Source organism: Lolium rigidum, chromosome 5, assembly GCF_022539505.1.
Source record: "Lolium rigidum isolate FL_2022 chromosome 5, APGP_CSIRO_Lrig_0.1, whole genome shotgun sequence".
In the NCBI taxonomy this organism is placed as follows: Eukaryota; Viridiplantae; Streptophyta; class Magnoliopsida; order Poales; family Poaceae; genus Lolium; species Lolium rigidum.
Window position 1 is genome coordinate 128,501,955 of NC_061512.1, and position 72,089 is coordinate 128,574,043.

Sequence of the window (72,089 nt, forward strand, 5' to 3'; positions counted from 1 at the left end):
TAGTCCTATTCTCAGTGAGTAGAGGAATATGTGTATCTTGTGTTCATGCTCAACTAGCAATCGATTAAACACTTGGCGGTAGAGGAGGTAAGATCGTTGGCCATTGGTGTTCATCTAGCGCTGAAGCTGCTCGTCAACTGGCATGGTTGCAAGGCCACCTGCAGGGCTCTGTAGACGAAGATTACACTCCAACCTTGATCGTCAGTCGCTCACGAAGCTCGCCGTGCCCGAAGGTAGTCGGCAAGGATTAGCAAAAATTTCCTCTATCTCCCTTCGATTGCAATGAACCTAGCTCGGTTGCGCCAAACTACGGCATATCCGTCCACCGCCGGCTCCATTTTGGACCAAAACGAGGTCGCCGCGGCTCCAGGTTGCACCAAATTGGAGAAAACGAGGTGGCAGAGCTAGCCGTCGGTTTTGGCGACAAGGCGAGCTTCTTTAAGCGGGGCGGCAGGGAAGAGAAGGGTGCAGTGTGCAGATGGAGGGTTTTAGTGGTCGGTGGAGGCGTTGCCGGCGATGTAGCGGAGTGGAAGGGAAGGGAGGGTGGTGGGTCACTAAACTATAGTCAACCGCCGGTCAGTCGAGTAAATATCGGGGAGCGCTAATACTCCTCTAGCGTTAAAAAGGATCGGTTATATGGCGTAAAACCTTCTTTAGCCCGTTATAATAGATCCGTTAGAGATGATCTAAGCTCTGAAGATGGCAGAAGAAAAAATGGATCAAATTCCGAAAGCAAAAGGAAAACCCATCGTACAGGTTAAGTGTAACTAATGTAGGCATCGATCGGCTTATGTTATGCCAAGCTTAACTAGTAAGTATCTCTAAGAAGAGTTAACTTTATGTGGCGTGTAAACAAGAGAGAGCCGGAGAGCCATGCAAAAGCGCGAGACATTGCTGGCTGGGGAGGCGCGCCTACGTGTGCCTACCTGGTCGACACATTCGTGAAAAATCAGACAAGAGATATCAATCGCCACGGCCACGCGCGCGTACGGCTTGACAGCCCAAGTGACGAGGCGTGGAAAACGGACGCGGGGCGCGGCACACCTGGGCTTTTCTACGACACATCGGATTGGATTAATGGCGGCCGGCTCGATGGAATTGATGATCTCTGCGATGGTCGTAGCTGCTGAGCTTTCCGACGAAAAGCTATTAGCGTGCATGGGCAGGTCACACAGTCCCGTTTCTTCTTCTTCTCCTTTGTTGCTCTACTCGTACACTTACAGGCGCGTGCCACTTGTTAGGACTTGCTGATTTGGCCCCGCGCGGCCGATGGGTGGATGCATCAATTATTTGGCACTATACGGAATTATAGATCGATGGATGGACGGATGCATGCATGGATGGTAACCTTTTGCACGACGTGGACGGATCGAAACCGAATGATCTACATCGATCGGTCCATCAATCATCGGTGCGCGCGCATGCAACCTTCGCACTTGCATCAAGACATGCATGCATACGGAATTACTTCAAAGTTTGCAGTATAACGCGCAAGTAATTAACACCCTATCATTAACGCATATACACTTGCATCAAGACATGCATGCATGCGTATCGGCGAGGATGACGAGCGCTAAATTATCTGAACCTGGTGCATGTACAGTCCACCTGCCCCTGACTCAGGAATCTGCAACTCCGGCCACAGTGCTTATCTCCCACACTATTAGAGCATGTCTAACAGGCCCTGTATTTTTGCACCCCTTAAAACGCGAGTAGAGGGCCCTGTATTCACTTTTCGTCGGCCGAAAACTCGTCCGAGCTAGCAGACCCCGTATTCCTAAACTGTAAAAGAGTATATTCTTAAAATATGCCAAATTAATTTGTTTTCTTTTTTTCCTCATCTTCCTCCTCTCCTTCTTCCTCCTCTGGACACTGCACACCACTTCCCCAATCGCGAACGCCCCCGCGCCCACCCGCCATGGCCTGGCCTCCGGCCGGCCCCGCCTCGCACCGCCCTCCGGCCGCCCCCGCCCGCCAAGCCCCCGCCGCGCGACGCCCGCCCCGCCCGCCACGGCCTGGCCTCCGGCCGCCCTCGCCCCGCCCCGCACCGAACTCCGGCCATCCCCGCCCGCCACGCGCGACCCCTCGCCCCGCCCGCCACGGCCCGGCATCCGGCCACCCCCGCCCCGCCCGCCACGGCCAGGCCTCCGGCCGCCCCCGCCCGCCGCAACCCAGCCTCAGGCCGCCCGCGCCCGCCACGGCATGTTGCTGCTCGTCGCGCCCTCCGGCCTGCTGCTGCTCGTCCCGCCATGCCCTGCACCGGCCTCCGGCCGCCATGGCCCCATCGCGCGACGCCGCCCCGGCCACAACCGACGCGAGGCACGGACGATTTCCTGAAACTTCAGCGCGCCACGAGTGAGGGGTTGGCCCTGTATTGAGTCTCCCGCCCCGCACAAGTAAGGGGCGAAGACCCGCACCGTAACCGAAAACAGCAAAAATCGGAGCGGGGGCCGATTTTACGGGTTCTGCTAGACGGCCGGGTAGAGCTCTACCCCGTATATCGGCGGTTATTATACGGGTTTGCCCCTTTTACGGGGTCTGTTAGACCTGCTCTTACCTCCTCACAAGCCCACAAAAAAATTACGAGTCAAATCGGCACGTGCGGGATTTGCAGCTTGCGTCATGCTAGCTAGAGACCAGGAGGCCCAGGAGTTATCGGCTAATTTCAACAGGACGGCTACCTACGTGCTGCTCCAAAAAAAAAAAAAGTCAGCATGCAGCAGTTCACAAGCTGTAACTTGGAATGAATATTCCTCTGAGCATCTCCAGCCGTGTCCCCCAAAGCGGCTCCAAACGGCACCAGATTTATTGTTTGTGAACGTGTTTCTATCATGTCGCGCTTGGAGAAGTTCGCTCCTCAGCCGCGTCCTCCAAACGCGTCTCAAAACTTTAAAATACTGTATTTTTATTTTAATAGATATAAGAAATTTGTAGGAACGGTGTAGGTAACACTGTATTAGTATTCAAAGTAACATAAACAAATTACATATAAAAACTTCGAAAAAACATAAACAAATTACATATAAAAATTTTGAATTTTTTAAACTGCTTTGATGGCCCCGCCTCGTCGCCCTCACGATGGCGCTTCTGCTCGTCACCTCTTCCGAAGAGCCGGTGTCGTTCAACGCATTGGACGAACTTGTGTCCTCCTCGTCGTCGATGGTGCTCGCCGGCTGCGCCTTCGCCTTCGCTTTCGCCTCCGCCTTCGCCCGGGCCGCCGCCTCCTCAGCCTCTTCTTCCTCCTCCTCCTCCTCCTCCTCAGCCTCCCATTCCTCCTCGCTGTCTAGCGGCGGGGAATCATCGTTGCTAGGCGTCGCAACTATGTCCCACCAATGGCGCTATCCCGTCGGCTTACCCTCGCTGTCGGTGTCTGATGGCAGCCGAGAGAGCTCGCTCATTGTGAGAGAGGAGAGATTTTGATGAATGGTGACGGCCGGTTGTAGATCGGAAAGCGCATGCATAGGGGTTTTATTGAGCGCGGATGAATGGCGCATATATCGAAGAGAGCGGCGATTGCTCTTCCGTGGAGTTCGCGCTCCATTATGGCGCTTCGCGCGTCGATCGACGCGGTTGCCAATGCGACGGTTCCCCTTCCCGACAACTGCACCGTCGCTAGGTAGGCGGCGGTTGAGCGTCCGTTCGCTGACGCGTCGGGCCCGCATCTCCTGGCCTCGCATTTCGTTGTGTCCGGCGTGCCGGAGCATCCCCTTTGTAGCGGGGACGGGCTCGGGGCGCCGGACACCGTATTGGACCGCGTCGGACGGAAAGGGCCTTTGGGGGGCTTGGCTGGGAACGATTTTTTGTCCAGAGCTGGAGATGCTCTCAGGTTGCAAGTTAAGTTGCACGACCTTGGCGATCGCCGTTGCCGCGAGGACGACACTACGCCTGCTTCGAGGGACTCATCGAGGCTTGGTCCCTCATTTTCGTGTGGTGCGGGTGGTGGTAGTGGTATCCGCTGAGAGCTCCGGCATGTTGTTGGGATCCGTTGGGTCGTTTTGCCTAATAAAGGTTTCTTTCCAAGGGTTCCTTTCGTGCCAACACGAAGATCTGTTGGATGCTTGTCCTCCTTGATCTGACTGGACTGTCGAATTTTGGAAGGTTTCGCCGGCAAACACCCTTGGGCATCTCGTGCCTGGAGATTGCTGGATAGGATTAGAATCGGTTGGGCGCATCCATGTTTTTTTTCAACCGTTCGGTTTCAGCATGGAAAAACTAGCGTGCTATTTAAATGTTTTAGCGGTGATATAGCTTATTTAGAAGGTGAATCCTGCGCTATGCATAATTTTCTCGTTATGACGCTAATTTATCTATTAGCGGCGCTAAGATTGCTATTTGTTGTAAGGTTATAGCGCACCAAAAAAAGTTATGGAACTAGCGGCATCCGACCAACCGCCGATTCCAACCTAACTCATCTCAACCCCATGTCGGCAACCAACCAGTCGCAACTTTCGACTCCCCACGTGTCGCAGCGGTGGCGACAACAGCAGCAGCGCCACTCTCCTCCACCCCTGCTCGGCCGCCTCCTCGTGGCATGTCCTGACCAGAATCACTAGGAGGACATGCGTCTCGGCCAGGAGCTCGATCTGATGCCGGTCTTCGCTGCCAGGCCACCATCTCTTGTGCAACACGCGACAATCATATCTAGTTTCATCCTTGCAGGTTCTCTTCCAACTTGGCTAGTACCGGAATGTAGTTCATTAATGGTAGGTGTAGCCCATAGACAACATGGTTTAGCTCTATAGTTATTACTTTAGTTTAGCTCTGTACTTCTTAGTTCAGTTCAGTTACCTAGTTCTTGTCTTTGTCCTTCATATTTTGTCTCTACGAGAGAAAGGGAAAACATGTTGATATAGTCCAGCTAAAACTGGTTAATTAGTTATGTATATAGTACTCTGGACAATTATCTTAGCTGGTGAAATTCTTGATATACATGCTATACCTGTTAATTTTCTATTTTTTGAGAAACGCTATTTTGAAAACTAGCGTGCTATTAGCACATTATAACTTGCATACCATTTAGAGAAAGACCACGCTATTTCATTTAGCGCGCCATTTTTTTTCCTTTCTGTTGCCATCATGTGTCATGTCTTTTCCGTTCCATGGTGAATTCAGAGGAGGAGAATGGCATGAAATCGGATACACGAGGAATAGTAATGGTGATCGAGTCTTTGCAATGATGAGGAATTTGCTTGGTGATCCGAGCTTTGGAGTAACGGCAAGTAACTAGGGATGACAACACATGAGAAGTTGAAACTCTTACCTTTCAAGGTGAAACCGAATGTCTAACCTTAATTGGGTGTACCTGACAATGGTCTTGTTGAGGGATTGTTTTGAGAGCAGAGACTTTCTTCATGGTGAGTACCTAAGATATATGATTCAGGTGGAGACGACGCTTGTGCACTATTTTTGTCGCGGAGACGTTGTTTTTTAAGAACTTCTTTCGATGTTGTCTTTCTGGTGTTTGTGTTGTGGTACAAGGATTGGAACATCACTATGGGATTTTTCTTTTTAGCTTTTCTTTTTGGTTGTTCGCATTTGTACTGTCATTAGTGTATTGCGCTGTGTAAAGATTAAGTGTAATTGATATCTTTGCAATATTAATATATTCTATTTATCGAAAAAAGTTAAGTTGCAGACGAGATTTTACAGTTACAAGTTGGGTTATTTTTATGATTTTTAAGTTCATGGGTAACAAAAATATACTTAAAAGTACTCATACATTACAAAACTATGGTGATGACATTACTTGATGTACATTTGGTGCTAAGTTCACACGTGGTGTCGACTAGATTGCACTATTTTACCGCCCCCCGCCTTAAAGTTATAGTTTGTGTTTAATTGTGTATAGTGACTGATACTCCCTCCGTCCTAGAGTGTAAGTCACATTTCCCGTTTTCAGGTTGTCCGGCATATGAGGCAAATAAGGCACAATTTTGCATTAATTGGAGTTAATTAGCGCATGCATGCAGTCCTCTCCTCCACATGCACTCATGCGGGAGACTCACTCCACCATGCATGCAATAATTATGGGGCTGTTTTTATTGGATGTTGCAGTTACGAAACATCACAGTCCGACCTAATTAGTCACAATTTCTGCCCCAATCACGTTACGCTTTGTGCCAAGATATTAGAGGATTGTGACTTACACTCTAGGACGGAGGGAGTACATGACTTTGATCATTAATATATGAACAAATTATATGGACTAATTATAAAATAGTTTTATTACAAAACCTTATAAAATAAATTAATTTTATTTATCTATATAATTATTTTGTGGATATTGTACATACAAACCATATTTAAAGTTGTAAGTTGTTAACCAACCAAAATAAATACCGCCTTATATTCCGCAGCAGAGAGTGAGTTCTTTTTAGTATTTTTTTCTGGCAGAGATAGCACACCAGTTAACCTACAGAGAAAAAAATTACCAGTTGGAATTAAGTAAATTATAGTTAGAAGTTGTAGCGCAAAGTTCGACCCACGCATGCAGCTTGTTTAATTAGCTTTCTTCTGTTCAGATGGAGTTCACTGTCCCATCGCATCAAATTGATCAAGTCTCGGTTACGATAATTTCGTGGCCGGCTGCCTCGGGCCAACTCCCAATCACTTTGACGAAATGGGGTTCATGAAGTTTCTGTGGTAGTATTATATCTTCAAAGGTGCAACTAGCTTTGACATTTTTTCAGAGCGATATTGATTATTACTCCCAGTGGCAAACAAGTAACTATCTATAAATAGTGTGATGATGTATGCAATCGGCAACCTAGGCAAGACTTGTTGGATCAACTCCTTGGCTGTAATAGGAACGACGAATCTACACGTGTTGCCGGACCTCTTTCTCCTAATAAACCTTCAGCTTAACTATTTATGTTCTCTTTGGTCGTGTCATTTTGGTTGGTTTATCTGAAGTATAGGACAAATCGTTTGATTTAGCCAGTTTTTATCGAATTCAGCCACCTTACATAGCGTGTTCTAGCTGTTTTTGTCCCAGAGAGTTGGACATCCTTGCAAAGTAGCCAATCAAACATCATTGTTTTACCCGATTTGGCTCATCGTAGGTAAAAATAGCAAAGTCTAAGGACCCGAACAAGCCAATCTAAAATAACTTGATCCAAAGTTTACGTAGTTTGTTGAAAATTTTCAGGAGACCAAATCTGGATAAAAGTTTAGCTAAGCACCATTTAAGACAAAGAGGTTCATGTAGCCGCCTGCTTTTTTTTTTTTGACAATCAAATTCTCAATATATTAAGTCAGCAAGCCCGCCTCGTTAAAAACCTTCCAGTCCCCTTAGGTACCCTGGTAAGGAAAAGAGCGCGTCTGAAAACTTGCTGCTTTAGGCGTTAAGCACAGTTACATCATCCCGGAGGGATGTTTACAGGATAATCAGAGTTACAATCAGCTAAAAGGCTATAAGAAAGAAAAGAAGGGCTCTCATCCACCCAATCAGCTGGTACTCCATGAGCGCAAGCAAACCTTGCACACTCGTGGGCGACGCTATTTGCTGTCCTCCTAACTTGAACAAGTTCAAAGGATGTGAAGTTTGCGCATAGCTCCCCAATCTCGCTAATAATCGGACTAATCACAGCACGGCTGTTACTTCTTTCGACCCAGAGCTGGACCAACTCAGAACAATCAGTCTCCGCCACTACTTTGTCAAAGTTCTGTTTTAAAGCCTCCACTAAAGCATCTCTCATTGCCAACGCTTCAATAATCAAAGGGTCCTTGATGCCGTGGTAAACTCGGCACCAAGCGCTCCTAAAACCATCCCTGTCGCGCGCGACACCTCCTGTCGCCGCTATCCCTTCTCCTTGTCGAATCGCCCCATCAGAATTCAGCTTAACGACACCATCAGGCGGGCCGAGCCAGGTGCTCACCTCCCTCCTGCGATTTCCTTTCTTCTTCTTTAGGCCTTGCATTAACGCAAGAGTTTCCGCTACAAAGCCCACTGTAATCTTCGGGTTATACCCTTGATCATCATGACTCCACTTGTTTCTAGAATCCCAGATTTGAGCCATAATCGAGATGGTCATCTCTCTATCCAGATTCTCAAACGAGTCTTCACATAAAATGTCAGCCGCCCACGTTATCGGATGTAACCGTGGTAGCTTGAGGTTGAAAACATCCTTTGCCGCAGACCAGAATTGCTGCGCATGTGAGCACTCCACAAGGGCGTGCAATAGAGTCTCCGAAGTTGAAAGACACACCGGGCAGGTACTTTGCTCTTTGACATGCCGCCTGGCGAGAGTTGCATAATCAGGCAAAATACCTTTGAGAACTCTCCACCAAAATACTCGTACCCTCGGTTGAACATCCAGCTTCCAAAGCTTCTTCCATTTAATCTCGTCACCCACAGCAGAGGTGGTCGCGCCACCTCCCTGTAACTCCTCTCGCTGTTCCTTTTCTGCAACCAGTCCACGGTATGCCGATCTAACTGAGTAGATGCCCTTCGGCTCAAGAGCCCAGGCCACACTATCCTCCCCATTGATATGTCGTAGGGGTATCTGCAGAATACGATCCACATCAGGTTTGAAAAACAATTCTCGGATTAACGGCTCGTTCCAATTGTGGGTTCCTTGATCGATGAGCTCGCTGACCACCTCCTTGTCTGTCGCCATTCTACGACCCATTGGCTTCATGGTTCTCGACCCTGGGATCCAATTATCGTCCCAGATCGACACCGAATCTCCAGCACCAATACGCTTGATCAAGCCAACTGTCAGCGCCTCCCTCCCTGCAACAATGGAGCGCCAAGTTTTAGAGGCCGTACGTGGTATCCCGGCCGTCATGAATTCACCGTTGGGGTAATATCTTCCCCTCAAGACCTGCGCACACAAAGACTGCGGGTTAGTTATCAGCCGCCAGCCTTGTTTGCCAAGTAACGCCAGATTGAACAAATGCATCTCACGGAAGCCCATGCCACCCCAGCCTTTTGGTTTTGCAATTTTATCCCATGCCAGCCAGTGCATGGAGCGCTTGTCCAAAGAACCACTCCACCAAAACTGAGCTATCAACGATGTCAGCTTCTGACAAGTGCCCTTCCCTAGTAGAAAACACGCCATACTATATGTCGGCATGGCCTGAATAATCGCCTTGATCATCACTTCCTTCGCTGCATATGAGAGACTCTTTTCAGATCTTCCATTTAATTTGCTCCGAATTCTCTCCGTGATATAGTCAAAAACATCTCCTGTCATACGCCCCACCGCAGTTGGGAGCCCGAGATACTTTTCGCTGAAAGCCTCCACCTGGATATCAAGCTCCCCTTTAACAGCAGCCCGAACCTCCTCTGAAATACCGGGGCTGAAATAAATCGAACTTTTTTCTCTATTAACCAGCTGCCCCGAAGCCTCATGATACATATTCATAATCACATTGAGTCTTGCGGCTCCTCTCGATGAAGCTTCAATAAAGATTAAACTGTCGTCCGCGAAAAGCAAGTGTGTAATCCACGGTGCTCTATTGCAGACACGAACGCCTCTGTCAACATAACCCATGGTGAAGTTATTCAACATCGCTGACATTCCCTCGCCACACATCAGAAATAAGTATGGGGAAATTGGGTCTCCCTGCCGCAAACCCCGGGATGGGGTGAAACTAGGCAACAAATCACCATTTACCTTAACCGAGAATTTTGGCGAGGTTACACACTTCATAATTAACCCGACCATCGTTGAGGAAAAACCAAGCTTGAGCATAATGGCTTCCAAGAACGGCCACTCGACCCGATCGTACGCCTTCATCATATCGAGCTTAACAGCACACGCTCCTTTCTTGGCTTTCTTCCTTCTTTTCATACTATGAATGCTCTCGAAAGCTACAAGAGCATTGTCCGTGATTAATCTCCCGGGAACAAACGCACTTTGCTCTTGGCTAATTGTTTTCTCCAGCACCGGCCTCAATCTGATGGAAATCATCTTTGTACAAATTTTATATATAACGTTACACAAAGAGATGGGTCGATACTGAGAAATCGACTGTGGGTTCCGTACCTTGGGGATAAGAACAATGGCAGTCTCATTGAGATCCGCTGGAAGTACTCCCCCATTCACAAACTCCAAAACTGCTGGAACAATTGTATCACGCACCAACTCCCAATGACGCTGGAAAAAGCCAGCCGTGTAACCATCCACACCTGGTGCCTTGGACGGATGCATCTGAAATAAGGCAAAACGCACCTCATCCGCAGTGTAAACCTTGTCCATCTCGTTGCGCATAGGCTGTGTGATTTTCTCCTCCACAAAGTGCAGACAAGCCGTCATATTCGGCTCTCCTTGAGACTGATAAAGAGTTTGATAGAAGCTCTGAATTTCAGCTTGAATCTCCTCCATAGTCTCACAGCTCGACCCATCGGCTAACTGTAAACTCGAAATTTTATTTATCCTCTTCCGCTGGGCCACCTGGGCATGAAAGAACGCTGAATTCCTATCGCCCTCCTTCAGCCATTGCACTCGGGCCCTCTGCTTGACCCAGATCTCCTCTTGATGCAATACGCGATTGATGCGGCTCATGATGCTCGTCTCCTCTTGTGACGGGCCATGGCCCAAAGACTGGCTCCTAACAGTCGCCAAATCCCGTCGCAGCACAGCTAGTTTATTTTTAAAATTTCCCAACTTCGAATTTCCCCAGCTTGCTAACTCTCCTTGCATATCCTTGAGAGTTTTCGAGACGCCCGAAAGACCTCCGGACCTGCACTTCTCATTCCACAGATCAGCTACTTTCTTATCATAATCCCCAAAAGTCTGCCATGCATTTTCATATTTAAAATGTCTTCCTGTATGCCTATACTGTTTTTCATCTGGCCCTCGCAACCGCATAACCAGGACACAATGATCCGACGCAACAAAATCCACATGCCTCACACGATCCACCTTGAATGCTGCATATAGAGCATCGTTACCAAAAGCACGATCGATCCGCGCCTTGACGTTCGCGGGATCAGCCTGCCTATTATCCCATGTGAACGGCGACCCCGTCCACCCAACATCGATTAACCCACAGTCCTCAACACACTCCCGAAAAGCCCGCATCTGTGCCTCCGGCCGTGCATTAGCACCAAGGTGTTCTGAGCTGACTAGCGTCTCATTAAAATCCCCCATACAAAGCCATGGATAAGAAAGGGCATTTGAGAGTCGCCGCAGCAAAGTCCAACTATTGTGACGATTCTCCCTTCTAGGCTCTCCATAGAACCCTGTGAATCGCCACTTAACTCCTCCCGTACGTTGTTGCACCAAAACATCAATATGGTTGGAACTGAAGTTCTTTAACTCAACAATCACTTCAGCTTTCCAAAAAAGACCAATTCCCCCACTAAGACCATCGCTACTCACTGCAAAACTGCCTGAGAAACCCAGAGCATTGCAAAGCTTTTCTGTTCTCTTCCTACTGATCTTCGTCTCCATAACAAAGAGCAGCATGGGCCCTTCTTGCTTCGCTAAATTGCGGAGCTCTCGAACTGTCCCCGGGTTCCCAAGCCCGCGACAGTTCGCTGACAAACAACTCATTGGGGCAGGCGGGACTGACTAGCAGTCGCCGCCAAGTCTTCAGTGTTAACCTCAAGTTCTTCTTCTGATGTCACCCGAGTTTTCTTCGGGTCAGGGGATGGCGCAGGGGAGATAGCACCCTTCTCTGGTCTCACATCCCTTTTAACACCCGACACTTTTGGGTCATAAACGACCATGGCATTTTCAGTGTCCATCGCAGTTGTGGCCTCCTCAAGTACCAATTTCCTGTAAACCTGGGCATTACCCCTAGCTCCAGCAGCAGCCCTACCTCCCCGGCCTCCTGGTTGTCCTCTACCTCTCCCTCCACCATGATGCGGTGGTGGTATGTTCTGGCGCAGACCAGTGCCAGACATGTCCTCGGAGCTCCCAGCCATGTTGGCGTTATTATGTTTACCCGGTGCACTTGCCTGGGCATAAGACTGATTACCTCCAGGGAAATTGCCCCAAGCACCTGGCTCCGCTTTATTCTTCCTCTCATCAGGGACCCGTAGGCTCGGCCAGTACGGAAGACGACCCATCTCGTCCCTCTCTCCCGGATCAGGGCAAACTAAATCATTGTGACCCAGCCGTCCACAAGAGAAACAAAAGAATGGTAGCTGCTCAAATTTTATGTCATACCAATCGCAAGCCTCGCGCAGAGTCGAGTCTATAGCTATCCATCGCTGCAGTGGCTCGTTAACGTTGATGGAAACACGAGCCCGCAAGAATTTTCCACTCACCCTCATCTTATTAGTCTTGTCAATACTGATGAACTCTCCGATGTTACCAGCAATACGTTCACCATGATCATCATGCAGATTGAAGGGCAGATTCATCACTCTGATCCAGATCGGTAGCCGATCGAACCTTAACTCCGAGGGACGCTGACTGCGCTTAAAATTTTCCAGCACAACAGCATGTTTGTTCAGGTTCCATGGCGATCTCTCCCAAATTCTATCACGATCACGTTCAGCAGGGAGCTCCGCCACAAACAGGTTCGGGCCACCATCCCGGAACACAAGCCCCTTCGGGTTGCCCCAGGCAGGACGTAAAACATCGGCGATCGTCTGAATACCGAAGATTTTTGCGCTCAAGATCTTACCCGCCAATGCCCAGACCGGGGTCGCCTGCACATCCTCTCGATCATCTATGAAGAGTCTTGTGGATTCCGCCGGCGTCAGCTTCATCCGACCCACTAGCTCCTCAATTGATTCCTCCTTGTCCATCGCTTCTTTGCCCCTCGCTCCAGCACCAGCGCCAGACGAGGCCATGACCCCACCACGAGCCGCACGAAGTCACGGCTCCCGGGGATCCCAACGCGCCCCGCCGGAGAAGACCGACGTGCGCCGCCAAGTTCCACTAGAAAACCTAATCGCCTCCCGATCGCAGGAGCCGAATCGTTATCCGGGAAAAAACTCTCCGTCGCGTGTAGCCGCCTGCTTTCCCCGTGCGAGCTAGCTAGTAGCTATCCGTTGATTTTAACTCGAGCTAATCGTACGCAAGGACATGGTGTAGTTGGCCTAACATGTTGGTAATAATATAGCTAGTGTTGATTCCGTGCCTTCTGCCAACAAAAGAAAAAATTCGCGCCGAGACAAGCACCAAAAGCCTATGTACTATGTTCACATTACATGAGGTCATCCTTTCTTGCAAGTTGTACGCACGCGTGCACACATGCGCATTAGTCAACTTATAAATTCTACTCCTTCCGTTCTAAAAACAATATCACAAATTCATCTAAAATAAATATATTTATACACTAAATAGTACTTGTTCCATCTAAAAATAGGTGTCTCGATTTTGTCTAGATACATATGTATGTAGATGTATTTTAGTTTCTGAGACACATATTTTTGGGCGGAGGGAGTACTATCGACCACTATGCAAGGTTGCAAGTATACTCGTAATTCATTTTTCTGTTAGGTTGCAGCCTTAGGAGGCCAGCACACGGTTGTTCAACGTGGACTGATGCTGAGCGTAAGAAAGAAAATGTTTTTTTAAGGGGTAAAAAAAAGGTATGTGGGCGTTTCATTTAACCGCCAATAATCTGGAGATGTTCAATATGGGCTGTTTCCTGGAGAGAATTTGGTGAATCGTCATTGCTCAGCCTGCATCTAATGAGACAAACTGGGCTAGAACTTGATATTGGGCTAACGGGATCGATTAGCCTCAGGACTACCACCTAGCATGCAAGATGCCCTCAAGAAAAAAAAAACTAGCCTGGCAAGTCTGCTAAAAAAAACCTATCCTGGCAAGTGAATTTTGCTTGAAAAGCGTTTTAGCATTTCAAACATGGCCTGAATTTAGCACAGTCCATCGGCTGCAACCGTATCATCATCATGAATTTAGATTGCATGGAAGTGATTGAGACCGTGAAGAATGGTGCCATTAGCCACGGTATTGCTCTAAAGAATGGGCGTGGGCCTTAAGTAAGCGCCTTATAAATAGCGGTATTGCGAAGTTAATAGCATGAAACCATTATTTTTTAGGCTAAGTTTCAATTTTGATGCCACTTTATTTTTTGGTAGCAAAAATCCACCACATTTTTTAAGGTTTTCTTAAAAAAACATTTTACATCGATCCTGAATTGACACGAAAAAAACAATAATTGTACATCGATCATGAATTGACCCGACGGCTGACGCCTCCCAGCACTCCACCCCCACCCCTACAGTTGCCGTTCTCCGGCAAAGCAGGCTGCCTCCGTGGTGCTCCGCTGAAGCAAGCTGATGCCGCCGTCCTCCGACGAGGCAGGCCGCCGCCGCACGCATGCGAGGCAGATCGCGAGTGCCCCATCGCCTGCCGCCCTCCCCTCCCCTCTCTTCCCTGGTCTCGTGGCCGCGACCAGGACACTGGCGAGCACTGGCCTCCTCGCGTCCTAGCTCGTTCCATGCCAGGGGTGGCGGTCCCTGCTTGCGCCACCACGAATCCGGTGAGTGCCACCTTCCGCTCCGCCACGTGCCTCTGACCATGCCACCCGCGAAACGCCTAGGATGGGAAAGACCACCTAGAGATAGTGGGCGGCCTTCCTCGTCCCCTTATCGACCCAGGCCAGGGTGCGTGGCCCCTACTCATGCCACCTGAAATACGGCAAGGACCGCAACGTGGTTCTGTCCGTGCCGCCCGAGCAACGGCGGGGATGGGGAATACAACTTTTTTTTTTTGCAAATTAAGGGCTTCATTGATTATGCAACAGGATTACAATCACTCGCGAGAGTGTCAGTGAGAAAGCCAGGGTTATAATTAATCCACAGACACTTCCTCCTATCACTACTAGCTTGCTTAGCACACAAATGAGCAGCATTATTTGCTTCCCGCCCAACAGCAAGAATGCTAAAGCTAGCAAAAGCCCTCCTAATGTCTCTGATCTCTTGGACAATAGCTCTCAGTTTTGGGAATACAACTTGAGGATGGTCGGTAGCCTCAATCCAAGCAACGGCGGGGATGGGGAAGCACAAAGGGCTGGATCCCTGTCTCGCCGTCGTACTCGGGCGAGTACGGGTTTGAATGATAGATTTTCACTTTTTATGGATATTCAAGCTTTTTAAATTATGCTGACATGTGGGTCCCAGTCCACGGTGGAAATTTCTACCATGTCGGCTTTACAGGTGGGTCCGGTTTATCATAAATCATGTCAATTCGCGTGCAAAGAACAATTAATGTTTCTTGACAAAATGTGGTGGTTTTTTGCTACCGAACCGTGAAGTGGTATCAAAGTTGAAGTTTAGCCTGGAAAGTGGTGGTTATTTTCTATAAATTTGTTATTGCGCCTAGAGTATTTTGATGATTGTTCTCATATTACCTTTGATTTCATCAAAATTATCACCCAACGGATACCTAGAGAAGCAAACAGTGTAACCAATGAGCTAGCAAGAAGCGGTAGGGGTTCTGCTCATTCTACCTGGTTTGACAAACGCATCTAACGTACCCTACGTACCTAGTCCCTACCTCTTAGCTGAAGGAGGCCGTCCAGCCCCTGCGTGATGTCGCCGATTCCTTGCAAGGATTTGAGAGCTTCCTGGAGCAGTGGAGCGGGCAGAGGTATAGCTGGGCAGGCTCTCTCTACGCGCGCGTGTGGCCACCTCGTCGATCGACAATCAGACGGAAAGAGATCACTCCGTGGCCACGCGTGCGTACGGAGTGACTGCCCAAGTGACGATGCGTGGAAAATGGACGCGGGGCGCGGCTGATCTGCGTTGCTCGGTGGAATCGATCATCCGTGTGGTCGTCCCTGCTGGCGGCCTGACGACCACAGTACTGCAAGCTGAGCTTTCCGACGAAAAGACATGTTCTTACTATAGCGTGCATGGGCAGGGAGGTGGCGTTTTGGCTCATAGGAGCAAATGCTCCTATTATATAAAATAATTAAAAAATAATTTTAAAAATGTCAAAAAATTCTAACATAATTTTTTCGTTGTATATCGTGACATTCTATGTTAGTGCACAAGTTTTCATGGAGAAACAACATTTTATGTGGCGTGTACAAAAAAGACAAAAAAATGTCATGTACGTAGTCGTGTTATAGCATCAAAATTTGTCTTTTTTACTGGAGCCACAATTTTTTATATTTTTTTTTGAAAACTTGTGTACGAACATAAAATGTGTAGATGTACATGAAAAATTTTAGTTTAGAATTTTTTGACACTTCGAAATGTTGATTCACACAATGGGAGCAAATGCTCCTATGAGCCAAAGTGAATATCCCGCATGGGCAGCTCACACAGTCCCGTTTCTTCTTCTCCTCGTTCTGCTCTACTTGCCGGCGCATGACACTTGTTACTGACTTGCTGCTGATTTGGCTACGCGCGATTTGGTGGATGCATCAATTATTTGGCGCTATGCGGAATTCTGGATCGATACATGCATGGATCATGGACGATCGATGTTAACCTTTTGCACGACAGCGACGGATCGAGCGACTCCACAAGTCCACATACATCGGTACATCAATCATCGGCGTGCATCCCTAGCCCGGCCAAGTCATCGTCGTCTTCTTCCTCATCCTCCAACAACGAGTAGCCCTTGAACATCATCTCCCTCAACCTCTTCCGGCCTCTACGCTCTAGAATTGGCTGGGCTGAATTCGATTCCAAAAGTAAAACGAAATGAGAAAAAAAAAAGCACAAAGAAACGAACACTTCATGAACGAAGGTGGTCGGCCACGCGGCGTTGAGCCGAAGCCGAAGCCGTAAGAAGGTTGACGGGGCCGCGAAACGGATAGAAATCGACGGAGGGGCTCGGAGGACGACGAATCTTGCCGATCGACGATTAGATTTTCCACCGACCGGATCAACGTGGCCGTGGCGAAGCTATGGCTCGATTCCGGCAATGGCAGAAATCGAAACATGGCCGAGTATATTTGGGAGCTAGATATCTTGAAACTTTTTACTTCTCATAAGCCTCTGAGGTATCGCCTAGATCATGCTTAGCATTTTAAAACGAAATTTTTATCGAGCAATTAGCCATGCGGAGCAACAATAACGGCGCAAGTATACATCAATTCCAATAGTACAACTAACTGTTGGCTATAAGAAAATGTCATATCATTTATAGTTAGCATATAGCTAACATGTATAAGAGTTGGCGCTTTAAGAATGATGTACTTTAGTAACACATGCCCCACTTTGAGTCCGTGCAAGAGTTGGCTACTGCATGAGAGTCCACCTCTATTCTTTCTCCTCTTTCTCTCTTCCAACTCATCTAAAATATATTATTTAAAATTTTATAGTTAGCTGATTAGATTGTATTATACTTGCTCTTATGATTGACACACATATATTAAATACACTTGCATGAAGACATGCAAGCATGCAACATATGTCGGCGAGGATGACGAACCCTCAGTTATCTGAACCTGGTGCGCCGTAGTCCACCCGCCAAATCGGCACGTGCGGGATTTGTAGCTTGCATGCTAGCTAGGCCACGACGGCCAGGAGTTATCCGCTAGTTTCAACAGGGCCGGCTACCTACCTGCTAGCTGGTGGCCTGGTGCTCAGAAAAGTCACACTGTGATTTTCAAAAATAAGAAGATAAAAGTCAAAATGTTCGCAGCACGCAGTATTTAAAAGCTGTAACTTGGAATGAAGATTCCAAGGGTTAATTTGATACACACTTACATCGGGTATAAGCCCGTGCAATATTTGATGTGCATGGTGCATGCGGTGCGTACGTTCATACGTCGTGCCGACTAGATTGTAGCACTGTTATCACAAATAGCATATACTCACCCTAATGAATACATACGTACATCGCACCCTCTATGAGTACCCTGGAGAGACCGGGCACATGAAATTAATGATTCGACGAATTTTGAGATTGACGAAATCATCACATGCTTCTCGCTATCGATGGAAATGTCGCCTCCCACTGAAAAACTATCGAAGTGTCAAACATGTATTTTAAACTTTGATAGGCTAGAGGTGTCATTGCTCTTCTAACCATCCAACCACATGTTAGTTCTCTCACACTATTATACTAAAAAGGAATTGTGGGCGGCTATCACTTATAAGCCATGAAAGAGAAAGTAAATATTTAAATAGTCAGCTATTGTCATGCTAGCAAGTTGCACACACTCGTGTATTGACTATTTTTCCAGACACCCCTCCCCCACAGCACTCCACCCTACCCAACACCCACACATGCTTTCATAAGATTCACGTGACGGTCCTTGCTCCGACTAAAATAGGGACATATGAGATCAAATACCCATTCCCTTGTGGCCCTTCACCTTGGGCTGTTATTGTCGCTTCAGAAGGAACACGCGGACATGTTGTCATGCATGGAGGCTGACCTAGAGTTGTTCCAACACCTCGTAGCTAGCAACAAACCTCAAGGATATGATGCTAGGGTAGGGGCATAGGGAGCGGTGGAGGAGATCCGCTATGTCGGTGACTCTTAAAATAGTTGACTAATGAATTCCAAAGGATTTAGGTATTTTACTAGCAGTCATCTTCATCAGGTCTAGATATTGCTGTGAATAAGTGTTCTTTCGCTTGAACCTATGGATTGGCTTAAGCAAGCATGGTATCTTTGGACCAGACCTCGAACATCTGCTTCTATAGGAGTTCATGTCTGTCAACATAACTAGTTTGATCCCCCTTCCTATGTAGGCAGCTTCTCTTGCCCGGGGAGATCAACGAGAAGTAGCTTTGCCGCACCCACAAGGCGATCTCTGACGTCGACATATCTGCCCTCCTCATCGATGGCACCACTCCAGCTGCGAGCGGTGGTGTCCATCCTTCCCCGCCTCCCACTGCAACCGCTCCTTAAGCCATGCGCCTAGGTTTTCTTGCAAAATTACTGGCCCGGCCGTTTAGTGTGGCAACAAATTGTCCCATTTCGACTAACCTGATTCTTTTACACTGTAAAACTAGCTTGACGGCCACTAAAACCCATCTAGTCTCGCACTTGCAATAATTTCGTGGCAGGCTGCCTCGCCATTCCTAATAACTTTTGACAAAATGGGGATTGCAAATCTTTTTTGTGGTACTATACCTTCAAAGGCGCAGCTAGCCTTGACAAATTTTCAGAAATATTAATTATTACTCCTGGTGACAAACAAGTAACTATCTATGTGTAGCGTGATGATGTATGCAATTGGCAGCCTAGGCAAGACTTGCTGCATCAACTCCTTGGTTGTACTAGGAAGGACGAATCTACACGTGTATAGCTAGTAGCTATCCGTTGATTTTAACTCAAGCACTAACGTACATGGTGTAGTTGGCCTAACAAGTTGGTAGTTGTATAACTAGTGTAGGTGACTCGAATCCATGCCTTCTGTCAGCAAAAGAAAAATTCCGTGCCGAGACAAGCGCCAAAAGCCTATCTACTATGTTCACATTAGATGAGGTCACCCTAGTTGTTTGACTTTCTTACAAGTTGTATGCACGCGTGCAAATATGCGGGGTTATTCAACTTATAAATTATATATCTATTTGCGGATTGAGAGCGTCTCCAGTCGCGTCCCCCAAAACGTCCCCTAAAGGTTCAGTCCCGCGCTTCAAAGGCCGTTTTGGTCCAGGCGTGCTCCAAATATTGTCTGACGTCCCTAGCCCATCCCTTATGTATAGAGGCGCTATCAGGGACGCCGAACATGATTTTTACACTTACTTTTTGTTTGGAGGTCACGTTTGGGAGATGTGGCTAGGAAAGGGATCTCCTCCAAACGTGAATTTGATCCGGACATCCCCCAAACGACCAATCCGGCGCTTTTACCGGACATCATTTTGGGATGCGATTGGAGATGCTCTAACATCGATCACATGTCACTGGGCTAATTTCTATGCGGACATGCTAACATAACCCATTATCACCAGTAATACAAGAAATTTGTAAAATTCAAGTGGCAACTGCCTACACGGCTCATTCTAAGTGATATAAAACTTAGCAAAATACAACAAACCGGGGGTCTTGTTTACATTTTTTTTTCAATTTGCAGCTTCTCTTCTTTATTTGTACAAACTCTAATCCTTGCATTGGATAACACTGCCGTTAGTCTAATCCGAGTAAATCGCCGTGGAAGTCGATAGATTTGGACGACCTTCCCATTAACATCGATAGATCACCGTGGGGAATGTCACTGCCCGGCCGTGTCAGGTTGTGGCTGCGTTTTGCCACGCGAATCCTAGGTGTGCCGTCGTTCGCGTTTGGGGACCCTCTCAAACTTTTTCACCCATGCATTTGGGACGATGACGAGCTCGAGCTGGCCTTGTGGGTTGATGTTCCGCGGACGCGCCTAGGCATGCCCTCGTCCTCTACATCCCAAATGCATTTCCCGCCGATGGTTGGGGAAGATAGTAGATCTAATAGGTTGGCGAAAAAAAGAGAAAAAGAGGGGAAATGGGTTGGGCCGGTATGCTGATGTGGCTGCAGACATCGAACTTCACCCCACTGGTCAGCCACAGTGGCTACAATAAGTATATGAATTAATATTTTCTAGAAAATAATTTTAACTTGTAATTTGCATAATTATTTCATTTGGTCTTAGAAAATTACGTATAATATATTAAAATATTCTGAAAAATGACACCAATGTATTTTATGCAAAATTCCCAAGTTCTTAAAGAACATTTTACAAAACAAAGTAATTGGAAATTTTGTGCGTTCTAAAATAGAAGCACGAAAGATTCAGCATGGACTTTAGTAGCCCGGGCTACATGTAGGCCATTTTTTGAACGTAAGAAAAATTCATTTCAGACATGTTAAAAAAATTCTAAAAAATACTATGGTGTAGATAATATTGTACTCTACAAGTGTGTAAATTTTCAGAATCAAATATGTTGTATTTTGGGCTCAGCAAAAATAAAAAATCTTGATTTCAGCATTGGTGAACAGTAATGAACAGTACAATCAAATCTAAATTTAATCATTTTGTGATTTTTACTGAGAGCAAAATATAATGTATTTCAATATGAAAATTTACACATTGATAGATTAGAACATTCTCTACGGCTTCATATTTTCTTTCAAAATTTTCTGAAACTTCAAAATCAGGAGTTTCAAAGTTTGAATCAAGAAAAATGATACAAGGCTACATGTAGCCCGGGCTACATTTGATGTTTTCGATAGAAATTAACACTATATATATGTATCCAAATCCAACGAAACATCATACTATTTTACCGCTGCAATATAAATTTGTTTGGCACACATATATGGATTGTTTTCTAAAAATTAGTGGTTGGGGCCAAAATGGATGTTTTTAATGAAGGTCATCCGTGCAAGTAACGTGGTACATATTCGAATTATGACCCCATCTTTTGCAGAGTTGTGCATTTGTTTATTTCCAACAATTTCGTAAACTATGTTTTTTTTTGTTTTGAAACACATAAATTTTATTTTTATTTTTATTTGTGGCCAAAGTGTGGTTTTTTGTGAAGTGACTGCAAAAACTAAGGTGCACACCACCACCGCTCCACTTTTCGTAGGTGGGGGAATGGTATGATGACTGAATCCAGGCTTGAATCAGTGGACAAAGGGTGCATTTTGATGAATTATCTCGGCATCCATCCATATACTGAATTAGTTTTTAGCTAAATCCATTTAAATTCGAATTTAAATAGGGCTACATAAAGTATAATTAATTTTTTAAGGAAAGATTCGCGAGTTTCTCTGAGGGTGTCGAAGCCCAAAATAGTGGCCAAACATATGCGCTGCATCCACCTAGCACACATGGCGGACATCGGGAGTTTGACCTAACCTTGAGATCAACCCAAAGGTGGTTTAAAAAATGTCAAACTAGCGCATGGATGATGTACTACCTAGAAAAATGTCAAACATGGAGTACCAAGTTTTTTTTATAAAAATCATTCACAAATTTTTCCACTAAGTAGGAGTTCACTTATCTTTTTACCCTAGAGAGCTTGGTAACTGAAAGATCCATAACGAACCTTTGAATCTTGACCGCGTTTTTTAAACATAAATGCATATCTAACAACTTTGCGAACTATTGTTTTGTTTGGCACACAAAAATTTGACTTTGACTAAAAAATTAGTGGTCAAATGGCCCAAAATGGTTTTTTTTTTTTGGATAAGGTCAGTGCAAATGACATGGAAATTTTTTAAATCATGAAGCCGTCTTCTGCAGTGTTGGTGCATCTTTACATTGTCTACAACTTTGCAGACTAACATTTTCTACTTGGCACACGTGAATGTGGTTTTTCTTTTTATTAGTGGCCAAAGAGTGTTTTTTTTTTGTGTGTGAAGTGTGCACACTGCCACCACTCTAGTTTTCACATATGGGGAAGAATCCAGGGTATGAAGAATTATCTCGATCTGCAGTCATATACTGAGTTGCTTTAAAGCTCAATCAGTTTGAATACAATTTTGAACTAGGGGTACATAAAGTACAATTAATTTTTTTGCGAAAAAATACATGGAGCTGTGTTGACGGTGTGGAACCCCAAAGCAATGGCAAAACATGTGCACCACATCTACCTATCACACACGGCAGACACAACGAGTTTTAACCTAAACTTGAGACCAAGCTTTTGTAGAATAATCCTTCACAAATTTTGCCCATGGAGGCATGGTTTGTGACACACTACCTAAAAATATCAAACATGGAGTACCAAGCTTTTGTAGAATATCCTTCACAAATTTTGCCACCAAGTAGGAGTTCACTTGGCCTTGTACCCTATAGAGTTTGTTAAGTGCAAGATCTACAGAAAAATTGCGAATCTTGACCCCATCTTTTGCACAAAGGTGCATCTTTCCATTCCCAAAAACTATACATACTATTTTTTTATTTGTCACACAAAATTTTGATTTTGACAAAAAAAAATAGTGGTCAAATGGCCCAAATTGGTAATCTATATCCCTAGGAGGACCAAAATAATCATGATCTTTATATTCCCTGAGACCAAACTATCGGCCGCTCGCGCGCTCACTTCTCCTTGCTAAAATTAGTTTAACTCGCTCTAATTACCAATTGAATCCCGCTGTAAAAAATCATAGCCCTCCCTCAAGTACCAACAATTCAATTCAGGGTGTTTTGGTCTGCATTGTGAACAGGCCGCGGTAGAGCAGCGCACGAGGAGCGTCCACCAGGTCCGGCCCACAGAGCGTACGGATGCCCCCGACCAAGTTCCTATGCATTGGGGGAAATGGTAGGATGATCAAATCTAAGGGTATGATGAATTATCTCGATCTGCCGTCATATACTGAGTAACTTGGCACGATTTTTTATTCTGGATCTTATTTCCGGACGGAGATATTTATTTTCAGATTTAAATATAAATTTTCTCTTCAATAGGACTACTCCTATCCTATGTATCCCCTGCTTCACTACAAAATAGGTTTCGTTCTCCCTCCAAGAAAACATGTTTCATATGATAATTTTGCAGCATAATCTGCACATTTGTAGACACTCAGTTTACGCTTCAAAGGACCTTAATGCACGAAATTTTGCGTTCAAAAGTATACCAGGGAACAATGGTTGAATCAGGAGTCCGGATAAACGTTGGTAGATATTAATTTACAATACCAGGTGCATATATAAAACAATAGTAGAACGGAAAGCCAGTATGGAGTTTGCTGCATCTTAAGTTTTAAAATGGAAAACTGCTTGCAATGTGTTCACAAAATAAAACATAAAACGACTATTTCTTTTTCAGCCAAAGGTCGCCATTCCAGTTGGATCCCTCTGAAGAGCAGCATTGTGTGCTGGGCTGTTGTACGCACGAGAGAACTGAAAGGCTGAAAGTGCAATGCAATGACAAGCAAACTAATGGAACAAGCCGACTCAGTGCACAGACAATGGTTGCACATATCCAGTCCAAGGGAGCAAGAGTCTCCTCGTGACAGAATTTACAAACCCCTCAGGAAGAAATTCAGGCAGGAACAAGATGTGCCAGAAAAAACTAAGTTCAAGATGGAAGGTTCTCTTATTCGTTCTTCTTATCGTCACTGGAAGAAACGTTAGCGGTTGATTTACCCTGCCAAAAGTGAATATAGATCAGTATATCAAATACAATAAGTGTCTCCAACTTCCATTCCATGTGTCTAGGGACATCTCCACTACTTGTGTTCATAAGTGCAGTTGTATGTGTAGAAACATTATGATTTGACGCAGCATTGAAGTACGAGTCCAGAATTACTATTTTGTACTGTTGTGGAACTTATTCTAGATAAACTACATTTCCTTTTACCTATATCACTGATATAGAACCGATGTAGTATGGAAGGTGTCCGTGGGGAGCAATTGCAAACACATTTAGAGAGAGCATCATTCATCCAATTGACACTCTCAGAACAAGGCCGCCATTCTATGGGTGAATTAGTCGAGGGGTTACTCGATCACTTCCTGCAGGTACAACATGTTGCTGAATCAACTTCTCTGACATTTGTTTTCACTGATCACTCATATTATACATAACTGCATACTGCTAGACATAGTCAATGGAGAAGATCAAAAGGGAGAGAAGCCAAAGAAATGGAAGTGGTTGAAGTATTGTTATGTCCCCTCCATATATCTTGGCTATATAAACATCCAGGACTCATTTGCAGATCTTAATGTTACTACTTCTATATAAGGTTACTGGATTTTCTGATGGGAAGGGATTCTGTGAACATTTATATACCAATTGCTAATAGATCTCAATGTTACCACGCCCTTGATTTGCACTCATTTCTGACATTTGTTCATTTAATTTCTATATAGGGCATTGGGTTGGAGCACACTCATGCTACACTAAAAGGTTCTATAGTCAGTCAAGTATGCAGTATTTTGTGTGTTTGGTCACTGGTTTGACCGAGACCAATTTTGACCTTTTTTTTCTTGTAGCTTGGTGGAGTGAGTGAAGCAAGAGATAGCCAAAAGAAGAAGAGGTGCCGTAAAGGTAGTATAGTATATTGTACAAAGGTTTATACTGCAATTCCGGCGTTAATAGATATGGCTATCTCTGCATACCATCTTCGCAAGAAAAAATGATCTGATGGTTTAGTATGGTGAGAATCCAGAGTTGCCATCATTTATTGGCAAAAATATAAAAGGAGTTCACACTGGATTGTGATTTGGTGGTCAACAGTTAATTAGATTCCAAATGTTAGTTCCGCTGAGGAACAAGCCCTCTTCTTCGCCTCCACTACCATGAGCCTCGGCGATGGACGCACAGCGCGGTTTTGGGAGGATCGCTGGATCGACGGCAAGTCCACACGCGAGATCGTGCCGCACCTATATGCCTGCATCCCCAAACGCCGGCGTCGCTCCACTACCGTCGCTCAGGGCCTGCACGATCGCTCCTGGGTACGCGACATCCATGGTGTCCTGGGCATCGAGGAGATTGGGGAATACCTGATGCTATGGCGCAGGATCGAGCAAACCCAGCTTTCTGATCAGGCAGACTCCATGGTCTGGAAATGGACTAGCAACGGCGTCTACTCACCTTCCATGGATCCTTGCGCTGTGATGCCTGGCAGCTAATCTGGAAGACATGGGCACCCCACAACATCAAGTTCTTCCACTGGTTGGCGCATCTGGACCGATGCTGGACGGCCGAGCGCCTGCAGCGCCGCGGATTACCACACCATGCACGCTGCTTGCTTTGCGACCAAGACATGGAAACGATGCAGCATCTCATGATCGGCTGCGGCTTCTCCAGGCAAGTCTGGTTCGACATTCTCGCCTGGCTGCGCGCTACCTGCAGGCCACCTGAACATGACGACACGCTTATCTCTTGGTGGAGCCAGGCCAAGCAGGCGACGCCCATGGCCATGCGCAAAGCTCTGGCCTCGATGTCGCTGCTCATCCCCTGGATGGTCTGGAAACAGCGAAACGACTGCGTCTTCAATGGCGCGGCGCCATCCATCAACGACGTCACTGCCAAGATACGGGACGAGGCTAACCTATGGGCCAGGGCCGGCGCGCTAGGCCTGCGTGCCATTCTGCCGAGCACATGGGATGTACATTAATCCATTTGTTCTCAGTCCCCCTCGTATGGGTTGTAACTCTTAAAACCTTGTTCTCCTCCTTTTCAATGAAATGAAACGCAAAGGCTTTTTGCGTTTTCTCGAAAAAAAATTCTTGCTTTACTACATGCTACTTCTACAATATGGTGCTCTTATACTATTGCAGTGTTCAACATGGATGATCGGCCGTGTGGCATTAAGTTGATTCTTTCAGTATTTTTGATCTAATGGTGACACAACACATCTCTATCTTGCCAAAAATTAATAATTTTAATTGTTCAGAAAATCAAAATATGTACTACACTTGTAGTGGTTATTAACTTCACCGAACACCTCCATGTGGTAGAGGTTGTAATCTACTTGCTACTGCTTTGATGGGAACAACGAATGTTCTGAAGGCATGCTAGGATGCCAAGATTAAGTGGGTTGTCATAAGGCCATGTTCATGGAGGATCACTGTAGTCTGATGTCAATGGCTGGGTGAAGTCATGAAATCATGAGATGATATGTTTGTTTCTTGAAGTGCTCAATAGTACATTTCACATGTCGCAACTTAAACCTTGTAAGCATGGGATGTTCGATGGAATGACTGTAAGGCAGTGCTATATGATTAGTTGCCTTTGTGAAATAATAATTGGTTGTTACATAAAAAAAAATTTAGTGCATGTTATGTTATTTTTCACTGGAACTATTATAAAAATGAATATTCTTATGTATCCAGCTTTTAAGTTTTCCTGTTGGATTCGTGCTGACATAAACCTGCAAATTTGTGATGAAAGACAATATATGTCTTTAGCGGTCGGGTTCATTTCCATATGTTGCCACAATATTGTTGCTTCTACCTACATGTTGCCATGGGTGAACTTACAAGATATCGAGACCAAAACATATGCACTGTTGATGAAGCTAATTTTCTTCAGCCATTGCAATGGTTTTATGTCCCTTCTGAAGCCTGACATTTATTCTGGTTCAGGAAATATTCCAAAATTTTCAAAGTAGCTGAAGTAATGAGTAAATTACGCTTGCACGATTATTGTTGTACTTGCATTTTTTGTATTTTATTCACACAGTAACTAATATGGCACATATATTATATGACTGCATTTGTATCCCATTTGCTAGTCCTGATCAAAAAAGAGACTTATCAGGTATCCTTATTGTTCTTTTCTAACAGGAAATAAGCAGCTCAATGTTGTTAAATTTTCAAGAAAATAACTCATACCAGAATAATAAAGATGAAATACGAAAAATTGTAACCAATATGACAATAATCTTCGTTGCCGCTCACATATTCTTGATTTAGAACTCCATGCTCGTTGCTTAATCTTAGAATTTTACTTATGCTAAAAAAAAGTTTCAATGCTCAATTAGCATAAATATGCTCAGCATGTACAATAGTACAATGTATTCCGGCAAACATGAAAGGGACATGCATGCAACTCTATATATATGCATCTTGGGTTTGCAATGTATAAGATTGAGTTTGTCATGGAAAATAATCAGAAGTGAGGAGGTCATTCATTTATATGTATATCGAGAACACGGTGAAGTTGTTTATTGTTCCCTTTCTCACTCGATCTCAGGAACTCTAGATTAGAAATTCAGAGACAATGTCAAAGGGAATTTTGTGCTGCTCGTACTGCTGGTGCAGCTTTTCTTTCTTTCTCCTTTTATTGAACAGGGAAGCGATCGTACCTGTCTACATGATGCCCACAATAAATGTGCCATCCCACGTCCCAGGCGATCAGGGGTACATCACAAAGATCGGGTCAACAACTGGACAGAATCCTATCTACCTGACCCAAAGAAATAGCTGAAACTCTAACTATAAACTGACATGCTAATGTCTGAACTTATTGACACTAGAACCTGACAGAAAAACGACTAGATTACTTAACACTTATTTTAGAGATAAGTTAATTGCCTTAGTTTTTGCAGCAAACAAGACCAGTAAGTCACAAAAAGAACCGAGTAACAACTACTAGCAGAGAACATGGATAACGTAGAAGTTAGAAGCCACAGAAAGTTCACCTGATCCAACATATGACTTCTTAAAATACTAGAGATATTATCCTGTGCCTGTGAAATGGCCTATAGGAAGGCCTTTTTTTTGTCAAATTTGGCATATTTCAACAAACAGTCATAAATAATTTTGGCTAGGAAATCATAAATGCAAGCACACTGTACCTCAATACTGTCGCTTATCTTACTTACACGCGACGATAACTCCTCCCTGTCCCGTTCCTGTGCCACCAAATTAAGTCGCCGGGGGAACCTTGGCTATTGGACACATGTTAACACACTAGTTACAACACACTTTAAATATTAGTATGCCTTTGGACTCAAATGATTATTAATTATACTAAAATGTGAAAAGTATGGTGGCTATCATTTCAGTAGAGAATTACCTGATTGAGATTTTCTGGCTTGTGCTGCAACACCTGGTTGCGTATTGTGAGTAGATTTTCAGATATGGCATGAAACTTATCTGTGAAAGGCTGATACTTTTTAACAATTTTTTCTGCGATTTCCTAAAAAAATGACAAGTTAGCAGTTCGTCAAATCTTTTAGAAAAAGATATTCATCAAGGTGAATAAAGTTTGGCCAACATACAGATAAGTGATGCTCCTGTTTTTGGCTGTGGCCCCACAACTTCTCTAGCTCGCGAAGATTATGCTCCCATGCCTCCCACTTCTTCAATTGCCAGCCTACTTGCTGTTTTGGTCTACGCACAATGCTAGCCTTCTTGTATACATCTAAACATACAAGTGACTTCACACAGATGTAGGATTGCATGTTGTACAGCTTACGGGGGCTGACATCTAACAGCTCTTCCATCTTACTGAAGCTAATCTCAATGTTCTCACCAATCAACTCATACGAATCTACATCGCTGCTGCTCAATTGTGTGAGGATCCTATCCCAGTGAACAAAATGTGGACCTGGAATGTAATTTGGTGGATTCTTAATATTGTACTTCTGGCTCCACCTTTGCTCTGCCATGTTGTCAAGTGTCCAGATCTGTAGCTCCCCAACAAGAGATCTGGCATCATAACGACGGGTTTGAGCAGTAACCATACACAATTTCCCATCTATATCTCTGATCCAAAACTTACGAGGGCCATAATGATCATGATCTTCACGTGCTGCTGGCAGTGCTATGATCGCAAAACTTTCTTCCCTGAGATCAAAGGACATAACTGCATGCTGCCAGCTAGCTATCATATTTTCAGTTAACGAATACATTGTTCCATTGACATTGACAACCCCAGAGTTCCTAACAGTGTTCAAGCTAAGAGCTTCTGGTGTTGGGATATCTTTCCATTTCTCATCACCAAGCGTGTAAACTTGAATAATACTAAACTTATCTTTATTACGGGGGCGACCCTCAACGCAGTCACCAAGGAAGTGTGTAATCTTGTATTCTTTTGTCACAGGATGAAATCCAAAGCTGTAGAAAGTAAAGTGATCACCTCTCATATTCTTGCCAGGTTTAGCAAGATGCATGCATTCACCAGTTGCAAAGTTAGCTATCTTGATTGTTGATGTCTTTGTGTATAAGCCAAGAAGACCATTGCACGAACCAAAGAGGAGATCGTCAGGCCCAATCACTGGCACTGCATATGTAGACAGCGACCAGGCTTCGTCAATTAGGATAGCATCACTAGGATGGGGCTCGCCTGAAACCAAACCTTGTGGGAAGAACATAAGGGCATAACGGTGCGCATTCTGGAGGTGTGATGCGACAAACAGGGGATCCCGGATAAAGTTGTACCAGTGCTTGCACACACCTGCGCACCTCAACAGAGTGCTAACTGGAAGCCTAAAAAATATCCGCTCAATGAGGTCTACTGGGAGGCAGTTTATGATGCATTCCTCATTGATTTGTCTCTTTGAACTGGTTTCTCCAGTAACCATAGTGACCACCCAATGCCAAGGCAGCTGAGCTACCAGATCCCGCTGCAAACACATGTTTCAATAAATGAGATAGGACTTAGTACTGCTTGAAAGTTTGGCTCAAAGAATACTAGATAGAAACAGACGATTAAATAATATTGTGGGCAGAGAATGAGCACGAAATGTATGCATGTTTGTCTCAGCTTAAACAATCTTTCTATCAAACCATGTGTCAAGGAAGAAACTGATGGCATCTCGACATTTCCTCCATGTAAAAAAGCGATTATATTAGATCAGAATAGATCGGTAGTTCCGTCGTTCAGCGGCTCGGCGCTTCATCTGCTTGTCCCAGACGCTCTCGTCGTCCTGATCGGCGATTGGAGTCCAGCCAGGACATACTGGCAAACGGTCAACCACCAGATGACCAGAACCAGGTATATTTCTTTTCTACCTAATCTGAACTTTTATGTACCAGCGTTTGATTGTTTGAAACTTAGATTTGTTTAATTTATTTGAAAATGATGTTCTAAAGAAGACAAATTTATGAATATATGATTGAAGATTTTATTTGAAAAAAGACTAGATAGATTATGATTTTACTAGAAGCTGATGTCAGAACTTTTTTTTTATATAAATTTTGTTTGCTGAAGTTTTGTATTGTAGTTATATGAATGAACTAAATTATGGTTTAGTTGCTCAATAATTCCGCATTATTTCGCGTTTTAGGACTCCATTTTACATTTCACACGATTATGAACTAAATTATGAACAAATTTCTAGGTACGTACTGCTAAGAGTTTGGCTCAAAGAGTACTACTGATAGATAGAAACAGACGATTAACTAATCTTGTGGGCAAAGAAAGAGCACGAAATGTATGCATGTTTTGTCTCGCTCCAAAGATCTTTTTACCAAACCATGTGCAAAGGAAGAAACTGATGGCATCTGGAAATTTCCTTAGAAAAAAACTAACTTCTCGTCGCTAAAACGAAGTTTAACTCGCTCTAATTATCAAAACCTTAATCCCGCAGTTTAAGAAAACACTCATGGTATTATTTATCATCCAGTCCATTTATCCTCTTGCATGTACTACCCAAAATTTACTGTTTATGAGTTCGCGCCCTCCCTGCGGGCTCCGGTATGCACGCCCTCAAGTCCTCAACCAAAGGGCAAGTAACTAGAAACCCTAGCCGCCATTACAGACAGAGAGCGTGGACAAGAAGGGCACTTGGGAAGGAAGAATCCCGCTACCAAAAGAAGAGATCGAGAGAGGACTCACGAGCGCGATTAGGATCAGGCGAGCTCGCGGTCGCCGCCAAGCGGGCGCTCTCCGATCGACTTCCCGCCGCCCCTCGTCTCAGGTGGTGAAACGAATTCCCGCCGCTTTCCCCATCCCGGCTGCGGTAGTGCGGTCGGCAGTTCCGAGGGATCGTTTCGCCGAGGAGGAAGAAGAGTAGTGGATGCGGAGGCCCAGGTTCGGCCCACTTAACCGAATACTAGGACACTGCCTTTCCCCATCGCAGAACCATGTATTCTGGCAGGGTCCGCTAAAAAAATAGTATTCTGCCAGTTTTTTTTTTTTTTTGAAACAAAGGCAAAAGTTTTGCATCTTTCATCGATTAAGAGAAGTTTGATTACAAGCCTAGCCAAGATGCTAGGGAACAAAATCCTATTTCATTGATTAAGGGAAGTTTGATTACAAGCCTAGCCAAGATCCTAGTGAAACAAAAGGCTAGTCTCGCGGTAAAATAGCGCTCAAACGTTTCGCCCCCATGGCGCTCCAAAGAGCGGGCGTTCCGCTTAATGGCCTGTAAAAAAATGTTAGGCATCGAGACAAGATTTCTAAAGACCCTCGCATTGCGTTCGTTCCAAATCTCACAAGCAACGAGCATGAGTAATGAAGAGAGCCCCTTGGATGCAAGGAAAAAACTAGAGGGTGGGCACAATCCTTTTTTTTTTGCATGAGCCGTGTGCGACATTTTTTGGCACTGGCCCTTGTGCGAGAAAATTATTTCTGTAGCAGACCTCATGCGCTAAAATTTGTATACTGCAACCAACGGTGATCAGGTAGATATAATCTTCTTGTCTTCGCTAATTGGCTTCATGATTTTGAAAAAAAAAATGCATTATCATCAATTCTCTTCATGATCAAGTCAACATCAATTACAGCAAAAACATATACTCCTCTTTATCTAATTATAAGAGTTATTCCATACTGTTTTATAGTAATCTAAAACGTTTTATATTTTTACACGGAGGGAGTAACAACATATTTAAGCTATTGGTTTTGTTTACAGATAGAAATCGTCAATTCTATAACACGTCCAAGTGTCCAATACGAATAAATAGTTAATAGTTAACGGTTACAAAGAAAGGACAATTTGATGTTCGGCAGAGACAGGGCACAAAGATATGGAGCGCTGCTTGCGTCTCTGTTTGCGACCTTGCGGTTGAGTGCAACCTCGGGCCTGCCGTCTTTGTCTCGATTCACGACACCACCAATCCAGTTCTGCCGTAACAAGAGAGCGCCGGCGCGGGCACAGGAGCTGCCTCGGCCACGCAACCTGGGCGAGTTCTTGCTTGCGGCAAAATCACGCACGGATATGCTGATCTCTTCTCCAGCGGTGAGGCGCCGGTTGATCGAGCTCAACTTCCAACCCCGTCGAAGCAAACGGATCGCTGGGCAGCCTATCGGTATGGACACCGAGCAATGGGCCCTACGCGTCCTACTCCGCAAGTTGGGGATCATTGAAGGTGATGAGTCGATCTTGGAAGAGGCAATCGCAGCCTACCAAAGGCTGTTCGAGATGCCCTTGGAGGATGATATGTTAGAAGCAATGGCTGAGCTCTACGGGTGGTCCTTGGGATCTCTTATGGATGATCCAAGCGTTGCCATGGAGTCAACGGGTGGCAGCCTCATCGAGGGTTGACCACTCCCTGGTTGCATCGGGCGTCATAATCGTTTCCATGTCGATCGATCTAATGATGGGGATCTGGAATGCGCGGGGGCTGAATGATCCAGCACGGCGTTGGTGCATCGATTGTGTGTCTCCAGGAGACCAAATTGGATGTTGTAACTCCCTCTCCTGTTATGGATGCCTTGGGTGCAGATTTTGATGGTTATTTCTGCTTGCCGGCGGTTCACACGCGAGGGGGGATTATTATCGCATGGGTGGGGCGCTCGGTTCAGCTGAGCAATGTCCACCTAGGGGATCACAGCCTAACGGCTTATGTCACTCCGGCTCGGGGTGATCCGTGGTGGTTGACCTGCGTCTACGGGCCGCAGGCGGAGCCAGATAAAATCGCTTTCCTTGCTGAGTTGCGAGAGGTGCGAGAGGCCTGCCAGGCCCCTGGGTGGTATGTGGCGACTTCAACCTTATCTACCAAGCAGAGAATAAAAATAATGATAACCTGAATCGTCGCATGATGGGGAGGTTTCGACGCTTCATCAACGATTGCGAGCTTAAGGAGTTGTACCTGATACACCTGGTCCAATGAGCGTGAGAACCCGACCCTGGTACATCTTGATCGGGTGTTTTGCACTGTGGGCTGGGAGGGCTTGCACCCTAGTTGCTCGCTTCGATGCATGTCATCTGTGTTATCTGATCACTGCCTTCTACTTCTCGGCTGTACACCTCGCCTGCCTAGCCGGCGACTTTTCCAGTTTGAGATGTATTGGACTAAGTTGGATGGCTTCAGTGACACGGTATCGGAAGCTTGGACTTATGTGGCAGCCGGCGAAGATGACCCCTTCCGGAGGCTTACGGCGCGGCTCAAGATGACAACACGTCGCCTTATGAGCTGGAGGGATCGTCGGGTGGGTTGTGTCCGGTTGCAGCTCATGCTGGCGAGGGAGATTATCCTCGGTTCGTGATGTCTACGGGTGCTTCTATTCTTGTAGACAGTGTTGGGCCTCCAAGAGCAGAGGTTTGTAGAACAGCAGCAAGTTTCCCTTAAGTGGATCACCCAAGGTTTATCGAACTCAGGGAGGAAGAGGTCAAAGATATCCCTCTCATGCAACCCTGCAACCACAAAGCAAGAAGTCTCTTGTGTCCCCAACACACCTGATAGGTGCACTAGTTCAGCGAAGAGATAGTGAAATACAAGTGGTATCAATGAATATGAGCAGTAGTAACGGCGCCAGAAAAGTGCTTGCTGGTGCAGTTGATGGTAGTAATATTGCAGGGAGTAAAGATGCAGTAAAACAGTAAACAAGCAGCGATAGCAGTATTTAGGAACAAGGCCTAGGGATTAGACTTTCACTAGTGGACACTCTCAACTTTGATCACATAACAGAATAGATAAATGCATACTCTACACTCTCTTGTTGGATGATGAACACCACTAATTGCGTAGGATTACACGAACCCTCAATGCCGGAGTTAACAAGCTCCACAATATTCAATGTTCATATTTAAATAACCTTAGAGTGCATGACAGATCAACACAACTAAACCAAGTACTAACATAGCATGCACACTGTCACCTTCACACTATGTAGGGGGAATAGATCACATCAATGCCATCATAGCAATAGTTAACTTCATAATCTACAAGAGATCATAATCATAGCCTACGCCAAGTACTAACACGGATGCACACACTCTCACCATTACACCGTGCAGGAGGAATAAACTACTTTAATAACATCACTAGAGTAGCACATGGATAAATTGTGATACAAAACACATTGCAATCATAAATGGATATAAATAAGCACTTCACTATGCCATTCATAACAGTGAATAAGTATTCTGTGAAATATAGCCTAAGAGACCCACACGGTGCACACACTCGTCACCTTTACACACGTGGGACAAGGAGTCTCCGGAGATCACATAAGTAAAATCCACTTGACTAGCACAATGACATCTAGATTACAAGCATCATCATATGAATCTCAATCATGTAAGGCAGCTCATGAGATTATTGTATTGAAGTACATATGAGAGAGATTAACCACATAGCTACCGGTACAGCCCCGAGCCTCGATGGAGAACTACTCCCTCCTCATGGGAGACAAGCAGCGTTGATGGAGATGGCGGTGGTGTCGATGGAGGAGCCTTCCGGGGCACTTCCCCGTCCCGGCGGCGTGCCGGAACGAGACTCCTGTCCCCCGGATCTTGGCTTCGCGATGGCGGCGGCTCCTGGAAGGTTTTCTCCGGTTTCGTCGAACGTGGTAGGGTTTTCGCGACGGAGACTTTAAGTAGGCGGAAGGGCAAGGTCGGTGGAGTCACGAGGGACCCACACAACAGGGCGGCGCGGGCCCTAGCCTGGCCGCGCCGCCTTAGTGTGGCACCACCTCGTGGCCCCACTTCGTATCTCCTCCGGTCTTCTGGAAGCTTCGTGTGAAAATAGGACCCTGGGCGTTGATTTCGTCCAATTCCGAGAATATTTCCTTACTAGGATTTCTGAAACCAAAAACAACAGAAAACAGAACCGGCACTTCGGCATCTCGTCAATAGGTTAGTTCCGGAAAACGCATAATAATGACATAAAGTATGCATAAAACATGTAGATATCATCAATAATGTGGCATGGAACATAAGAAATTATCGATACGTCGGAGACGTATCAGTTCGATGTGGCCATGGAGTCTCGACCGCTCTCGACCTCAGAGAGATGGTTGCGAGCCAAGCTCAAGCACGCCTACCTGGGTCTGGCTTCGCTAGAGCGTACCATGGCCCGCATGCGGGCTAGGATCGCTTGGTTGCGTGAAGGTGACGCCAATACGGCCTTCTTTCACCAACATGCATCTTACCGGAAGCGCAAGAACGCGATCTACGAGCTTCAGGCTGATGGTGCGGTTGTCTCAGACCACACAGCCATGGCTGAAGTTGCGTTTGACCACTTCTCTGCTCTTCTTGGCACGGCGGAGCAACGTCAGTTCTCGCTCGACCTGGATTTCATCTGGTCTCACTCGGAGAACTTGAGTTCCCTGGACGCCCCTTCTCTCTTGAGGAGGTGTGGAATGTGGTTCGGACCCTCCCGCACGGCAAGGCCCCGGGGCCGGACGGCTTTACGCCGGAAGTCCTACAAGGTTGTTAGGATACGGTAAAGTTCGACATCATGGCGTGCTTCGACAAGTTGTTCGCACTGTCCGGTAGAGGGTTTCAGGGTCTTAATCAGGCCCTGATTACCCTACTACCCAAGAAGGCGGATGCAGCTGGGTTGAAGGATTACCACCCGATTAGCCTTATCCACATTTTCACTAAACTGGTCCAAGACGCTTGCCTCACGTCTTGCACCGAGATTGGGAGATCTAGTTAAGGGGAACCAGTGCGCTTTTATAAGAAAGCGATGCATCCATGATAACTTCATGATGGTGCAACAGACGGCTTGATACCTGCACAGGCTCAAGGAGCCTAGGGTGTTGCTCAAGCTTGATATCGCGCATGCGTTCGATTCAGTCTCATGGGCACTTCTCATGGAGGTGCCGCGTAAGGCTGGCTTTGGCGCACGGTTCCGCGAGTGGGTTGCTATCCTCCTGTCCACGGCCAACACGCACATCTTGTTGAATGGGGAGCTGGGTCCCCCCATCTGGCATCGTAAGGGCCTCGGGCAGGGGAACCTCATCTCGCCCATGTTGTTTGACCTCGTGATCGAGACCCTCAATTGCCTCCTGGCTAAGGCTAGAGAGTTGGGGGTGCTCCGTCAGTTGGCACCTCGGGAGTTGGCGGCGGGCGTCTCGCTCTACTCGGATGACGTCGTCATGTTCTGTCACCCGGATAGGTCGGAGTTGCTCGTCATGCGCGAGCTCCTCGCTTCCTTCGGGCACGCTTCGGGGATGCACACCAACTTCGCGAAGTGCTCGGTGTCCCCCATCGGATGTTCGGAAGAGGTGGCTGAGGAAGCGGCAGCGGTGATGGAGTGTCAGCTCGCTCACCTACCGATAAAGTACCTCGGCATACCTCTTTCCCTACTACGATGGTCATGGCTTCTTTGGAAATACCCGTCCAAGACTTGGATTGGTATGGATCAACCTTGTGATGAAGCGGATATGAAATTCTTCTATGCGGCGACCACAATTTCCATTTGGGAGGGGCGCACCGCGAGCTTTTTTCATGCGGCATGCCTTCAAGGGATAAAACTGAAGGATATTGTGTCATCCATCTTTGCTATCTCCAAGGCAGAAACTTCACGGTGAGCAAGGGCATGCACCATGAGTTTTGGATTGCCAAACTTAAGACCAATGAAGTCTCCACAAGGACCCAACTCGTTGAGTTTGGGGAGCTTTGATCAAAGGTCAATGAGGTGCACTTGGCCGACGGTACCGCGGATGATATCACTTGGAAATCCATCAACTCCGGAGTTTACACGGTGGCAGGGTGATATCACTTGGAAATCCATTAACTCCACTTATAAGGCTCAATTTGAAGGCACGATCAACTCTTTTATGTTGGAGGGTGGTGTGGAAGAATCAGGGCTCCTCCAAAATTCAGACTTTTTGTTCGACTCATCTTGCAAAATCAGGTTTGGACGGTCGACCGTCTCCAAAAAAAAAGGTTGTTCAGTGGGAGGCGACATTTCCGTCAACAGCGAGACGTCTGTGGTGACTTCGTCAATTTCAAGATCCAATTCGCCGGCTCAGTCTTCCGGAGATGCTCATAGAGGTAGGGTGTACGTGTGTGCGTTCATAGGGATGAGTGTATGCGCGTGTATGTGAGCGTCTGCATTTGTATTGTGTTTCTCAAAAAAAAAAAAAATTGGGGGATGATGTTAACTTCGCAAACGGGAGCCTCTCTTGGCTTGGTCTAACCCGATGGACGTCTCCTCTTGGGCCAATCTTGCTTACGTTGTTGGAGATTTGGAACGAGTGCAACGCTAGTGTGCTCCTTAATATCGCCACTATGTCGCATATTGTTGTTTCTAAAATTAAGAATGAGGCGGTTCTTTGAAGCTTGGCGGGCGCCAAACATTTGGGTTCACTCATGCCGCGAGAGTGATTATTTTATTCCCAAGCTTGGCTTGGTTTGCAAGGAACTTAAACCTCTTGATTAAATAGGGAAAAGCTTTTGACCTCTTTCAAAAAGAAATACTGCTTATCATCTTCCCATATCCAATTGATCAAAGCATACAATTCGGGCCAACTGCACCGAGAACATTTTAAGAATCTACGGGTGATGCGGTGCCATGCTAACTAAACTAGTAGCAGAGCATTCATAACATCAGAAGCAATGTAATCCAGTTTTTTGCAACAGTAAATAGGACAAGTTGTACAATGTTGAGGGACCTATCAAGGTTTCTCTTCTACTTGCTCTTGATCTTGTTCAATCTCACCCTTGCCAACAAGCTGCCAACATCCAATCAAGTAATAAACTATAAATTAGATCTCATAGACAACATCAAAGCGTTCGCTGTTCAATTTGAAGTAAACTGAAGTAAACAATTACTTTGCCCTCGTAGAAATCATAGCAGGGCTAATTTAAATAGTCAACCATGTAAAATTGTTACCTGACATGGGTTTCGAGTAACTCACCTGAAGTAAACAATGGGATATATAGTGCTACCTATGTCTATAAAAGGATGTCCAACTTTGACAAAATATGCATGTATCTGGACATGTTTTAGTGTGTAGAGATACATATGCAAATTTAGACAAAGTTGAGACATCCTTTTATGGACGGAGGGAGTACTATTTAGGAAAGAGCCGTATAATGATAAGTTACCATAGTTTAACAAAAGAAAAACAAATAGGATCTCGCGGGCTCATGCAGAATGATGAATACAAGAAACCAAAGGTAACATTTAAACATAGTCCAAGAGATCAGACTAGACAGCTGTTCAACTGGAAATAACAGGATCAGTTCCAGCCTTCCAGGCCTGACCTAGTTCAGCGTTTGGATCGTTTTCTAAAAAAAGTTCATAGAAGTACTCCCTCCGTCCATAAATAGATGCCTAAGGTTTGTCTAAATCTGGATGTATCTAGACACTAAATGACAGAGGTAGTACAGAAAGATGTGCAGAGTTCTGACTGATCAATGGCCCAACAAGCGATGCGCAGAGGGACAACCATCAAACATATTTGTTTCTGGTAATAAACCAGTACTGGATCCCACCGATGATCTGTTGTGCTTTCATGCTTAGTACAGGCATGTAACTACTCAAATACCCCTACAGAGCCCAGGTTCCAACAGTTGGGTGAAACAACAAACAGGACGGTATGTGGTTCACTTACCAGTTTGAGTTTTCAAACTAAGGTTATAAAACATGGGTTTACAAGAATGGTTATAAGCAACTTCATGGTCACGACTCACACGTGACTGTCAAGAGAACAGCGGGAAATCTACATGGCAATATTGACCCATTGTTCTGGAACCTCTTCCTAGCGCTGTTTCTTTCCTTCCAATTTAATATCGAGTAATATCGAGTTTGAACATAAATGTTTCAGGTCCGTACAATAGCACTTCTCTAAACACCAACATTTAAAATATTCTTCAACACTTAAATCAAAGTTAACACAAGTTTAACCAAACAACTAATTTACAGCTTTTGCCGATGCCAAAAATTAACTGAATGCGGAAATTGAACATCAGGAGGACTGAAGGAGCAAGAAAACAAGATATGCAATTCTAGCAAAGTATTCAATATTTAAGCACAGCAGAATAAAATATAGGCATGCTAGAAGTTTAGTTGTATACCAGCGAACCAATCAATTCATATGCTCCCACCACTTTCAAGTCCTCTTCGTCTTCATAACCAACTTCCAGTATCCGTGGCCCATTGACTGACCAAAACGCCTTTCGTCCATCATCCTGGCATGAGAAGAGTACAGAAGCAAGTCTTGATTAACATGCAAGTATGATTGTCATGGTTCTATCATTGCCGTCTATTTCATTTACTCTGCTCGTTGATGTTGATTTGGCCTCGTTGCCGCATCTACTTTAATAAAATATGTCTACTTGCATCCATGGATGCAGAAGCTGGGAGTTTTGACCTTACTTTTCGACAAAAATGCAAGTATTATATTCAAAACATGCAGATCATCATTACTCGATTTTTATTCCAAGCAAGAAACTGGAAACAAAATGTAGGTATCATCCCTTCAGTTTAAAAGAAAGAAATATACAGCATCATGAAGATTATTTTGTAAGATAACCATCATCTAATCGTTAAGTAGGTCCATTGGGTTGCATAAGAGATGTTGAACGCTAATACAAACAGTTCAAAAAATACTAGGGACAGGCTCTGCAGACAAGTTCAGCAATGAGTGTGTCCGCATCGGATACCATATCCAATATGGATACGTCCGTTATACATAGCGGTGGAGTGTCGGTGAATATGGCAATAGAAATAAATGTTTTTAATTCAGATACGTTTTTGATACATCCCTGATACTTGCTAAGGCCCGTCTGGAACATAGGTTTTTGTGCTCGGCCATGTTTTTGTGCTCGCCATCGAAGCGGTTCGGCGGTGCCACTTGCTCCTCATGAAATAGCGCCAGCCAGTAGCCGCTATCGACATCGTACTTTACGCCGAGCCATAGCGCATGCTTCTGCCTGCGGCGGAAGACCTCGTGGCCGAAGTCCTTGCTGATGACCAGTGGCGGCACAGGCACTCCGCCGAGGATGATGTCAAAGCCCCTCGGCACCGTCGCTTCTGGCGGCACGAGTATGCTGTATTTGGAGCACTCGTGGCAGTCCTGCCAATTCCAGTCCATGCTGACGGTGGGAGAAGGTTTCAACTGCCAGTGGTCTGGGGAGAAAGCAAGGCTGGAAATGGCAATGGCGATGGATGTGAGGACAGGCAAACGACCATCATTGATGCCAGTGCAGGAGTCGAGTGGCCGGCTTTGATGGTGGCGCAGACCTCGACCTACCATTACTGGTGAGGCAGAAGGCGAATCGGCCGTTCAGTCGCTGCCAGGCGGGCCCGAGAGCTACGTGAAGAACAGAGCTCGTTCATCAGACAGGAACTGAAGATCGAGACCTTGCCAGGCCCTGCTCGTGTCAGTCCGGCTCAACCAGACCCATAGCAGGGGAAGAGCGAGTCTGGTTCTCTCGATGTTTTGGATGCCCAGGCCCTCGTGCTTGATGGGTCGACAAACCCAGTTCCAATTCACGTGACAGCTACCGGCGTTAGCCTCCTTGCGCGTCCGATCCCCTTTTGATCTTCTTGATTACCCTCAGGGTCTTTTTTTTCCGGCGCATAGACGAGTAACTGGTGGATGGGTATAGCGCTGAGGACAGACTTGATCAATTCCAGCCTTCCAGCCTTGTCCATCAGGTGGGCTTTCCAAGTGCGGAGTTGGGCTGCGACGCGATCCACGACTGGCTGAAGCTGCGCACAAGTTGAGCGCTTGATCATCAGAGGGATTCCCAGGTAAGTTATGGGCAGCTCTACGATAGGGCAACCCAAACCAGCAGAAACGACTGCCGCGCTATCGGTCGAGCAGTTGATCAGGGCCGCAGAGCTCTTGCTGTAGTTCATGAGGAGGCCAGAGGCAGGACCGAAGAGATGCAGCTCGAACAGCGGCGGTGTCGTCGTGGGTTGGCCGGCAGAAGAGCACCACGTCATCGGCATATAGGGACATCTCAGGAACGTGGCGCCACGGGTGTAGTTCCTGGAGGATGCCCAGGGTTCTTTTGTGACTATACATTACTATATGGTGCATTACAGACAGGGCGGACCCTGGGGCCCGGTGCAAGACAAAAAAAAGGGAGGCCTATACACAAATAAGTCATACAAGTGTTTTATGATTTTTCAGTAGCAACTTCCGTATTCAACACTTTCGCAAAAAAAAAACTTCCTTATTCAACACAATTCTCTCAAAATTCTCAATAGATGCATAGCATAACGCGAACTACTCATGGTCTAGTTGGTGATGTTCAATTTATAAAGTAACTATATTTGTATTCCTTAAAAATGTATTTTTTCCTAGTAAACTTGTTGAGTGGCAAATACATCTTAGCACACAAACAGAAACACAAATGCCAAACTAATTTTGCCCTTGGACCGCCGTGCTGGCTGCCACCGCCGGGCGCCAGACCGGGATAGCTCTGCTGGTTGTCGCTGCTGCCAATCCCCAATTCCTCTTGTGTTTGGCCCCTTATTCCCCCTTTTATCTCTCTCAAGCCTATGGGGGATGGGGATTCCGAAAGCCCAAGACAGAATAGAAACCAATGACCAAGAACAGATGAACTAAAGGGGATTCTAGTTAGTACTAACCAAACCATTGCAGATTCATGACAGATTTGTTGAAAATCACCAAATCATGATCTCCTCCTCCATTAATTCCCTCAAAAAAGGCTAGAAATCTCAACGAGACAACGGCGCTGCATCTCCAACAGTGTTGGGGAATGGGGAAGGAAAAATGAAGAAGCGAGAGGAGAAATCAATGGCTTGGAGAGTGGAGACGATAGGCTAGGCCTAAGCCGCTGGCTCGCTACTGGGCTGATTTAGCTCATCTTTTTCCCCCAAAGGTAATGCGCCGGCATGTCCGTATCAAAATTGGTGCCCCTAACGATCGGGGGCCCAGTGCGGCTGCACCGCATGTACCGGCTCAGGGCCAGCCCTGATTACAGAGTAACTAAGTTGTACTCTAAGAGTGCTCGGGGGAGAAGTTTCCTTAGTATTCATAGACTTTAATGTGTGGGAATCTGAACAGTTGGATACAAGCATGCAAAATATCCTCCATTTCGAAACAGATGACAGTCCTACCAAGTGTGTAGTCAAACTTTCTTAGTTTGACTGACAATATATTTGCCATGTGAAAATATCATCATTAGCTTTATCATGGAAAAAATGCAATATGTTAACTTTATATATATTATTACCATATTCATAAGAAAAGTAATTGTCAAAGTTGCATCTTAGAGGCTATGCCCATGTCCAAAACGACATATAGCTGAGGAGTAAAACCATAAGCCATTCCCTTGGAATATCAGACTCACCTGCATCACAATCATATAAATAGCCTCCAGTGCCCGTTCTCGAATTTCAGAATCATCGACAGCTTCCCGTTCATGAGAAAGTGCATTTGCAATTTCCAGAGGCATTTTAGATCTATCTTCTTCGCTATAGATCTGCAATATCATACAATATAAGCCACAGCGGGACAAGTAATAGGTACCACATGAACACTCATCACTTGGCACAAAAAAGAGAGAAAAGCAAGTTCGCACAGGCCTGTTGCATACTTCGAAGCAGATTCACACTTTCAGCAAATATATGGCATGTTCGAAGGAGTAAGGGAGCACTGCAACACAATGAAATCTAATTGAAATATAGAAGGATGGCCTTTTTCTGAAAGAGTACAGCTCCCAAATCTTTCGGTTGACCAGGTTTGCTGATGCTCAGGTGGTGAGGGTTCAGCTAGGGAAACTTTCTACAGTGGCAGGATGCAGGTAATGAGGGGCACGGATCTGGGTAGGGCAACTTTTTCTTAGCTACACGAAAATGTACTAGGGCCGCTTAGCTGTACCTGTTCAATGAAGCATTTGGGAGCTGTAGCCCTCTTTCAAAACAGGGTCATTCTTCTATATTTTATTTAGAAAGGTGATTTTTTTTGCTGGTATAGTGCAGATATGTGGCCATACAAGAAAGGACCGGATAAGGAACGAGGTAATACGTGATAGGCTAGGGGTGGCACCGGTTAACAAGAAGCTAGTCCAACACCGACCAAGGTGGTTTGGTAACAGTGGAATTCTAAGGAGTATGGACTATGGAGAATACAAGGAGGGGCAGAGGACAACCAAAGTTGACATGGGCGGGGGCGGTAAAAAGAGACTTGAGGGACTGGAATGTCCCTAAAGATTTGGCTTTTGATAGGACCGCATGGAAATCAGCGATCCATGTGCTGGAATATTAGTTTCCTTGTTCCTTTTTTTCTCTCCTTGTTTTGCTTTCCTTATGTTTCCGCTGGGTTTCATATTTAGCCTACCCCAACTTGCTTGGGAAAAAAGGCTTTGATGTTGTTATTGTATAGTCCAGATCTGTAGAGAAAACATGCATATTGTTGTGATGCACCCATGCTAGTTATTTGGGTTCTCGTTTTGGAAAGAACATTTTAGTGAAGGTTCTTCTTGGTGCTGCCATGGAGCGATACTGCCATACTGGGTCTGGATTATACGGAGTATTTTTTATTTTTGCAACGACAACTAGCCAAGCTGCTAATATCTTTTCTGAGCTGATATCTGAGGTAGATGACAATTGTGTGTTCATACTTCATACTACAGATAATATGTCTTTATTCAAAGTATTGTTCATGCACGTTACTTGTGTACTTGTGTTGGTTACTATTTGCTGTTGATGCATGTATGTAGTGCTGGTATGTTTTACTGAATTCTTTGTACTATGGCTAACTTGCAAGATCATGATTTTTCCTCGCTCATAAATAAAAAATTGTATGCTGCTCTGTTCCCTTGCCTTCTCAACTGTCATGCTTTCCTTACTTTTTTCCAGCTCTACAGGTTTGCACCACAAGAGTGGCTGCATGTATCTTCAACTTTTTTTTATGTTGTCTTTCAGCTGTATTGATTGCCAGAAGAGTGGCTTGGAACTAGGGACCGAACATGCACGTGGTTGTCCTGCGAGGAGAAGTATGCCATGTAGTGATTGCCCTGGGTTGCCTTAGCTTAGACAGTAGTTTTAAAGAATAGTAGTGTCCAATTGAGGCTTGAGCACTTAGCTTCCTGGATATCCAGCTGTAATATCGTTCATGAATCAAATGATTGATATGATTTTTCTCTGAATGGTGCCCATTGGTTGATGTTCAGAATCTTTTTTTTTTGTCAGGTCGATGCTGCCATCAAGGCTACTCCACAGCAGAATGTCTTCCAAAATTTGCATGTCTACATGGATCTTTAGAAATCATCATGAGAACACAGAAAGCTTGTTTACCATAAGAGAAAGGGGCTCTTTGTCAGTTATGATGTTGTCTAGTTCCATACAGTTGGTGTGCTTTCGTGCTCCTCAAAACGAATATAGCTTCTATGTAATAAAAGCACAACTGAGATGCTATTTTCAACTTATGGATGTATTTATTGATGATTCTTGCATTCAGACTGTAGATACTGTTGCAGAAATGTCAGCCTGGTTTAAGTTGCTAGTACTATATTGAGATGTTGTTTTCCTTATGTGGACATACTTATATATACTGTAAATATTCTTCCAGACAAAAAATTTCCTGTTGGCAATATGGTAATCTCCCATTGATTTTGCCCAAAAGATACATTGTGCATTCACTAAATAGAGTGATGATGTTGTCGCAATCTCTAGAAAGTCAAATGATTCAGTGAAGACAGAAAAGCATTCATTGTGACTTTGAACATGCTTGCTTAGCTGCACCGCGGCTCCCATGCCATTGAGACGCCGGCTCTTCTTCAACCCGTGAAAACTGCCGGGCTGGGTTTGGTTTACACTGAACGCTAAAACCATGTGTACACAGGGTTAACGACTGCAGCTAAGTTCAGGAGCTGTGACAGTGCACGAGGAGGATGAATCTTCTAAGAGTTCAAGCAGGATTTCAAGTTAGTAAAGAGCCCAGGCTTGAAAGGTAATTCCTACTGATGGGGAAATTACTACTGCAGTGGTGCAGTCGGTCTTCTAATACGTTAAGAGTCTTCTTTCTACCCCAGTTTGAGTCAACGTGCAAGGAAGCCCTTTATGTAGGAGGAAGCCACCCATAACATGATAAGCAAAGAATAAGAGAACAGGAAAAACAAGTTAGTAAACTTTTCACAGAAAAAAACCTGAATCTAGAGCTAACCTCCTACCCAAACAATTTGTTAAGCTCCAGATTTGTGAGGTGGAGTTGATTGAAAATAAGTAATGGACCTACTGGTGGAGCGACCACCCAGAGACCCTGGGCAGCTGCCCGTGTTCTAGCAGCAAATCTCTATTGAAGTTGCTGGAGGAATCAGGATTATATCAGATGATTTCATGGGCAAGCACAATCTAAGTGGTGGCAGTTAGACTTTACCTGGCCTCTTTAAACCAGCCAGCACCACCACTGAGAGTACCACTCCCAAACAGTGCCTAAGTCTTCTACATAATAATCTATTTTCGGGACAAATGAACACATTCTGGTCCCAAAATTATGGCCACAAAGTGGTTGTCAGAGAATGCATACTGAGATTGTGTGGGTGTTCAGTGGATCAATCCCTGTATTTATGGTTCTGGCAGACTAGGGCATGGGACTTAAAATCAATCTACCACATATAAATGACAATTACCAAAAGGGGGAGGGGAATGCAATGCGCTCAAAAGCTAACTTCACATAAATAGTGATTCACACATGTTAAAAGAAACCTTCTTTCCCGCTACAGGCAAAAGTAGAGCCGGCCAAAGATATTCTGCTATAGAAAGCAGATTTTGTATCTGGGTATCAGCTTCAAAGCAACAGTTACGGATGGTGCCAGCAACCTGCAAATATATTCACAAAAGTAATTAAGAAGGAACATTGGTGGAAGCGCGCAATAATCCAACAAGATCTGACACCATGAAATACCAACATGTTAGTACTATCAAGCATCTAAGCTGACAGAACACACTTGTTGCTCAGCATAAATGAATATAATTCAGATACCTAGGACAATCAAATCTAGACATTTTGCAAAGAACCTAAACAATCAAAGTCCAAAATAATCAACACATATCCTGGGTATGAATTCAAAAGGCAAATGCGCGAAAAAACATCATGAGTTATAAATCAATAAGTATGATTCCAATTTACAAACTAAACCACCAATACATCCTATTTACTGAGATTCCCTCAATAAATACTCTAGGACATCAAATGGTATGTCAAACAGTGAAAGAGATTAAGTGAACCGAGTATCACTTTTATCCGCCCACTGGGGTTTGGCTCCCATGGGCGGGATTTACTTTGCGGAGTGACTGGTGTCTTGGTCGCTCTTCTTTAAACAAGGTCACTAGGTGCCAGTGCCTAGTTGGCCGAGTCTTTAGAACCAAGCTAGCACAGTTGGTTAGGGTGTATCAGCGCCAACCCACCCACAAGGGTTTGACTCCCATGGAGCTGAGTTTATTCCACAGAGTGGCAAGCGTCTCGTCATCCAACCTTCTCCATCAGCTCAGACTATTAGTTCTACTGTTGGTGCATGAAACTTAATATTGTGTCAGAGCAGAGGTCAGGTTCAAGTCTTGGCTTCTGCAATTCAGAAAAAAATTGCTTGCTCTCTTTCTGTCCAAGTTTAGGCCTTACCGAACAACACATGAAATGGGGTGTTGAAGTATACGTACATTTCCTAGTATGTACAAAAATCATGTGATACAATCATATCACGCTAAGGGCATCTCCAACGGGGCGACCCATCCCGCGCCCGCGCGTCCGGATGGGTCGAGCCGGACAAAAATGCGGCCCAACGCGGGGACGCACCGCAAAAGCGGATGGCCGCGGCGTCCGGAACGACGCAAACCCGGCCCAAATCTGGGCCGGGTTTGCGTGGCCGCGGATGGCACGCGCCGTCCGCTCGCCGTCCGCTCGCGTCCGCGCGCTGGTCGCCTCGTCTCCCTTGGGCCCACCTGTCGGTGACCAGGGAGGCTATTAAATGGGGACTGGAGGGGATCTGGCCCTCCACTCCACTCCCCACTCCACTCCCGCAGCGAAACCGCCGCCATGGCCCCGAAGCGACGGTTCTCTGCCGGAGCCAACGACGACGAGGCGAGCAGCAGCCGCCGTCGTCCGCCGGCGCTGCGGCCGTCCGGACGAAACCGAGGCGGCCTCCACATCGGAGAGGCCGCCCGCGGCGGCGCGGCATTGCCGCCGCTCCTTCTCGAGCCCAAGCCCGAGTCCTCGGAGGAGGACCCGGACCTCCGCGCCGCGCTGCTCATCTCGGCGGCGGAGGAGGACGCGAAATGGCCGCACCTCCATGCGGCCATTCGCACCTCCGAGATGGAGGAAGCGGCCCGGCAGGCCGTGGAGGAAGCCGAGGGCTGGGAGCTCTACGCCCAGGCCCGCCAGGCGCGACGGGAGGAGGAGGAAGCGGCGCGGCGGGAGGAGGCCAGGCGCCGCGCCGACGAGGAGCAGCGGCGGCAGGAGGCCAGGCGCCGCGCGGAGGAGCAGCGGCGCCAGGAGGCCAGGCGCCGCGCCTGGCAGGAGAGGCAGCAGCGCCTCAGGGAGGAGGCGCTGCTCCGTGCGCCGCCGCATCCTCGGGTCGCTCCGGACCCCCACTCGGCCTGGGAGGAGGCCCTGTGGTCTCCGTGGCCGGAGTCCCCGGCGCGGTCGAGCCACAACAGTGCCTCACCGCCCGGGGACGTCGTCCACGACGACGACGCCGCCGACAGGGGCTAGGCGGCGCACCAGCGGCCACCACGCCGCCGACCAAACCCTAATAGAGGGTTTTTATTTAGTTTAAATTTTAAAGCCCATATAGGGGCTTCTTTTGTTAGTTTTATTTGCCCAAAAATAGGGCTATGTACAAATTTGCCCAAAATAGGGCATATGTTTAATCAAATTTCGTTTAAATTTGCCATTTTCTTTTGTTTTCGTGTTTCTCCGATTATGCGCTGCGTCCGCGCGTTGGGCGCAGCGCGCGACCCAAACGGACACGCGGACGCGGGCCGCTGTCCGCGCCTCTGCTCGGCCACCCAAACGGCCCAAACCGGACGGCCCAGCGCGTCCGTTTGGGTCGCGCGGTTGGAGATGCCCTAACACCAGACTGAGAAAACAAATCTTGTGAACATATGTAAGAAAATCATGTAAGGCGCAGAGCATGTCCCACTATCACGAGCATCAATGTCAAGATTGGAAATAAGAGATAAGTTGCACATACCCCTTTCTTTCTAAGTTGGTTTGTTGAATCAAATTGTCGTATAATCTGCTTTAGAAAACCTCTCTTAGGTTCCATCAGTACTCTCCGTCCAGCTTCGACCTTTGAGATATTCACAAGTATAGATGCAATGTGTTCAAAAATATCTTCATCTGCATATCAAAGGCAAAACTAAGTCAATAATATGGGTGAACTGGATGATGACTCCTCGGCTAAGTCAAATAATAAAAAGGCGACCAGGAGGATAGAAAATGGATCAGTTTGCAAAGAAAATACAATCTAGATATCTCCTTGACGAGAAAACCAATATCCAATAGCATGCTCGAAGCGAAGCGCCCTGGTCAACGGATTATGATGGTAAACCTGCTGATTTTCAGTCTACAAGATCTTTTCGATAACCTTTTTGGAACCAGATTGTGAGAAATGTTTGCTCATCCCATCGAGATGGCAAAAGACACATCCACTGCACCTTTTAAGGCTGGCTGATTGTAGTACAAAAATTGCATTGCTATCATTTGATTGAGGTAGCCACTGCATTAGTTATTTGATTAAATTATCATACCTTGCTGATATAAAGAGAAGAAACGTGTTCAGAAGGCAAATAGTAACAAATAAGAGGTTTCCCCTCATCTGAGTCTTCTCCCTCACCTATGGTTGTTGATATCAACCTATTCTAGTTCCCTGCCCCCTTCAAGTTGAGCCGTACAGGACTACCGGCCACATTCTGTATGTATTTGTACTCTTACTAGGAAAAATGCCCGTGCCTTGCTACAGACTAATTTCAATTGAATATTTTCTGGGCCTCGAATAATTCAGTGGTCTCCATTTGGTTCCAGCGCCCATGTAGAATTTTACATTGTCCAGACCACCACATCAACTCACAAATAAATGACTTCCAACGAAATTACTAATCTAAAGAATAAAATTGTCCATCCCCTTCTGATCTGGTTTGAACTGAACCAAATAATACACACAAAAACAGTGAACCTTTCATCTCCTCGGAACTGAACCACTTACCTTCTCTGTAATGAACCATGAAATGTTCAAGCACCGAAAGGTCCGAAACATAATACACACCATGTGCACTATTAAGCCATAATTGTTTTTTTGGTAGGCGATGTTTCCGTCAATGGTGATGTCGTTAATCTTGAACTTACGCATTTCCGGTGTTCAGCAGGCATAATGTGAGTGCATGCTTTTTGGGGTTTACATTGTAGAAAAATGGCATGTTGAGACTTCTCAAAAGAAATAGGCAGCAAAAAGACTGGTGTGACGGGCTTGGGCCGTCACATCCAAGGCAACACGCACGTAGCTCAACCCAGCCCAGCTCCTGCTACACTGTCTGTAAATCATCCACCGCCTGATTCCCGACGCCTCAAGCAGCAATCGACGCCAGCACCACTTCTGTCTCACTCGTGTTGTGCCTGCCGCCTCTCTCCGGCCCCCACCTCCTCGCGGCCTCACCTCTCCCGCCTACCCAGCAGCCTTGGCGCCCATCCCCTCTTACTCGTCGACTACGTCTACGCCTGTGGAAGCTGGACGCCCTCCGTGGCGATGTAATCCCTTCCTCATTCATCCGCACCCTTCCGATGTGGGCCATGGACAGAGCCACCGGTCCGTCCGATGCGGGCCGCAGAGCTGAGCCCTCCATCGAGTGCACTAAGGGGCATAAGCAGAGGACAAGGTGGTCACACACGGAGGTCATCGGGGTGGTTGTTGTTCCCGGCGGCAGCTAAGCTCGCCAAGCAAGGGTGCGGCGGCGGCAGGTATTTGAGGTGGGGTCGGAGGCGGGAAGTGTCGGTGACCTCATCCATGCGGAGCGGCAATGCAGGGAGGGGCAAAGAAGAGAGAAGAAACACATGGGCACGCCACCGGCCGATGTCCACCGCCTGGACACCTCCATGGCCACGCCGCCGTCCTGCAGCACAGTGCGCCGTCCAAGCCGCCAACGCCCCATCCTAAGTCACAACGGGTCCCAATCGAGCTGGACTCATCTGCCTGATTTCTCAATCTATTCCATTGCCGGTCACTTACCTTCCGGTAAATATGTGAGAACTCCAGGCCTACTTAGGACGACGGATGACCGAAAACCTTGTTCTTTTATTATTAGGTATAGATAAACATGGCAATTGGTGGCAGCAGTCAGTTAACCTTCTACTTCCTCTTCTTATATGTGGGAGCATATCAACATTTCGGAAAAACATGCATGCCCGTGCACAGAACCAAGTCCTTATACACTGACTATAAATTAGAAAATTCAAATCCACCCAAGGTGTTCCTCCCACGCAAACAACTCCCAACTCTGCCCAAGGACTTGGCACAACGCACATGGTTCAATATACTGGTGACTGTTAACCGGATTCATAGAAATGCACGAATATCTAGCTAATTTACCCTACCATATAACATTCGCTGGCAGTATTCTAGGTTGGTTGCCACAATTTCAGGATTTCCATGTTCCAAAGTCTACAAACTAACTTTTGCAGAATTCGAGCGATCAACAATAATAAGATAAAGCACAATTGTTAGCTAACATCAGAAATAACATGGTGAAAATAAGGAACAAAAGAACAGAACACATTCACCTTCAGAGTCACTGGATGATCTACAGAATGACCGCACAAGCTTCGCAACATACAACCCTTGCACCTTTTCATCACCAACCTTTCATACAGAAAAGAGCTACGTTAAGTAACCTGAAATCTATTCTTTTCAATTACACAAGGGGAAAAGAAGAAGCAGCATATCCATTCCACAAGTTTTTATCTGTGTTACCGTTACCCTTCCCAATATTTACTGATCTGACACCAGACTTCACTCAAAATTCAACTCAAGAAAAAGATAAGGATTTACCAAAGTAACTCGGATACCATCATTGAAAAGAAAAACTCAAAAATGCAGGTCTTAGTGCACAGTGGCCAAACCTAGTGACGAAAGGAAGCTCGCTGCTCACCAACAGAGGAATGTTGAAAACTTGATTAACCGAAACAAAGGAAGTTCGTGGTCAGCTCGATAAGGTGATTGTAATAACGCCAGTAACAGATCAGATTGCCGCAGACAGAGGAAAGATAAGAATTGACAACATCACATCCATACCAGGGACTCGTATATTCTAGGATGATAATAAAAACAGCAAGTCTCGAGCTAATTCATCTGAGAGGCAAGAGGCCGGCGGGTGGACCTGGAGGAGTGCGGCGATGCCCGACTCGACCTGGGTGAGGTTGACGAGCAGCATGACGAGGCTGCGCGCGAGCTTGGGCTGGTCGGCGCCGCGCTTGACCATGACGTCCATGGCCGCGGCGACGGCGCCGAGCGCGACGAGGCGCGCGGCGAGGTCGGCGTCCTGGCTGAGGTTGACGAGCGAGTCCGCGGCCGCCTCGCCCGCGCCGCCCCCCGCGGAGGCGAGGAGGCGGAGCAGCGCCGGGAGCGCGCGGTCCGCGCGCGCCGCGAGGGAGCGCAGGCCGTCGCCGTCCCCGGTGAGCCCCCGCACGATATCCGCCGCGGCGCCGCGCACCTGCAGCAGAAGCAAGGAAGGAGCAAGCGTGGCTAGTTAGAGGGTATGGGATTCCGGGGAGGTTGGGGTTCAGGGAGGCAGCACGCGCACCTGCGGGGAGGTGTTGGAGAGGAAATCGAGGAGTTCGTCGAGCTCGTCGGCCATGGCGGGCGGCGGCGGTTTAGCTTTTTTTCTTTCTTGTCTGTATTGTTGGGGGAATTCTAATGGGACTTGCATTCGCGTGATAGAACATACTAGTAGTAGCAAAAATTGAAAAGAATAGATCTCTGTCGATCCCTCACACATCACGGGCTCTCTACTTGGGCTAACTCTCAATTGGGCTGGTCTGCCAGTTCCACGCTACATATTTTTATTTGCAAAAAGGCCAGCCCATGGCCTAAGAATGAGGGCTGTATATTACTCAGTTCCTCCCTCCCGGAGAATCCTATTCACCGCATTGTGCGGCCCCTATCTGTGGCGCCGCACCGGGCAGGCACATTTTGGCCCAGGACAGATAGTCATGCTATGGTGGTTGTGGTTTCTCCTCCGGTTTTTCTTTCCCAGTTCAACTCCGGTTTTTCTTTCTTTCAGCTTTTGCTTTTCTGCTAGTTATTATTTCGTCTTCTTGAACTCTTTAAAACCTGAATTTTTTATTTTTTGAACTTTTTCAATTCTGAACTTTTTATAATTTTATATTTTTAAATTTTTAAATTTTCCAAGGTTTGAACATTTTAAATTTTGAACTTTTCAAATTCGAACATTTTTCAAGTTTAAAAATTTTCAGATTTGAGGCTTTTTGAACTTTCAAATTTTAACATTTTTTTATTTTTACTGTTCATGTTTGAGATTTTTCAAATTTGAATTTTTTCCCGAAATCTGAAGTTTTCAAAAGAAGTCAAAAAAGATGAAATGAAATAAAAATCACCAAGGAATCATGTGTACGACGGAAACAAAGAACGAAGCGAAATGCCGAACACACACGAAATATGGGCCTAGCCCATTTGTGAAAAATCGACTCGGCCCCGAGCTGTGTCACCGCATAAAGCGATGAAAAGAAGCCCCATAGACCCCGACGTGAAGCATAAGTGTAACATATACTCCGTCGTATTCAATAGGAATTTCAGCATCAACTTTGTAATGTATAGTATCGATTTTGTGTGTAAAGATAGAAAGTTTATTTTTTTAATACAAGCAAAACATTTGGCTTATTTATTAATTAAGAAGAGAGTGTTTAGTTTTTAGAAAAAAATCGACGAAAACTTACAATAATAGGACCAAAGACACACTCAATCAATCATAACAGAGACCCAAACAACAGAATAGTTCCCACTGTAGCCTACACAAGAGACCACAAAGCAACACGAACAAGCACTTCAAAGATGACACACCAACATCACGCGACACAAATATAAGATGACAAAGGGGGACACCCAACAACCAAGGGATCAAGTAGAATCAAAGGATCAGCAGACATTTGGGAGGGCCTACCCAACGTAGTTTCTGCCAACTCCAAAAAACCCCCAATCGCTAGCATCCAACCGTGCAAAGAGTCAACAACCCCGTGAAGAGGACGAACAACCTCTTGTAATACCTCGGCTTGCTTCCCCAAAGCGGATTGTGTATCTATTGATGGCAAAGAGCTAAGCGGAGTATAAACAACTGACGTCCAAGACCGATGACGAGGCACATTGAACAGGAGGCAGACCTTAACCTAGGCTCGGCGAGGAGCATGCGCTTGGTGGTGTGACGACGTGACAGGCCAGTTTCTCCCATTGTCAGATCGATGGTGTTGAGTGGTGCCTTCGGATGTATGATGGTATGCTCCTGGAAAATCTTTGTTGTATAAATTTTACCTAAATGCCGTATGCATCGTACAAATGTTGGCGCAGGGGCTTCACCCTCCATTTGGGGAAAAAAATGTTGTGTTCTGAGAAAAAGAATCTGCAACTTTGGTATTCAATAGGTTAATCCTGACTCCGCTGCTGCGCATTTGGAACACGTACAGCGCGAAGCTAGAGCCGAATTACATGTGGTGTATTCTTTCAGCAATAAGCAATCTTACAAGACTAACCCAATGAGGAAAACATGAATTTCGATGGGTTCAGCTGAACCCAACTCTTCTATACCAACTCCGCCACCTAACCATCATGTTGCTTACGTTTATCATGTCATCTTTCCATAATTCCATTCCTCTGGGTTTATAGAAGAATAATTGCTCCAGTCAATACAAAGTCACAGTTACATTCAAACTGCAGCAACTTCGTCCAGCTATCCAGAGTTCCGGACCACAAAAGATAGCTGAATGTCTGAAGAAGTTGTGCGGCTGATGAAACAGGAACGTTACCAAAACTGATGTCGAAATCAGCAAATCACAATCACCGAATCCTTCTTTATATCATGGCAAACATCAGCAGAGCTAACAGGAATCAAACAGGTAACTGATACACAATTACTCCACAGCAGATTTGATGCACGCTGACAGCGACACTAGGACCGGAGATACCCTGGCCTCTCGCCCCAATGATTAGCTAAACACTGCTATCAAACAGGAGCAATGACACCTTAATTATACCTCAAGCTCCACATAGCATTATATTTTGTTGCAGGTCACATCATGCTTACCTGAATCGGAGTTGTAATGTCCTGGCCTGGTCAGGCCTTTGGACGAGAGGGCACCAACTACTGCTGATTGATTACAGAGAATTCAGACAAAGATTGCATGGAGGTGTTTCAGCTTTAGGTTGTGAGTTTGTTAATTAGCAACTGGATGGTGGCTTCGCGACTAAGTGGACTCCCATTTTCAGCTCCTAGAGAATTAACAACTTTGATGCTAGACAAAGTAGTACTACGTCGATTAGCAGTTGAGCAATCCGTTATCATCTCTGGGCCCATGAGAATAATGTTGTCCTATCCACTCTGAATTACATATAACGATACATTCTTATCATCATATTTTGCTGATGAAAAAGAAACGCTGTGTTATCATAACAGAGAGAAAATAAGCTGTACTCTGGTCCCACATGATCATTGGGGGCAAATGAAGATGCTTATCTGAAACATCTCTACAAAATCATGGCACTGCTCTCCTGGGTCCTATTTGTTTATGGAGAAGTCATGTCTATACCAAAAGTGGTCAGATACAAGTGGAGTATTTTTTTTTTTGTCCCATCAACTTGACGAAAGTCTCCCGGATGCCGGAAAAAAAACTGTAAACAATCACATACAGATTTTTGTTCTTTCTTTGGGCGAGTTGGGGTGATGCAGCTGACAGGAAAACCAGGCTTCGACTTTGATCATGGCTGGTGACGAGTTCACGTTATTACGGTGTTGAAAGCGTCATCATTGCAGTCTATGACCAATCACTTGTGTATCTCCTGGAAAATCCACGATATAGGTATCCCGGGTCGGATGATGGCAACGATGTTGGCATCGCTCTCGCTCATGAGGGTATTCTTTTGGGAACAGCTGTCATATGGAGGTACGAGGTGTAGTTGTGTGCTTCTATTGCTTCGATGATGGCTAGTCTCGACGGCGTGGTGCAATGGTGCTTCGATGAGGATCGCAATATGATGGGCTTGCACTATAAACCGTTGAAGATTAGGATTTTTATGTGGTTTCTCCATAAGAAGGTCATACTCACGGTGATGTAAGGTGTTGTTTCTGTGATCAGAAAGAGACAATACAACACCTCTTTGTTTCCTATCCATTCACACGCATGATTTGGAGAATTATTTTTATGACCTTTAACATACCTCCTTTTCAAAATATTACAAATATGTTTGGAAATTGGTTACATGGGGTGTCCAAAAAAGATAAAGCTCACATTAGGGTGTATGTGTTGTTCTATGGGCGATATGGAAAGTTCGTAACTATTGCATCTTTAACATAAAAAGTTTCCCATAATTTTTATAGGTTATCTCTTGGGTTACCCACTCGATCAATATGTGGTCTTATCTACAGTCGAAGGATGGGGTCCGGCTATGGATATTGGGTGCAACCGGCTGAAAATGGTTGCACGAGATTTCTTCATCCGGTGCAGATGGCGTGCTGATCGGTGCTTGACATATTGATGCAAAGGCGCTTCATGTATTATCTTTTTTTTGTGGCTCATCTTTATTGAGATCCTTTGTGATCCGTGATTTGTAATAATGTTTTGAGACGCTCGTGTGTAAGACTGTTTTTCTATTATAATAAAAGAAGCCATATGTATCATTGTGATGCAGAGGCTGGGGTGACCCATTTCGAAAAAAATAGGGTGGAGACACAATCTGGCGCAATAGCGGCGTAAATGGTAGGCCTGCCAAGGACTATGCGGAGCCAGGGCGGAGCTAGCGAGAAAGTTTCCTCGATGCATCTTTCAAGACTTAGCTCTGCCCTGTGCGGAGCTCTGCCCTAAAGATGGATCAACGGTTGATAGCGATGACGTCTTCTGAAGCAAGTGTATAGGCGCTCGCCGAGGGTCCGCTAGACCAAACATATGCTCATATTTTCTCCACAGGGTGACTCGGTGATGCCCTGGTATAGATCTGGTGGGATTTTGTTTGTGATTTTCTGGCATGAGGCCTTAATGACATGTTTATTCAACCATTGTCGAGTTTGTAGGTGTTGAGTGGTGATTTCGAATTTTGTAATGTATGATTTTGGTAGCTATTTGCTGAACAAAATCTAAATAACATTGTATGCAAGAATTGATGCAAAGGTTGTGGCTTCCCCTTTAAAAAAAAATTGTCAGACATATTACCGATTTAGTGAAAAAACTACCAAAATACACATTTCAGATAATTTTAAACACTATTGTAAGAGCAAGATCCATATCCTGTGTTTTGTGTGTTTGATAACAACACTCGAACAATTCTAACCGTGCACAAAGTTTGTCATTGATAGGTTTGCAAGATGCACGGTACCCTCACTGAGCACATTATGATCAGAAGACCGAAGCGTAGCTCTTAGGGTTTCTGGTTTTGCGTGTGTGTCGTGAGGTGACATGGTAGGAGAGGAAGAGAGGAAAGCTATTTTAGCCATAGCGGTACTACCGGTACCAGGAGCGGTAGTACCGCTACCTCTACTGGTACCGCCCGTGATACCGCTCTGAGCATTGCACAAGGTTTTGCCCCAAAGAACACTTTGCGGTACCTTCACGGTACCTGGTGCGGTAGTACCGCTTGAGGGCGGTAGTACCGCCCACGGTACCGCGCAAAGTACCGTAACGCGTTACGGTAGTACCGCTCTGGTACCGCTCGGGTACCGCTTGGGATCCAGTAAGGTCTGGACCCTATTGCGGTACCGCAAGCGGTACCGCGAGCGGTAGTACCGCAATGTGTCCACGTGGACAAGTTTAGTGGGGAATTCGAACTCAGAGCGGTAGTACCGCTTCTAGGAGCGGTAGTACCGCTTAGGCAAAAACAAGTGGGCAACGGTTGGATTTGGAGGGACCTATATAAAGGCCCCTTCTTCTCCACCCGACTTCGGCTCTTCTCTCTCTCTCCTCCATTGTTGCTGAGCTCAAAATTGAAGGGATCTCCTCATCCACCCAACCAATCTTGCTCATAATTTGAGAGGTGGTAGAGGAGACCCCGATCTATCATTCTACCGAGAGAAAGTTCACCAATTCGTGGTATTCCTTAGTGGATCTTGGTGTTAGGGTTCCTTGGTGGAGAAGCTTCTTAGTGGAGCCTTGGAGGAGCTTCTTGGTGGAGCCTTGGAGGAGCTTCTTGGTGGAGCCTTGGAGGAGCTTCTTGGTGGAGTATTGGAAGAGTTCCTTTGGTGGAGTATTGGAGATGGGTTCCTATAGTGGAGCATTGGAGATGTGCAGCTATGGAGTCTAGCTTGGTGAAGTACTAGCTCCATAGGGTGTTGGGAGCATCCTTGTGTGTGGAGCTCGCCCCAACCTTGTGAAGGAATCACCGCCTCGACCGGTGCCTTAGTGGAAGAGGGAGAGCACCTTCGTGGAGCTCTCTCGAGGAAGAGGGTGAGTCCTTCCTTCGTGGTGTGGCCGCCTAGTCTCTTGTGTGAGACTAGCACCTCCTCAACGCAGACGTACTTCCTTTAGTGGAAGGAACTGCGGAAACAAACCTCGACTCGCCTCGCGCCCCCCCCGGTTGTCTCGCTCCTTACTCTTGTTATCTTGTTGATTCATTTACTTGTTGCACATGTCCTAGCATCATTGTAGGATCTCCGCTATTGCAAAAGTTATCACCTTTACCTTCCGTTGCACTAAAATTGAAAAAGGTTAAAACTTGTCGTAGCGCCATTCACCCCCCCCCCCTCTTGTTTGCTACGATCCATTCAAGTGGTATCAGAGCGGGGGTTTCTTGCTCAGGCTTTACCGCCTAAGAAATGGCCGAACAAGAGGTGGTTGTGAATGGAGTCCTTCCCCGTGAGCAATCATCTCCATCATCAAGTGCCGATAATACCCCGACTACTTTGCATGACCTCAAGAAATTGGAGTCATCCATTGTATCCCAATTGAAGGCAATGATGATGGAGTTGATTACTCCAAAACCAAACCCCATCATAGATTCTAAGAGTGGTGTCAACATTTCCCCACCACAAGTTAACTCTTCTCCTTGTGTTGAAGTTGTTGAGCAATCAACAAATTCACATCGGGAAAAGGATCTTGAGAATGTTGATACCTCTTCAAAGGGGAAGGATGTATCTCCACCAAATGTTTATGCCGATAATGTTCCATTGCCCATGCCTTGCATCTTGACTCATGGTTCACCACCAACTTGAATCTAATAGCTTTGGTGATTGGAAACTCTTAATGCGTTCTTTTATGCGCAGCACCTCTACCGAGCTTTGGCGTATCATCAAAGAAGGATATTCACCACAAGACCCAATGAACTTGACAAGAAGGGAAGTGGTGGACCACCAACTCAACGTCATCGCCATTGACATGATTCACTTGGCCATTGCTCCCAAGGACCGCGCTCTTATTCGCTCGCTCAAGACCGCCAAGGAAGCTTGGAATGAACTTGACAAGCTCTACTTCCTTGGAAATGGAAGTATCCAATGCTCTCATTTTAGTGAAGCGATGGCCAACGACTTTGTCATGGTAGAGGGAGAATCGCCCGAAGAGATGTATCAACGCCTTATTGCCTTCGTCATCCAAATGCAAGATCTTGGAGCGACTTTTGTGGATGACCGTTGGATCGAGAAAAAGTTCTACAATGCTCTACTTCCTTGGAGTAGAAACAAGAAACCAAACTCAAAATCAAGGGACTCTTGCTTCAATTGTCGCGACAAAAGTCACTTCGTTGTGGATTGTCTCTACAAGCCAAGGGACTTATATGGTGGATACCTCATTCGTAAGAGCAAGTTTAGACCCCTTCCCAAACGGCTCTCCAAGCTTCTCCCCGACAATCACGTCACTAAGATTTCCTCCACCGCGAAGCCTAGAACTAACATGCTGGAAAATGAAGGACTTGAAAAGAAGATGGAATTGGAGCTTTGCTCTCTCACCCAAGCTTATGAGGAAGAAGTGTGCATGCGTATGACTCTTGAAACTAGTGCTCTTATTCTTGAAGACTACAACAACTCTCTCATCTCCCGACTCAAGGATCGAGATCATGCTCTTGGTTGGTTGGACAAGCTCAAGACAAAGAAGGATTATCTTGAAGAAGATCATGAATGGTCAATTGAGGATGTTGCAACGTGTGCCAAGAAGAAAGAAGATGAAGGTCCTAACTCATGTTGGGACAAGCTCCTTGACGAAGTATGCTTCTTGAGAAAACACAATGCGAAGTTCTTGGATGTCATTTCAACTCAAGAGGAGGCCTTAGAGGAATACTATCGCTTGAGTAAAGAGAAGGTGGAATGTTGTGATCATGAAGAAGAGATTTCCACTCTAAAGAGACACAAGGCCAAGCTAGTCGAAGTGAATGATAGGCAAAATGAGTCCTTGATGGAGTACTTTCGGTTGAGTAAAGGAAAGGAAACTTGTTGTGACCATGAGGACGAAATTGCTACCCTCAAGAAAAGAAATGACAAGCTTATGGTGATCAAGACCATGTATGAGGAAGCCTTAATGGAATATAAACAAGCTAGCAAAGACTATATTTGCCGCAATCATGAGGACGACATTGCCACCTTGGAGAGACACAAGCATTCACTCGAGAGAAGGAATTCACTTCTTGAGGAAGCTCTAGTGGACCGAGAAGATGAAGCTAATGACTTGAGGTCCGAGATTGAGAGTCTCCAAATTCAAGTCCAATTCTTGGAAGGAGTTATTGAAGCCCACGAGGACTTATGCCATGAAGGAGAAGTGGAAATTATGCCAAAGAAGATTGAGAGAGAAGGAAGGATCAATGAAGCAAAGGATATGGAGGTAGAGCCCATTGAAAAGTGGGCTCCTATTTCCAACTCTTGATCCATGAAGGGTCTTGCTTTCGGAGGTGCGTAGTGGGTGGTTATCTTGAAGCCACAAGTCTTATGTCTGGAAGCAAGGAATTTGGTGTCGTCATCAAGTCCTTATATTCATCTTTCTCATGACGACGACAAAATCAAGCTTAAAGGTAATGGAGCCTTGACAAAGTGGTGATCAAAGTCCTATCTTGTCAAGACTCCTACATATGTACTCTTTGTTCATTGCTCTACACTCTTGGGTCTTTGTACCTACTATTATGAACATGTTGTGGTCCTCTTGTGGAGCTAGTCTCTTCAAGAGGCCACGGTCTAGGACTAATGGAATTTGCTTCTTTGTGTAGAGATTGTGTTTTGTAGGAATTGTGTTGAAAGGAAATGCATCATGATAAAGCTTCCCAAACAATTTCGATACAAGTTCTATGTCATAATCCTTGCAAGAAGAGGCAACAATGGAACGGAGTTTGTTCTCAAGATCTTGGTTTTCTTCATTGGCAAAGAAGGAATCCACCTATTGCTCCTAGCCATACTCTTACCCTAACCTCATAGGGTTGCCTGGAAGTGAGAGACAAACCTAAGAAGATACTCAAGCATAATGATGGAATATGAGTCTATTGAGAGGCGTGTGGTATTGAGTGATGAGACTTCTTGATAGATATGATAGTTCTTTGGAGAAGGCGAAGTGCTTCTTGTGAGAAAGGAGATGTAATTCCCCGATTACCATAGGAAGGATGAGTGTTGGCTCTCACCAATCTCAAATGCTACCTTCTATGAGTACCGGGAAGGACGAAGTTCCATCTATATGGAGCCATCTACACCACAAGGCCAAGTCACCTCCTTTGGACAACCAAGTGATAAGTCACCTCTTCCACAACCTCAAGTTCGGCATCAACATCAATGGCGTCAAGGCGAGGACCCAAATCTCGATGATGATCAAGGAACCTCACACGAACCTATCATTTTGATCTTCTCTCGCCGGGATGCTAATGCGACAAGATTCCCTCATAATCCAAGCAAAGCACGAGATATTCTCAAGAGCAAGATGTGATGGGATCCAACGGTATAGCAATCCCAAGGATCTATTCATCCCAATGGTGCCCAACAAGACAATGGACTCACTCTCTATCGTTTATCGTCAAGGTTTGCCTCTCTACCCTTGTGCTTTTCATTTGGACATTGTGTCATAAGTGGATACCTATACCACTCTTGTGCCATATGTCTAGATGTAAAGCATGCATGGACATAGGGGGGTGCGGTTTAAATTATTGAGCTATCCCTCCCCCCCATGATGCACAAGAAACCCAAAGCATGCGCTATTCGTCAATCAAGTGACTATGAGCTTCATGTTGAGTAGTAGTCGTGAGTCCTAGGTCTCTACGCGACCTCACACTACCAAACTCGTACACGGTGGCCTCGGCCACCAAACCTTCTCTCCGAGGAGGTGTTGTTCTTTTTGATTTCTTTTTTTTTTCTTCTTCGTGTTTTTGTTTGTCGTTTCTTCTTTCCTCTTTGTTTCTTCTCGGGAGATTCACCCAAGCTTGGCTTTTCTAGCTTTGATTCTTGCAAGCTTGGTTGGGTAGTACCTTAACAGTTCGGTAATCTAATCCTAAGCCATCATCCACCTCTTGAGCCTATCCGTCTAAAAGCACAAGTCTACACCAAAATCTGAGCTCTTTTTGAATTTGTGGACGGTACTACCGCTTCTTGGGGCGGTACTACTGCTCTGGGGCTGTTCTCTGACGAAGCCGACAGTTATCCCCAGAACGGTACTACCGCTCTAAGTACCGGGCTAGTACCGGTAAGCGGTACTACCACTTCTAGGAGCGGTACTACCGCTTGCTCCTTTTGACAAGAGGTACCGGTTGGGGTCGGGTCATCCGCACTCACCACTTCTTCCTCTTCCACCTCGAGTCAAAGGGCGTCCCCAAGTTCAAGAGCTCGAGGAGATCGGCCCCGATCTCCTTTTCCAGCCGCCATCGGCCCAATCTCCTCCGTGGAGAAGCTTCCCCAACCTCTTCTCCGCCATGTCCTCCGGTGCACCAAAGACCCGTGGTGGCAAAGTCAAGCCATCCTCTCGTCGTCATCGCAATGATGAGCAAGAGGAGATCATGCCGACAAGGACCACCAAGAGACAGAAAGATGCAGCAGTAGGGGCAAGGGGACCTCAACAGTCAATTCTCGGAGGTGCGGGGAGCCAATCCTTATTTGCTCCCAAGAAATGCTCGCCAATGCCCCAATGCCTACTTTCATCATATAAGTCAAGAGAAGATCTACTACGAGGTCTATGGGGCCAAAGAGTTCAAGTGCTGCCCCCAATACTCCATAAGCATGGACAAGCTCCGCTCCGACCTCGACTACTTTGGAGAAGCTTTGGAGATATGTGAAGAACAAGGTCTCATTCCTATCATGACGTTCTCTCATGATTTCTCCCGGGAGGTGATTTGCCAATTCTATGCCACCGTGGTCTTTCTTGAGGATGAAGGAGGCTATCGCTCCTTGAAGTGGATGACCAAAGAGCATGTGATGGAGGCCTCATGGGAAGACTTTGCTCAATGCCTTGGTTATGAGATCCCCTTGAACGACTCCAACTACTTCCGCATTCATCTCCAACCCAAGCCCATGGCCAAGGAGAAGATGGCCGACCTCTACATTCGAGGAAGAATGTTGTGTGGCAGCACCAAGGGCCTCCTGCCGGTCTATGATATCATGAACCGCATCTACCGCAGCACCATCAACCCCAAGCATACCAACCACGACGAGGTGCACGGATTCCTTGTGAATCTCCTTGTGCGCACTCATTAGCGAGAGGGCCGCGGAAAGCAAGCCGGACATCATGGACTACATGTGGCATGAGATGCGTGATCGTGCCTTCCTCCGCAAGCTTCCTCAATACGCTCCCTATCTCATGAGGCTCATTTGTCTTAAGTGGGATCAAGAAGGCCGTGGAGATCTTCTAGCGCAATGCCGCCCCAACGTCACCATTCACAAGGAGAAGAGTCCTCTTGTCAAGGACCACGACCTCCCAAGATTTGGCAAAGGAGCTCCAAGGGACAAGGACGAAGATGATGCCGACAACGACGACTCCGACTATGTGCCCAACTCCGTCAAGCAAAGGGCCTCTTCGCCAAGCTCACCGCTCGCCTCAAGAAGTCCTTTTGCTTCAAGAGGGACCTCGAGGATAGGATGTACCAAGCCCATCACGACAACAAGAAGATCCGCCAACGCCAAAAGGCGATGATGAGGCACATGCAACTCCCGGTCTCCGAGGGCTCCGAGGACAACATCACTCCTCCCGGTGAGTGGAAATCCAAGCTCGTTTGGTCTAGCTCCGAGGAGTCCATCCCCGAGCCACCTCATGGCAAAGGACTTGCTCAAGATGAAGAGTATGAGGATGAAGAGGAGGAGGACATCGAGGATGAAGGTGATGACAATGAGGGGTATGATGACGAGGAGGATGACGACGTCGAGTGATTCCCTTGGGACGCTAGTATGCTCCTTCTCCCTTTTTGGTGTCTCGATGCCAAAGGGGGAGAAGTTGATCTATTAGGACGGTAATTTGCATGGGGATGCCAAGGGCTTGGTGACTTCGTTTTGGTTCTTTCGGCCTTGGCATCAAAACTTTCCACTAGTTATTCGGAACTTATTCGTATGTGTTTGCTACTCTATTCGTGGGTCTCCTGACCCCCCGTTTGTATTAAGACTTAATCGTGCGTAGCTTTATGGTCAATGGTCTCCATTATTTATCCTTTGATTGGCCATATCATTCCTATGGAGGCACTTATTATTATGGTGGTAGCACTTGTTATTATGGTGAGTTGTGGCTTTCTCAAGGCAAAGGTATGAAAAGGGTTCACCCAAACTCCCCTATATACATATATTCTTGCCCCTATAGTGTACTTGTGCTACATTATCTTGTCATATGATCATCTTAGCACTTGTGCTTGGTTTGTGAAATTTAGGGGGAGTTCTCTCTAGGATGTGTGCATTTGTATACAAATGCATATTCTAAATATGCACACATCTAGGGGGAGCTTCGCCTATACTTGCAAACCAAAATTCCTTATCATAATATCCTATGATTTATTGCAAATTCGTGTGTTGTCATCAAACACCAAAAAGGGGAGATTGTAAGAGCAAGATCCATATCCCGTGTTTTGTGTGTTTGATAACAACACTCGAACAATTCTAACCGTGCACAAAGTTTGTCATTGATAGGTTTGCAAGATGCACGGTACCCTCGCTGAGCACATTATGATCAGAAGACCGAAACGTAGCTCTTAGGGTTTCTTGTTTTGCGTGTGTGTCGTGAGGTGACATGGTAGGAGAGGAAGAGAGGAAAGCTATTTTAGCCATAGCGGTACTACCGGTACCAGGAGCGGTAGTACCGCTACCTCTACTGGTACCGCCCGTGATACTGCTCTGAGCATTGCACAAGGTTTTGCCCCACAGAACACGTTGCGGTACCTTCACGGTACCTGGTGCGGTAGTACCGCTTGAGGGCGGTAGTACCGCCCACGGTACCGCGCTAAGTACCGTAACGCGTTACGGTAGTACCGCTCTGGTACCGCTCGGGTACCGCTTGGGATCCAGTAAGGTCTGGACCCTATTGCGGTACCGCAAGCGGTATCGCGAGCGGTAGTACCGCAATGTGTCCACGTGGACAAGTTCAATGGGGAATTCGAACTCAGAGTGGTAGTACCGCTTCTAGGAGCGGTAGTACCGCTTAGGCAAAAACAGTGGGCAACGGTTGGATTTGGAGGGACCTATATAAAGGCCCCTTCTTCTCCACCCAGCTTCAGCTCTTCTCTCTCTCTCCTCCATTGTTGCTGAGCTCAAAATTGAAGGGATCTCCTCATCCACCCAACCAATCTTGCTCATAATTTGAGAGGTGGTAGAGGAGACCCCGATCTATCATTCTACCGAGAGAAAGTTCACCAATTCGTGGTAGTCCTTAGTGGATCTTGGTGTTAGGGTTCCTTGGTGGAGAAGCTTCTTAGTGGAGCCTTGGAGGAGCTTCTTGGTGGAGCCTTGGAGGAGCTTCTTGGTGGAGCATTGGAAGAGTTCCTTTGGTGGAGCATTGGAGATGGGTTCCTATAGTGGAGCATTGGATATGTGCAGCTATGGAGTCTAGCTTGGTGAAGTACTAGCTCCATAGGGTGTTGTGAGCATCCTTGTGTGTGGAGCTCGCCCCAATCTTGTGAAGGAATCACCGCCTCGACCGGTGCCTTAGTGGAAGAGGGAGAGCACCTTCGTGGAGCTCTCTCGAGGAAGAGGGTGAGGCCTTCCTTCATGGTGTGGCCGCCTAGTCTCTTGTGTGAGACTAGCACCTCCTCAACGCAGACGTACTTCCTTTAGTGGAAGGAACTGCGGGAAACAAACCTCGACTTGCCTTGCGCCCCCCCGGTTGTCTCGCTCCTTACTCTTGTTATCTTGTTGATTCCTTTACTTGTTGCACATGTCCTAGCATCATTGTAGGATCTCCGCTATTGCAAAAATTATCACCTTTACCTTCCGTTGCACTAAAATTGAAAAAGGTTAAAACTTGCCGTAGCGCCATTCACCCCCCCCCTCTTGTTCGCTACGATCCATTCAACTATTCTACCCCATTTTAGCATTTTATATGTTTTGTTTATAAAGTCCGGCACGCTAGGACAATATGTTTTGACAAAATATGTAAAGATCTAAATGAGTAATATGTCTTGACAAAATATGTAAAAAGACCGGCATTCTACATGTTTTGTTTAAAAAGACCGGCATGCTAGAAAAATATGTTTTGACAAAATATGTACAGATTGAAGTGAGTCAAAGACGACCATGTTCAGCATTCTCTTTACTATTTGTTCCTTTTCCCACTGGTGTCCTGGTATTTTTGAACATCAATCATCATCTCACAACTTGCTCAATGGACATGTACAGCAAAAAAATAAAAAAGAGGGGCCAAAGTTTCTAAAATAGCTAATCTAGATAATTTTTCACTAGATAGAATAATTAGTGTGTGAAATGCATAACTTGGAGTTAAAAAGTATAATCCACTTTAAGAAAAATAATATAGGAGTCCGTTCGTGGGAGCGGCGTTTTGGCTCCCGGGAGCATTTGCTCCCGGTTTTTTCGAAAAATTAAAACAAATCGAAAACTTATCAAAAAATTCCGGAAAAAATCATGCATGTACCTGACCATGGCATGCACCACCGTGTAAAATTTCGTTGCAAAATGTTATTGTATGCGTCCTGGACAAAAATGACAAATTTCTGACATGAAATGAGATCCAAAAATATGAATCTCAGATCTGGAAATTTGTCATTTTTGCCCAGGACGCATATGATGACATTTCGCAGCGACATTTCACAAGGTGGTGCGTGCCATGGTCAGGTACGTGCATGATTTTTTCCAGAATTTTTTGAAAAGTTTTGAAAAACAAAATTTGCTCCCCAAAAATCCGGGAGCAAATGCTCCCGGGAGCAAAGATGAATTTCCGTTCGTTGATGAGGGAAACTGCCACTGTATATTGTTCAGCGCTGACGTCCTACCGCACGATCCGGCTTCTGAACTTGTCCATTGCACTCTTGGTCTCGAGATCACACATACGAGTCTTCACCGGCTACCAAGTTGGTGACCATACTTAGTTCACCAGCATATCCAGATGTACTAGCTTCAAGCCTTCAACCCAGTGAAGCCCTGTGAAGTGAGTATGTCTTTTACATTATTTATATGATGTCGCAACAGACCTCAACACTTGGTACTAGATTCAACCCATTGATGCCCTGTGAAGTGAGCACATGTCGTTGGAACTGTTAAATGATGAACTGATGGTACGGTACAACATCTATAATCTGTACGCTAATATACAATCAAGGGATTCAAGATTCCATATGGGTAGTTGACAAATTGACATCCTAAACAGGAAATAATAAATTCAGCTGGAGTGTGACAGTGGCTGAACACACTCTCTCCTAGCAAAGTAGCAAGACAATGTTGCTGGGTTGCGTCGGACATTCTAACCCAAATTAAAACCAGGTGGAATGAAGTGAGGATGAACGATGGCCCATTAACTATGCTCACCTATCAAACCTCGCACTCAACCAATGTTATTCTTGCCTGGAGTGAGTAATACCGTTTGGTGCACCAAACGTTATAAATGAACATTCAGTATTGACAACCATAGGTTTTCAAACGTGGAGTATGGTTGTACTCTCTAGATGGTTATAAAAACAGAGGAAGTAATTGTTTAAAATCAGCCCATCATTGAGTCGCAAGTGTAAGTGTCGGATGTGTCGGCCAACGAGGGGCATGTAGCTTCCCTCGTGGCCAATGTGGTGGCGGCAAAGATGGCCGCCACAAAGAAGATGAAGGCCCAGAACCGCACTGATGCGGAGAAGGCCATGAAGGCGGCACAAAAGGAGACCATGAAATAGCCCCCCTTCATGTCCAGCTTGTCTATGTGAGGTCGGCGAACTCTCGCTCGATGAAGGAGGGCCTGACGGGGCGGTGGCTACTTGATGTGGGCCCGAACTTGGGCTCTGAGGCCCTCGCCGAGTTCTTCATGTTGTGGCATAGGCTCGCCAACATCGTCCTTATCCCAGAGCCAGAGGACATGTTGGTTAGGCAGTGGTATGTGCTGGAATTTGGCCCTTGGGTTGTGGAAAAAAGAGTTGTGAAAAAAGAATTGTGAAAAAAAAGTGAGAAAAGAAACAAAAAGAGTATGAAAAAAGTGAGAGAGAGTTAGAGAGGATGTTCAACATCTGTTGTTCATGTTGTTCTGGAATGGATGGCCTATAGTTGAGATGCACATCTCCTTTGGTCATTTGTACAGGTAGCATGAATGTACTCATTGTGATACTCGTTAAAACATTTTTGTCGAAAAATCTTGGTAACCCGGAGTTGAGTAACAAGAGGCATAGTCCGTAGCATTCAAGAAAGTGATGCAACACTTACTCATAAGAGGTCAAACTCATGACACATAGCTATCTTTATTACACTAGATACTTGGTGCCCCATCCTTATTATTACTGTTGACAAGAATTGCATAGCTCAAAATCATGTTTTACGCTCTTTACTTTTATTTTGTTGGAGGTTTAGCATATACATTTCCTGCTTACTTTTTTTCTGTTTAAGAGTCAAAAGAAATATTTCTGAAAAGAGAGAACAAAGAATCTTCCAACAATTTCATAGGATTCTTCCAAGCATGCTTTATGATTCATAATACTTATCATTCATGTTTTCTACATTGCTATTTACTATTATGCATGCTTTGTAGAATGTAAGAGTTATCACTTGATTAGTTCATGTTACTTATTGCCATTCTTTATTGATCGAACATTGTGATACTTTGCATGATTATTTAGAAGATATATATTATAAAATCCAATTTTCATGTTAGTTTTATCACCTTCATGCTATGGACGAGCATAGGTTAAGCTTGTTGATGCATGTAAAATACATACATGAACTTTTGTCATGTATCATATTGAATTCCCGAATATTTGCAACATATATGATGATAATACTATGTTTTACATTGATTTATGGGGATTACCAATGATCCTCTTTACTTGGGTTATAACACTGGAGAACAGAAAAGCCATGTTTTGTGTATTTTTTCACTTTGAGAGACATATACGGAGTCAAATTGACCTGTGATTTTTTTAGCGTCACTTTTTCATCGGGAGAAGCACCTTGGGCCCTGTAAGCTCACCTGGAGAGGCTTAAGGGGCGAAAGAGGCTAGGTGACGCGCCCAGTAAGTTAGGGCGTGCCACCCCTCCCCCTCTTTTAGCCGTCGATCATTTGATTGCCCTGATTCTTTCGTGAACCGGCATATTTTTCTCTAAAAACGACTATATTTTTATGACCCCGAAGAGTTCTCGGGAGGAGAGCGCCGCACAAACACAGAAACACAAAAATGGAGACTGCTGCAAAGAAGATTTGAGGGGGGAACTCCGTCGGGATCACCGTCGGAGGGATTTCCACCTTCTCCAACGTCTTCATCATCACCACCATGACCAAGAGGGAGTAGTCCACCTCTGGACTACGAGTTTGTGGCAGTAGTGGTGATCTTGTTTGTTCAAGGGTAGCATATTTTATTTTCAAATTTCATGTCAAAGTACTTATTGCTATCCTTTATTAATTCTTAATACAAGATTGATGAAGTTTCTTTCTAGTAGAGTATAAGAGAGGTGTGTTGCATCATCTCTATGACGTGATGCCTGATACGTCCCAAACGTATCTATAATTTCTTATGTTCCATGCTAGTTTTATGACAATACCTACACGTTTTGTTCACACTTTATATCGTTTTGATGCGTTTTCCGGAACTAACCAATTGACGAGATGCCGAAGGGCCAGTTGATGTTTTCTGTTGTTTTTGGTTCCAGAAAGGCTGTTCGGACAACATTCTCGAAATTCGACGAAACAAAGACCCAACATCTTATTTTTCCCGGAACCTTCCAGAAAGTCAGAGTGGGACCAGAGGGGAGCCCTGGGAGCCCCACACGTGCGGGCGGCGCGGCCCAAGGGGGGCGCGCCCCCCCTAGTGTGAGGAGGCTCCGTACCCCCTCCGACTCCGCCTCTTCGCCTATTTAAAGGTCCCTGACCTAAAACATCGATACGAAAAAGCCACGGTACGAGAAACCTTCCAGAGCCGCCGCCATCGCGAAGCCAAGATCTGGGGGACAGAAGTCTCTGTTCCGGCACCCTGCCGGGACGGGGAAGTGCCCCCGGAAGGCATCTCCATCGACACCACCGCCATCTTCATCACCGCTGCTGTCTCCCATGAGGAGGGAGTAGTTCTCCATCGAGCCTAAGGGCTGTACCGGTAGCTATGTGGTTAATCTCTCTCTCCCATGTACTTCAATACAATGATCTCATGAGCTGCCTTACATGATTGAGATCCATATGATGAGCTTGTAATCTAGATGTCGTTATGCTATTCAAGTGGATTTTACTTATGTGATCTCCTGAGACTCCTTGTCCCACGTGTGTAAAGGTGACAGTGTGTGCACCGTGTGGGTCTCTTAGGCTATATTTCACAGAATACTTATTCACTGAGTTATGATTTGAGTTGGATATCTCTATGAAATTGTGGTGTGTTAGTACCTCCTATGAATGCTCAAAGTGACAGCGTGGGGTGTTCATTAGTACTTGGGAATACATCTTTAAGGTTTGCCTACATGATGAATTAGTGTTCGTTATCTTGCCAGAGAGTAATTCAGAATAGCATAGTGAAGTGCTTATATTTATATTCCTTTATGATTGCAATGTTGAGAGTGTCCACTAGTGAAAGTATGATCCCTAGGCCTTGTTTCCAAGCATCGAATCTCCGTTTATTCTATCGTTACGTTGCATGTTTACTCGCTGCCATATTTTATTCAGATTGCTATTACCACTCATATACATCCATACTACTTGTATTTCACTATCTCTTCGCCGAACTAGTGCACCTATACATCCGACAAGTGTAATAGGTGTGTTGGGGACACAAGAGACTTCTTGTATCGTGATTGCGGGGTTGCTTGAGAGGGATATCTTTGTCCTCTTCCTCCCTGAGTTCGATAAACCTTGGGTGATCCACTTAAGGGAAACTTGCTGCTGTTCTACAAACCTCTGCTCTTGGAGGCCCAACACTGTCTACAAGAATAGAAGCACCCGTAGACATCAATGCCCATATCAATTCTGATCTTACATAAACTATTATACGCACCTTTGATGTCTACGTTCCCCCTCCTTTCCTGTAGACCGTGTTGGGCCTCCAAGTGCAGAGGTTTGTAGAACAGCAGCAAGTTTCCCTTAAGTGGATACCCAAGGTTTATCGAACTCAGGGAGGAAGAGGTCAAAGATATCCCTCTCATGCAACCCCGCAACCACAAAGCAAGAAGTCTCTTGTGTCCCCAACACACCTAATAGGTGCACTAGTTCGGCGAAGAGATAGTGAAATACAGTGGTATGAATAAGTATGAGCAAGTAGCAACGGTGCCGGAAAAGTGCTTGCTGGCGTGTAGTTGATGGTGGTAGTATTGCAGCAGTAGTAACACAAGTAAAACGAGTAAACAAGCAGTAGTAACTCAGCGGTATTTAGGAACAAGGCCTAGGGATTACACTTTCACTAGTGGACACTCTCAACATTGATCACATAACGAACGGATAAATGCATACTCTACACTTTTGTTGGATGATGAACACATTGCGTAGGATTACACGAACCCTCAATGCCGGAGTTAACAAGCTCCACAATAATGCTCATATTTTAGTAACCTTTAGTGTAAGATAGATCAACACGACTAAACCAAGTACTAGCATAGCATGCACACCGTAACCTTCATGCATATGTAGGAGGAATAGATCACATCAATACCATCATAATGATAATTAACTCCACAATCTACAAGAGATCATGATCATAGCCTACGACAAGAACCACACGGTGCACACACTAGTCACCTTTACACACGTGCGGGAGGAATAGAACTACTTTAATAACATCACTAGAGTAGCACATAGATGAATTGTGATACAAACTCATATGAATCTCAATGAGATCATTGTATTGAAGTACATGGAAGAGAGATGAACCACATAGCTACCGGTACAGCCCCGAGCCTCGATGGAGAACTACTCCCTCCTCATGGGAGCAGCAGCGGTGATGAAGATGGCGGTGGAGATGGCAGCGGTGTCGATGGAGAAGCCTTCCGGGGCACTTCCCCGCTCCGGCAGGGTGCCGGAACAGAGA

At 45.7% G+C, this 72,089-nt stretch overlaps 2 protein-coding genes across 7 annotated transcripts; both read right to left on the minus strand.

The window, feature by feature from the left end:
• Positions 1–23,583: 23,583 nt before the first annotated feature.
• On the minus strand, positions 23,584–31,125 carry LOC124654726 (F-box protein CPR1-like). 6 transcript variants are annotated; one of them, XR_006988432.1, is made up of 6 exons: positions 28,503–30,147; positions 28,298–28,420; positions 28,077–28,169; positions 27,921–27,980; positions 24,131–24,285; positions 23,584–23,917 (listed from the first exon to the last, which is right to left on the minus strand). XR_006988432.1 is itself a non-coding variant. In XM_047193723.1 (6 exons), the coding sequence occupies exons 2-6, from the start codon at positions 29,805–29,807 to the stop codon at positions 23,867–23,869; spliced, it is 1,632 nt and encodes a 543-aa protein (XP_047049679.1). In that variant the 5' UTR covers positions 29,808–29,849; positions 31,064–31,125; the 3' UTR covers positions 23,584–23,866. The 6 variants fall into 6 exon arrangements, 3 of the variants coding, with proteins under 3 accessions (XP_047049679.1, XP_047049680.1, XP_047049678.1); XM_047193723.1 differs by lacking the exon at positions 24,131–24,285 and adding an exon at positions 31,064–31,125 and having other exon boundaries at positions 28,503–29,849; XM_047193724.1 differs by lacking the exon at positions 24,131–24,285 and having other exon boundaries at positions 28,503–28,774; positions 28,988–30,147.
• A 6,706-nt stretch (positions 31,126–37,831) lies between these two features.
• LOC124652865 (protein HGH1 homolog) lies at positions 37,832–52,207 on the minus strand. Its single transcript, XM_047191913.1, has 8 exons — positions 52,120–52,207; positions 51,697–52,029; positions 51,101–51,179; positions 48,519–48,667; positions 46,036–46,149; positions 42,678–42,809; positions 39,426–39,539; positions 37,832–38,077 (listed from the first exon to the last, which is right to left on the minus strand). The coding sequence occupies exons 1-8, from the start codon at positions 52,171–52,173 to the stop codon at positions 38,021–38,023; spliced, it is 1,032 nt and encodes a 343-aa protein (XP_047047869.1). The 5' UTR covers positions 52,174–52,207; the 3' UTR covers positions 37,832–38,020.
• Between the last annotated feature and the right edge of the window lie 19,882 nt (positions 52,208–72,089).

Coding starts and splice junctions, on each gene's coding strand:
- LOC124654726 (XM_047193722.1), bottom strand. CDS start 29,861: ATGTGTTTGCAGCGGGATCTGGTAGCTCAGCTGCCTTGGCATTGGGTG. Junction 28,170..28,297: donor AGCCAGAAAATCTCAATCAG/GTAATTCTCTAC, acceptor TGTGTCCAATAG/CCAAGGTTCCCCCGGCGACT. Junction 27,981..28,076: donor AGATAAGCGACAGTATTGAG/GTACAGTGTGCT, acceptor GCCTTCCTATAG/GCCATTTCACAGGCACAGGA.
- LOC124652865 (XM_047191913.1), bottom strand. CDS start 52,173: ATGGCCGACGAGCTCGACGAACTCCTCGATTTCCTCTCCAACACCTCC. Junction 51,180..51,696: donor GCATCGCCGCACTCCTCCAG/GTCCACCCGCCG, acceptor TCTGTATGAAAG/GTTGGTGATGAAAAGGTGCA. Junction 38,078..39,425: donor ATGAATTGATTGGTTCGCTG/GTATACAACTAA, acceptor GGATGTTGGCAG/CTTGTTGGCAAGGGTGAGAT.